General features: G+C 41.1%; 1 protein-coding gene across 1 annotated transcript; it reads left to right on the top strand.

Moving 5' to 3' along the window:
• The first annotated feature begins 221 nt into the window (after positions 1-221).
• Positions 222-11911, top strand: LOC148595159 (uncharacterized). Its single transcript, XM_088522155.1, has 7 exons — positions 222-1217; positions 2222-2352; positions 2466-3376; positions 4016-4116; positions 4195-4882; positions 5655-6451; positions 11738-11911. Exons 1-7 carry the CDS (start codon positions 222-224, stop codon positions 11909-11911), a joined length of 3798 nt encoding a protein of 1265 aa, XP_088378281.1.
• The last annotated feature ends 52359 nt before the right edge of the window (positions 11912-64270 follow it).

Consider the following 64270-nt stretch of genomic DNA (forward strand, 5'->3'; position numbering starts at 1 on the left):
AGGGGGAGGAGAGTGGCTCAGGAGACTCCGAGTGGACTGAAATTATTGAACCGAATCCATACGAGGAAATGGACAATAAGGAAAAAGGGATTTCATCTCGACAGGCGTGTCCAGTAACTCTAGCTGAACGTGAAGTATGGGGGGGAGTGGATGAGTATCTTCCACCGTGGGAGGGGGAGGAACGACCACCCCCGGAACGACCACTCCCCACAGCGCCCGAAATGGACGTGGATCCGATTAAAGTACCGATCCCGAATGGGTCGGATGACGATGACAGTACCATCCAAGGAATGCGACGAGAACTTCGGGAGCAAACAGAGAGAATGACGGAGTTATTGGAACAGATGCGGCGCTTAGATTGTGGGTCCAGGGCAAGGGATGTGAAGGCAGCATATAAGGCTGCCCATAAGGCTATCGTAGAGGGGTTGGAGAATGTGGATAAACAACTGGGGCAATGGGAGGCGCGAAAAGGTACTTCTAGCTCTAAGGTGAATGAAGAGGTTATGAAACGACAAAAGGAGTGGGTACTGCAGAAGGTTAAAGAAGGGAGTATGACAATTGACGAAGCAAAAAATTATCTACAGGCAAAATTTGGTATGGAGGGTTACATTTTGGGTGGAGAGATTGAGGAGTTATGGAAGGCTCAAAAGAAAGGGGAAGCAGCTGGAGGGAGCGATCCAGATGAAGAAGGGTTGTTGTCGTGGTTCCGAGCCACTGTATGTGGAAGTGATAGTGCGGGAAAAAGTAAGGATGTGGCGCCACCTATTGATCCAACTTTTAACGCGGGAGCGCGGTATAAGGGGTTGATAGAGAATGCTCGGTTACAGGGGGACTTTATATTAACTCCAATAGCAGCCCCCGTAGTAATGGGAGCCCAGGGCCCCAAGTGGGAGCCTTTAGATTGGAAATTGGTGCGAGATTTACAAAAAACAGTGATGCAATATGGACATGATAATAAGCTTGTTCGAAACCAAGTCTCTGCTTTGTTTAAATATTCGAGTATGGTTCCTGCAGACAGCAGGGCTATAATGGAACTTCTGCTTTCCTCTACTACCTATATGCTCTGGCTAGCAAAGTGGCAAGAAAGGTTAGAAGAAAAGCAATTGGAAAATCTAAATCGTAGTATGGATGATCCGTTAAGGGTCGCCACTCTCGACCAACTGATGGGAAATGGGCGTTATCGGGCAGTTGAGGCCCAAGCAGCGCTTCACCCTAGAGTATTACAACAATCAAAAAATGCAGCTTTAGCAACCTTTCTTGCCCTGCCACAGATTGGAACACCTCAATTGCCATATACTAAAATAATGCAAAAGCCAGACGAGCCTTTTTTCGGTTTTGTCGACCGGCTGAAGGATGCCCTGGATATGGCACCTAATGTGCCTCCAGAGATGAAAGCAATATTGGCTAAGGAATTGGCAATACAAAACGCAAATCGATCCTGTAAACAACTGTTGGCTACTCTGCCACCAGGGGCCTCGATTATTCAAATGATAGAAGTATGTTCCCGAGCACCACTGGTCGAAGAAGAGCAGAAGGCTAAAATACATGCCGTGGCTTTGGCTACAGCACTCAAGGAGGGGAGAATATCTGGAAAGGGGGATAAAGGATTTCATGGAGTGTGTTTTCAATGTGGCCTACCAGGACATGTGAAAAGAAGGTGTCCTAACAAATTTAGAGTTGAAGGTGTGGGCCCGAAAGGATTTAATGGGAACTGTGCTAAATGTCAAAAGTTTGGGCATAAGGCAGCAGAATGTCGGTCACGATGTTATAAGAACGGTACACAGTTGCAGGGAAACGGGAGCTGCCGCGTTGTGAGGGACGCGGCGAACAAATATCCCCGAACGATGGCTGCCTCTGCGAGCTCTCCTCCGCAACTTGCGGAAGTGCAGGAGTCGATTTGGCCGTGGCAAAATCCACAGTAATTAGAGATTCTGATGTGCACATATTGGAATCTACGTGCACTGGTCCCCTGGGGAAGGGCCTATCCGCTTTGGTGATTGGCCGTTCCTCAGCTTCAAAAATGGGTATTTTTGTTCTACCAGGGTGTATTGATGCTGATTACTCTGGAAATATTGGCATAATGGTTAAAATTTTCAATCCTCCTGTTACTATTCCAGCACTGAGCAGGATAGCCCAATTGATACCTTTTCGAGCTCTAGTTCCTAATCCTGGACAGGCCCAGCGTGGAAACAAAGGCTTTGGATCTTCTGGACCCCCCCAGGTTGCCTTTTGTGAAAAAATAACTACTCAGCGTCCGACAAGACTCGTGAGTATGGTGGGACCGGATGGTGTTCGTCTTACTGATGTTGCCATGATGATTGATACAGGTTCAGATATCACTATCGTTCCCAAGTTTGCATGGCCACCTCAGTGGGATCTGCAAGAAATTGATGCTCCTGTGACAGGTATCGGAGGGCAATCTCCTACGCAGGTTAGTCGATGCTTTGTAACCATCATGGATAAAGAGGGAAACAGAGCCATGATAAAACCTTATGTGATGTGTACATCATTGTGGCTGTTGGGAAGGGATGTTCTGGCCCAGTGGGGAGTCATCTTGCAGACACCTTTTCCCTAGCGGCCATTGGGGGCAGCTTCCGCCCCACCTTAAAGTTAACATGGACCACGAAGGACCCTGTGTGGGTGGACCAGTGGCCGCTGCCAGAGGAGAAGCTGCATTACCTAAAGGAACTAGTTAAAGAACAATTAGACCAAGGTCATATTAAGCCGTCAACAAGTCCTTGGAACACCCCTATTTTCACCATTAAGAAAAAATCAGGAAAGTGGAGATTGTTACATGATCTCCGAGCTGTTAACGCATGCATGGCAAACATGGGAGCATTACAGCCAGGGTTGCCTTCACCTGTTATGCTCCCACAAGCATGGCATTTGTTAGTAATTGATCTGAAAGATTGTTTCTTTACAATACCCCTCGACCCGGAAGACAGTGACAAATTTGCCTTTACGGTTCCTACGATTAATAGGGAAGGCCCATCGGAACGATATCAGTGGGTAGTTCTTCCACAGGGAATGAAAAATTCGCCAACCATCTGTCAATGGTTTGTGAATTTGGCCCTGAAACCGTGGAGGAAAAATCACCCAGATTTAATTACGTATCATTATATGGATGACATCCTAGTAGCAAGCCCTGAAGTTTTACCAGCTACGCACGAAGAGGAATTAATTACTTGTTTAAAGGAATTTGGTTTGGTCGTTGCCCCTGAGAAAGTGCAAAGGCAAGCTCCTTGGAATTATTTGGGTATGGTTATCACAGAGGCTAGAATTAGACCCCAAAAGTTTAAATTGCAGACAAAAATTGACACTGTTAACTGTGTGCAAAAATTAGTGGGAGACATTCAGTGGATCAGAAATTTTTGTGGTATTACCAATGAGGAAATGGAGCCGTTGTTTCAACTGCTCAGAGGAGCTAAAGAGCCTGCGGAAAAGCGGAGCTTAACTCCACAGGCTGCCACAGCCTTAGAACGAATTGAGGGGAAGATAGCCGGAACAGCTGCCTATAGATTACAGGAAGGGTTACCAATATCTTTGGTGGTTTATAATCGGAAAAGGGAGGTAGCAGTAATCATTGCCCAGATAAATGAGAAGGGGATCTTGTTTATACTCGAATGGGTTTTTCTTCCAAGTCACCTACGACGCACCTTAACTCAGAGGCATGAGGCAATTGGAATGGGAGTTTTGAAAGCCCGGCAGCGTTTACGAACAATTGCCGGTAGGGAGCCTGACAGTATTATTCTGCCTCTAAAGGCTCTGGAGATAGTCGAAGAATGGTGCTTGAACAGCGTAGAATTTGCCTTAGCCATTCAGGGAATTAAAGTGGACAATCACTATCCTAAGCATCCTCTCTTCCACACCTCTTTGGAGCTGGAAGAGCGAGAAATCCGGAGCTCAAGACCATTGTCAAACGCGATTACTGTATTCACGGATGCTAGTAGCAAAACTGGAAAGTATGGGTATGCTTTCCGGGAGTCAAATCTCTGGAAAACACACATTCGGAAAGAGACTGCATCCGTGCAGGTCCTAGAACTAAAAGCTGTAGTTTGGGCATTTTTAACCTTTCACGATCGGCCCATGAATATAGTCATCGATTCCTTGTATGTGGTAGGCATTGTTCAACGAATTCATAGGGCAATTATAGGGCACGTAAACAACCATAGTCTTCAAGCCTTGTTTGTTCAGCTTTGGAACATCATACAACAGAGGAGGTATGCTTTTTGGGTATCACATATCCGTAGCCACACTGCACTCCCTGGTCCTTTAACAGAAGGCAATGCGGTCATAGATAGTGCTGTGTCAGCAGCAGGTATTCCTTGCTCGGTGGAACAGCAGGCATCATCTTCTCATTCATTTTTTCATCAGTCTGCTCGAGCGTTACAACGCGAATTTAAAATTTCCCGAGCAACAGCTCGTGCTATTATTGCTGCTTGTCCTGATTGTGCACGCTTGACCCCTTTACAGGAAATGGGTACTAACCCGAGGGGATTACAACCAAGACAGATATGGCAGTCAGATGTAACGGAGTTTGCACCTTTTGGGCACCTCAAGTATTTACATGTTACTGTGGATACCTGTTCAAAGGCTTTATGGGCCACCCCAGCCACTTCTGCAAATGCCAAGTCAGCCTGTAAACATTGGGCTCAGGCAATTGCTGTTTTAGGAAAGCCTGACATTATAAAGACGGATAATGCACCTGCGTATAAGAGTAACACCTGTGCAACCTTTTTCCAGCAATGGGGAATAATCCATCAGACGGGTATCCCTTATAATTCTGGTGGTCAGGCCATTATCGAGCGTCACCATAAAAATTTAAAACAATTATTGTTTGCTTTGAAAAAAGAGGGGGAGAAGAGTCCCTACGAGTTAATCAGTAAAGCATGTTATGTTTTAAATTGGCTTAACCCTCGAAATGATGATAGTATACCTATTTTCACCCATTTTTCTAAAAACCCAGCTGATCTTTCAGGAAAGAAGGTGCAGGTAGAAGTTTTCTGGCCGCAGAAACAGATCTGGGAAGGTCCAGTCGAGTTAATTACGTGGGGACGGGGTTATGCTTGTGTACTTGCAGGAGATGGAGCGACCTGGGTACCAGCCAAGTGGGTACGACCGTGGTTGCGGAACAGACAGGAACAATCAATGGACCAGGATGTCAGAATGGACCAGGTTCAGCTGTTTGGTAATCATCTTGATAACAGTGACAGGAATAGTGCAGGGGAAATGGCAGACAGAAATTCAGCAGAGGGAGAACATTTGGGTCACCATAGCTAATCAGACAGGCCAAAGTGCCTTCTGTCTTAGCTTGGAACGTCCAGGAGACCCTTTTCGTACTTGTTTGATAGGTGTCCCTGTTTGGCAACCTCAAGAATTCAATGGGTACGTAGCTAATTTTGCTGTGCTTAATGATACTCTATTAAATACTACTATGTGCTCTTACCGATCAAAGCGAACGGCAGAACAGTTAGACGGGTGCTGGCAATGTGAAATCATTAAAAGTCTGAATGGCACTCTGACTTCCCCGCCGGAGGAATTAGACTTGTTGGGAAGTCTGAATGCCACAAATACCACCCGAAACGGTGGATGGGTTAGTTTTGAACTGCATAGCAAAGGTGCACTTGAAGAAAGTACATCGCAATGGACAACAGTTAACTCGGGGCTGAAAATTAATGATGTTTATCTTCACACATATACCCAATGTAAATTAACGAGCTTCTCTGCAAAACGGCTACCACCAGGAGTGTTTTTAATATGCGGAGACCGGGCATGGAACGGAGTACCGTCCAGTCCACAAGGAGGTCCATGTTATCTGGGGAGACTGAGTTTGTTTCACCCTAATATATCTCAAGTGATGACCTTTGTATCCAAAAGGAAGAAACGATCGATACATGAGTTAGATTGTACAAAAGTTGGGGATCCAAGATTTTGGTCAAGGGTCAAAACTATCTTCGTGTCCCTGCTTATCCCAGGGAGCACTGCCGCACGAGCAATGACTTCCTTGAAACAGCTAGCATGCTGGACAAGGAATGAATTAAATTTAACATCAGACATTTTAGATCAGCTATCGCAAGATGTAGCTAGTGTAAATCATGTAGTATTGCAGAATAGAGCCGCAGTAGATTTTCTGCTTTTAGCACATGGGCATGGGTGTGAGGATTTTGAAGGTATGTGTTGTTTAAACTTATCCGATCATTCAGAGTCTATCCATAAAAAGATTGCACTCTTGAAAGAAGGGCTGCACAAGTTGAAGGAAGAAAGTTGGGGATTAGAAGATTGGCTCAGATCGTTAGGCTTAGGACCATGGGTTACAGAAATGTTGTACCACTTGTGCGTGATCGGGATGGTTATACTCGTGCTTGTGATTATGTTACCTTGCTTTTGCCAATGCTTGCAACGCTTGATGCATAATACCGCTAATTCTGTTTTTGAAAAAAGAGGGGGAAATGTTGGGGCCTTAGCACTTTTACAGGAATACGAGGAGCTGAAGTGATGAGAACTGAGGAGCTGAAGTGATGAGAACCGAGGAGCTGAGGCGGTGAGAACCGGGAACTGAAGCGATGGGAACCAAGGCCACCCGGAGAAGATAACGCTCGTTAGCAACTTTTTAATGAACTAGGCCGGCCATAACCAGATAAGCATCCGGGAGGACCAGCAATAGAGCATCGGAAAGGAATGTCAGCCAGCTGCAAGCTAGTTATGCATGGACACTATAGTTTAACCAATGAGAATGCTGTTGCTTAGCGCGTGTGTACGCTTACAGGTGATAGAATTGTATAAAGCTACACCGTAGAGAATAGTAAACGAATTGAACCTGCTTCACATTGAAGTGTCGTTCATTCCGTCTCGCGGGGTGGGCCTCGGCACTAAAGAGTTAAGCAAATGCAAAAAGAAACAGTTAAACATGAAATATTCAAAAACTGGTTTGCTACAGTTTTCCCCAAAAGAGTGAACTGTAGATTGATCCCTAACACACTTAAAATCAGCAAAATGGAGTTTTGAACAGAGTCCAAACTACTAAAGCAACAGGTCAAAGGGTACTGAGACAGGTTAAACATATTAAAGTCATCAGTGAAATTAATTTGTCAGACAAATTTTTCTGGCAGAGTTCACCGCTTGTGGATTGCTGAGGCAATTGCTGAATCTTTGCCAGTTATCTTTAAAAAATCATGGAGGACAGACAAGGACTGGAGAAAAGCAAACATTCTATTTTTCTTTAAAAAGAGAAAGAAAGGAAAAAAAAAGAGGATGTGGGGAATAATGGCCCAGTCATCCTTATTTCAAATCCCAAAGGACCTAGAACAAATGATTAAGCAATAAATTTGTAAACCTCTGAGAAGATAGAGACAGTACAGATTTGTCAAGAACAGTTTGTGTCAAAACAAGTTAATCCTCTTTTGGACAATATAATTGGCCTAATGAATAAGAAGAAATCCACTACTGTTAAATATTTTATCTTTAGAAAGCTTTTTGGCAGTCTCTATTGCAAAGGATATTATAGCCCAGTTTATGTTATCATAGGATGGGTACACCCAGTAACGAGAGCTCAGCATCAAACCTGAAATATTTTCAAGTACGATTTTTCCCATAGTATTAATCATTTTTGTTAATGGTCTAAGGAGTTCTTTCTTTTAACTCCTTAGGAACTCCTCAGTACCGGCCAGTGTCTCTTTCAGTAACAGAATTTTAATTCCTAGTTCTTTTAATGAGAAAAAATGGTCTGAAAACAACAACACAAAATTACATTAAAAAACATTCGGGGAAGTATATGGACAAATAGGAAATAAACAAAAAAAAACATACAAGAATTGGGAAGGTGGCGAGACAGCAGGACTGAAGAGAAGGACTGGAGAAGCACAAAAGATCTAAATTAATGGAGTAGTAGACATGACAGTTTTACAAAGTGCTCTCCTAGGATGCCATACACAAGGTCGGGCAGCTGATCAGTCTTTTTCTTGTTAGAGAAAATAAAATACGTCAAGAACAGCAGTAATTTTCATACAACTATGAGGCATGTAATAAGGAGATATGGTCTTCCCGCAAAAAAGCCCCACTTAGTGCAGGTCTTGTGGCTGAGCTAAACTGGTGCCATGTATCTCATATAGCACAAGCCGCAGTGCTATATGTTGCTATATGCATTCAGGGCTTAAGCCTTCATAAGCGGATAACTGTACTAAGCAGTACTGGTAATCTGTCACCCAAAGTCTGTTAAGGCAATACGAAGAGTGAGGGGGTGGAATCCACCCAATCAGGCTTAGGTATCTGCATGTGCAGAGTCATATGAGACTGCTTTTATACGGCAGGGAGAGAAGCGGGCTCTGTTAGAATGGGATATCCCATACCCAGGCAGATGACTAAAACAGGCCAGAGAAGCTGACCTGAAAGGCTATTTCTCTCCTTACATTGTAAATGGAACATAAGGTATCTGGCTGAAGACCTAGGTTTGTTAAGATAAACCTTGCTGACCTGATTTCAGCAGGCTCTGGCATGGTTGGAAGCAAAAGCTGCATGACACATTTTTAGTCACTACTGCCTTCTGTTAGGCCTAGTGTGAATAAGCCATTATTTAGTACTTACTCATTATTATTAAAGCACAATCAATCCTTTGGGGAGGCTGCATCTGTAAACAAATGACTAACAGCCTGTATTTTTTACCTTCAGTTCATTCCTGTTTTCCTACATGCCTGAGGCTGTAATCAATTTCTGTAATAGTGTTTTGCTTTTTTATTCTCTTTTTTTTTCTTTTTTTTTTTTTTAATGTAAAGGCACTTGTTCAGTCAACATGGCTTTTCCAGTTCCTGCTTCACTGGAACTCAAAGGACTACTGACACTTCATAGAAGACTATGGGCAATGGTTAGCCTAGAAACACTCCCATCTCCCTTCCTTCTTCCCTTCTGCTTTTCTGCAGTCTTTTCATGCAGTCAGGTGTAGGCTTCTGCCCATTCCTCTCTTTTTAAATGTGGGGATAGATTTATCTCTGAAAGCAGACATGCCTTTGACAGCAATAGAGAGGAAAACTCATCAGCTCTTCACAAACGGTGTCAGCAAAGCAGGGGCTGCAAGTAGACTCACCTCTTTGCCCATGTTGTCCACAAAACTGGTGTAGTGAAGAAGCCTAGGTTAATAAAACCCCAACTTAGCCTATATTTCCCTGTGCTGGGGCTTGGGATGTCAGGTAAACCAGCACTGTGCTGCTCGGAAGGTTTTGCTAACTTCATCGCTCCACTGGTCAATCCTCTCTATTCTGTGTTCAGCTCTGCTCTGGGTTCTCACGGCCCTGTGTGCCCGGGGACTTGCTGGTTTCTGTCTTTCCCAGGTTGGGTATCTCTGCACTGCCTTGCATTTCAAAGGGTAAACAAAAACCCTTATGTTTAACTGGGGAGAGCCACCAACCTGTTTCCAGGGAGTCAAATCCACTTGGGTAGGAAATGTATTTTGCATCTGAAGTTGAATTTACAATTTGTGTTGCCAGATTTCAAATACTGAATCTACAAACAGAACAAGCTACTGAAGATATCATAAAAAGTATTTAGCTGGTTTTGGTAAGGAATTCCGTGCTGGTACAAAGTAGCTGCTATTTTCAGTTCCTCTAGCAGCAGTGAAGGCACCAGCAGTGACCAACAGTTTAGGAAAAGAGGAAAATAGAAATTTTTCTTTGGTCATTTGTCATTTCATAGCAATTAGCGTATATTATCATTATTTTTGTAATGCAAGTGTTGGCATGTTGCCACTATTCACATATGGTTGCTAACAATTCAATATGTGGCAGAGTCCAGATTACTTTGCCAAATAGCCTTTACTAACATATAGGGTGAATCTGGTCATTCTGAGAACTGGGTATTAACAAAGCACAGATGAGATAGATAGATACATCTTTTTAATGGGAAGGAATCAAGAAGATTTAAGCAAAAGAAGCCTATCCCTGCGTTAAATGCAAGTATGGCCTAAAATGGCCTCCTCCTTGAATGTATTGCTGTATTTCAGGGAGACTGAGCGCATCCTGCAATGTCTCTGGGCCCAAGCACCTAACATCCTTCTAAGGAAAAGGCAGTTCACATTTTCTTTTTCTTTTTCAGAAGAGTAAGGATATAAGCATGTAACAGCTTAGTGAGTAAAACTAGAACAGGAGCGATTTCTATTTTTTAACACCTGTTCTTAGAAAAACTCATTTTATAGTGAATAAACTTTTCACTGCAGGGGGAAAGAAGTAAAAATAAATAAAAATCACATTAGCTTGGATCTAGACTCCTGACTCAAATGAGCACTTTTATTTTATTTTATTTTATTTTATTTTATTTTATTTTATTTTATTTTATTTTATTTTATTTTATATTGTTTTATTTCATTTGTATTGAACAGTCTTTTCAATTCTCCCATCAGGATTTAAGAGATTTTAGGCACTGTTTTTTTTCCCAGATCCTATCTCACATTTACTTGCAAGTACCTGACATTATTGAACTAAGGGAATCATCTTATTTTGTGTTCACACGTTGAAAAGAAATTAACATCAGTTATAATTTGCTCTGCAACTTCTTATATGGGAAAGAAACTTCTTATACGGGTTATTTCAGAAATAATCAATTTAAAACAGGACAAACTGTTTTTGAGCGCAGCAGAAAGTCTGCAATAACTAACTGATGTGAGGGCCTTTCTGTCTTGCCACACCAATGAACAAGCAGCAGAGCCAACATCTCTGGTCACCCACTGTAGGGACCCTTGATTCACCGCAGGTATTCCGGTATTCTTATCTACCTGTTGGGAGAAGAACCATATCCAGCAACAACCACCGTTTTCCCTTCTGAACCTTTGCAGTATTTCAAATCTGCTTTCTCGTGTGAGGCTGATCTCTTTCTTCATTAAAATGAACTCCTCCTCCTGGAAGAAAGAGCGCTGCATCTGAGAGACAGCTCTTTGGACTAGTTCCAGATTTTCTTCCCTGTGATACATGATGATGCAAAACCATTCACAGGGGAGATCCCCCTGTTGAATGCCCTTTATCTTGTTATCAACTATTCTGAGCTACTGAGAACTCATTGCATTAGATTTTTGAGACCTAATTTCATTTTTTTTTCAGTCCAGTGGAATAGGTTGCCTCACTGTTACAAATTACTTGGCACTCTACTCCAACATTTTCATGAAATTTGCATCCCTCCAAGCAGTTTTCCGTTGATAGTCTCTTGTCTGCTTTCTCCAGACTGATTATTCCAGTAGAGATCCATTTCACCCCTGGATAGTTTGCACAAATGATTGCACTGGTCCAATTCCTCTACATGGTTCTCTGCAAGTACATAGACAAATACAGCACATGTAGTCACAACAAGTTTATCGTGAAATTTTCCCCATTTTCCCTTCTACACAAGGGCTGAAATTTATTCTTTCTATGGGAATAAAGCTTAAAAAATCAGACCCATCCTTAGCTATGCATACAAGCTCTATCATCTGGCTACTATAGCAGAAATGCACAGAGCTTCCTCTGTCTGTCCCTGGATGGGTGATTTATTTTGCACCTTCTAAGATATGACTGGAGAATTTTAACTGCACTTTCTTTGCAGAATTTGTGAGTCCTTGTAAGCCTTGCACATGACTTTTCATCCATCTACATATTTATTTGACAGAATATTTGGGAGAAGAAGAGAAAAAGAACCAAGATAACTTTGACTTACTTACTGTAAAATTTCTGAGGCATTTAATCGAGGAAAGATAGCGAGCTTCTTTGTACCCGTGTTTTTGCAGGTATGGACCTGCTATCAGCAGATGAATGGTGTTTTCATTGTTCAAGCTGAACCATTCAAAAGGAGCTTTACAGAAGAAATTGGTCCACACTTAAAAGCAGAGCAGAAAAAAAAGGATGGAAAAGGGCAACAAAGTAAAGAACTGTCAGTGGCAGCAGTGGGACATACAGAGTAGAAATGATGATTTAATTAAATATCTGGTTACAGCCCAGCCAACCTTGACCTGTGCATGACTGTGGTGTAGGCATAAGAGGTTAAATAAAATACTGGCACTCCCAAGACAGGGCTAGTGTTTTAGTAGCACGTTGGGTACTCGAGGAATCATTGTAACCTCTGTCCTATGCTTGAATCTCATCCTCTAAATCCTATGCGTTTATTTAGTTAAGCGGGAAGTGACCTCTGGAGATCTTGTAGACCACAAAGCAAGGCCAGTTCAGGCAAATTCCAGAGGACATGTCATGTTTTGGGTATCTTCAAGGACAGAAACTGTAGGAGCTTCTGTTTCAATGTTGACCATCCTCATGGTGATTTTTTTTCTTTTATTTAGCTGGAATTTCCCATGTATCAACTTACATCAGTTGCTTCTCATGTTAATGCAGTGCATCTCTTAAAAGCATTCGGATAGGTAGTCACTCAACTCCTGTTAGGTACTTGAAGATGGCAGCATTCCCTCCCACCTGCCCCCTCAATTTCCACTTTTAAGGATAAGCAAACCCAGCTCCCTTAGCCATTTTTAATACCATGTGCTCCTGTTCCCTAACCAAACCGTTTGCCTCAGGTGAACTCACTCCAGCACGCCAATGTCTTTTAAGGAGACAAAAGCTGGGTGCAGTGCTCCAAATCTAGTCTCACAGTTACTGTCCCGCCTCAGAACAGTGCACCTACAAACAAGGATCCTATTGAGAACCAGCACTCTAGCTTACAAAATTGATGAGAGGGAAACCACAGCAGGGGCTTGTAAAGCTGACCTTGCTCCTTGCAGATTCATGAGATTTGGTTTGCAGTCCCCACATGCTCCTCCTTGGCATTGCAAAGCAAGTCCCACAGCCCAGGGGAGCAACCCCCTCCGTCTGTGAGGGGATCCTGGCAGAGCGGCTCCTGCTGGCTCTGCGGTGGCTTTCACACCTGGACCATGGCCTGATGGCTCTTGTGCAGCAGTCCTGGGAGCCGCCGGGTGCTCTGTTCCCACTGGGGGTCACTCCGTTCCTGTGCCCTTACAGGGACCATGGACCTTCAACCACAAAACCTGGCACTATTGTACGTCCTCGTCATGCTCTAGAGGACGTGCTCATCAAAATAATCCCCTGAATTCTGAGAACTTTGCTCCTTGGAGAAAAATCCTTACCAAGTTCTCCTATGGAAATGAAATATATATATATATATATATATATATATATATATATATATATATTTTACTATAGCTCCAAAATAAAATTTCATAACACATAGGAAATTATTTAAACAAGCAAGCAAACCTTTACTTCTACAAACCTTTTCAATGGAGTTACAGTACAAGGAAAATGCTGAAATCTAATAATGTATTTTTCATGCTATTACCTTTCCCACTGTTAAGAATCTTACCTGTTAGGAAAGAAAATGATGTTGAAACAAGTATTTCATCACATTGGTAGAATTTTTTATTGAAAATTTTTCAAACATCTTTTCCCTAGAATATACAAGATTTAAATATTTTTCCTTCTCTAAGTCCCAGAGCTCTTTTCAGACAGATTTTCCCAAAGATCCTTGTATCTAGATCTTCTTTTGGACCTGCCTTCCCTACAAAAAGCTGAAAAAAAATCTTTGGATAGAGAATATAATTGACATTCTGGAAAAAGTGTGAAAAAAGTGTGTACAGAGAGCCCAACAGCCTGGGGAACTCAACGGCAGCAGGAGAAAATAGCTGTAGCCTATGGCGGGGGTCAGTGCAGCAGTTACAGGTGTTGCCGACACAGGAAAAACCACATCTAATAAATTCAGCGTGACGTTACAAGAGGGACACATCCCATGGGACAGATCCTGGGGCCGTGTCTCTTCTCATCGCTAGTTCCTTGGGAGTTCGGGTTCTCAGACCTGGAGCGGGTGACAGCCAGAATGGGGACAAGGCAGGGAGTTAAAGTCCACTTTTTTTCTTCCAGCTGTCAGGTGGTCCAATGGCTAGAACTAAAGACTAAAACGTCTTTGCATTTCAAGACTAAAATGTTTTCGCACATCCCTTTTAGAGCATTCATAGGCTAAAGCAAGTATTTTATCTGAGGCCAGACTAACAGAGACCACTATAAATTTGCTGTATTTCTCTACTGCTGGCAAAGAGATTATTGTAACAGTACTTTTTATAGGTCTCTGATTGTGAAATCTTGTCGCTAAAATCTACTATTTGAGTGTAATAAATCTTCTTATAAATCTTATTTTTTCAAATAAGAACAATAAACAATAAAAAAACTTAGCTGTGACTGTGTTAATCTTTTTTGCTATTAGCTTCACCCTGTTGAAACACCTGTTATGGCCTTTGGAATACCTGAGATTTTCCATTTCTAAAACTTTCATGAGAACAGTCAGAAACGTGGACTGTCAGAGCAGATCTCTTCGTACTGCCTTCATGGATGTTCCTGGAGATGAGCTGCATTTGTGTCCCTCAGCTTGGATTAGACAAAATGGGGTGCTATAGAATCTGTCCTCTGTATCCCACAAGCTGTCATTGTGATAGGGGAAAAGGACAAGTGAGAAAGAGCCATAGCTGGGTACTGTGAACTAACAAACACATGCAAGAAGGAAGGGGTCAGATGTGTTCCTACATCTCCTACATACTCTTCAATTGACGCTGTAGGTTTGGAAGAACTGAGCCTGTAGCTCTCTACGCGTCTTCCACTGGAGTCCCAAGATGTCAAAACTCACTGGTTTCTGTGAGGTGGCACAAGCTGGTGTGCAGTTCAGAGCCAGCACACCCAACACGGAGTATTATATTCTTCCTTCAGTGACTGGTCTGTTTTTGCTGTGCGTCTTCTCCAATTTGTTGTTTCCTCCTTCTTCTACCTGCTTGTTCTCAGCAGTTCTTGCATTCAGCTGCCCCTGCAGAAGATATCAGGAGCCACTCAAGCAACAGAAACATAGAGATTGTAGTAATCTCTTACTGTCATGCCCAATATACACATATTACATCATGATAAAGAATTAATTATATCTTATTAAATTGATTTGCTGTATAAGCTTGAAGTTGTGGTTGTAGTTTAATGCAAATTAAACCAGTTAAAGTATTAATTTTCCCATATTTCAAAGGCCCTTTTGAGACAAACAAATTCAGACACACTGAAGGGTGGGATTAATCTAACTTTAATTTATCTGTAGCGCAGACACCTACACTCAAACTAGACACCTTGGGTCTCCTTCAGAATAAAAGTTAGGTAACATGTTTAAATCCAGATTCATCTTTACTATTTTAGAGGTTTATTTTCTGAGAAAATGATACCTATTTCTTTTCACTGACTGTAGAGGGATCACAAGGTTATTGACTCAAATATAAACATGACAGTATCACGTGATTTTCAGCTGAGAAATTGTCAAGCCAACTGTAGACACCACTGACAAAAAAAGGATGGACAAAACCTGGTCTGGCAGTTTTTTCCTCTTGCCTAGCACATTTTTTCTATTACTAGATATTGCTTTTGTTTAAGGCTTTTCAGGCCCAGACTAAGATTTTGAAGCTGTTTCCATTTTCCTGTCAGATGACTCCTACCATCTCTGCCTGTGGAGCTGAACTGCTGCTGATGGATTATCCCACATGCAGATGCATAGTAAAAGAGCACAAAAATAACTTTCTGCTGATACATACGAATGCCTGATCCACAGCCCAGCGAGATCTGAATGGAAATACTCCCAACAGCTTCACTGGGAACTAAATCAGGGCCATTGTCTTGATGAGCTACAGAAGACCAAGGATGATGACTGATTAAAATACACTGTCTTAAGTCCTGCTGAGTTTATGCACGAATGTATACACCAAATGCATCTATCATTACAGAAGAGGCAGTATGGATGCCTTACTGGCTGGAGAGGGTCTCCAAGGACACTTGCCACTGATTCTGGACTGTGCCAGAGCACTTACTGATTGAAATCCCATTGCATGCCATTGAATTTTCTCTAATTCCAATGATAATATGAAAATAGAAGCCTTCTAAACTAAATGTGAAGTAGAAACAGAACGAGATGAGTCACAAAACCCAAGAACCTATGATGCAATTGTAGCACAAAAACATTAAGAGTCACTGAGCTCTTCAGTGTGAAATTATTCTGAGTTTACCTTCTTCCATTGCTTATTTATGTTCTGCCTTTTTACTCATCCCACAGAAGAAGTGAATGCAACCCTAAGGATGTATGAATCTCACTAACCTGCTCTGCATACAGAGAGACCACAGTTTGCTTTTGCATGGTACCAAAAGACAGCAAGTTATGGAAAAACCTGGAGCCAAAGGACCGTTTCTCAATGTAAAGAATGGAAGTTTTGTTAACAGGCTTTTTGGCTTTGCCAAACTTGAGAGGTGAACGTGGCTGTGAGATCCCTCCCAAAGAAACCTGTAAAAAACCCACCTCACAGCCAGCCTGGAAAGCGCTGAATGTCAACTTAAAGCCTGCAGTGAAGATGATGCGATTGTAAACTTAGGTTAATGTCTTCATTAGCTACTTTTTCATTACAGTTACTGAGGACACTGTGAGCACTGTGAGAAAGCAGTAACAATGGGTAAGCAAATAAATTTCATTTTAATTGCATTTTCTGTAAACAGATACTTACATTTACCTCACATTGCTAAAAATGTGCAAGTTCTGGCATGTGAGGATGAAGGACCCAATTTCGTTTTCATCTCTAAATTCTCTCCTGTATAGGAATCCACATTTTTTTTATATATATTTCTGTAGGTTTATTTTAAAATACACCTTGCCAACTCGTTGTACTTTTTAAAAAAATGCAACTTACAAAACCATTCACTGTGTTACCTACTTGTCACAGCTTCAGTATGGAGGTATCTCATTAACACACATCCAGTTAAATAGCAAGCTTCACAAAGAAAGCCTTATGAGGGCATGTTTCCAAAATAGTCGTTTGGCCAAGCACCAGAACACAACAAACAAGTCAGGTAATCGCTCTAGAACACACTGGTCCCCAAGCGGGCTCTGTTTGCAGGGAGCTGTATCTTCCATAGGTGATTTGGTGTGTTTCTACTGTGTGTTCAATAGAAAATAAAATGTAGCTGCTAATTTATTGTCCTCAAAAACTATGCTTCAAATGCTGGCAAGGGCTTCAAATGCCATCTGCTTAGGATGTCCACCGTGTATAGTGATAATATGGGAAACTTCCTCTTGTATGAGGCTCTGAATATTAATCTCAACTCCACGGAACTGCCTGTGCAGAACTGTTTAACCCCTGCCCCCCAAAGCACTATTGTGTAAAATCGTTTCCTATATAAATAATACTGGAAAGGACATAGAATTAACAACAACAAAAAACAAACCTGTCACACTCCACAGGTAGCAGGAAGCTAGGAATTCAGTTCACTAACCAGCTCATCACAGTGTTTTGCAAGCACGTAAGTTATTGTTTCCAACTATTTTCTTTTTCAAGAAATCTCGTTTGTGCTCATACCTGCTCACAAGATCCATAACTTTATATATGCTGTGCACCTGCAAGCCAGCAGCACTTCTACACTCATTTCTCCTTATACATAAGGTTGGGCTTGTAGCTTGGTGTAAAGGGTGATGGGCTGATGTTTGTATCTGCAGCCTTGTTAAGTACTGCTGGCTCTCCCTCCTCTCACAGAACTGCCTAATTGTTAAATCTGAAAAAAAAAAAAATCTTTCAGTCATTTTCTCCCTCCAGGCACTGCAGAACCTTCAAGCTTTCAGCTCTCCCTTCTGTGCTGATTTTCTCGCTCTTTGTGGTGATTTTGAAAAGTGAACACACTTTCCATTTTGTGGTCGTTTCACATGTTTATGGCATTTTTGTTCTACTGCTATGTACAATTTGCAACATGATAAAAAATGTTGTTATAAAACAGCAGGTGTGAGTTCAGGTAGCTTTTACCCTGCAGGGTTTACCCCTACAGGTTTCATATGCCCAGTATGAACATGCCCATTTCTTCCCATGCTTATTTCTTACTAACATTAGGTCATGCGATAACCCTAAGAATTTCCATGCACACTTGGGTACTGCCTTCCTAGATGATGGTCCTCCTCTAGATCTAACCATCTAAATAGAGAATCTAAAGGGTGGAAGAAATGGAAGTGGTCTGGAGAGATGAAGAGGCAGGTCACACAGCTGAGTGGGAAGCATTTGGCAGAGATTGTGGTTCCTGCTTCACTCCTGGTGAGAGGAGGCTCCTCCCGCCTCAAAATCCTGAATATCACACACATTCATCCGTCATCTCCACTTGTGTCACTTTCATAAATAGAAAATGAGACACAGATGCAGGGGAGGATGTTCACTTGAGACTCAGCGAAACCCAATATTGTGGTTTCAAATAATACAGTTCAACTTTTTTTACTGAAAATGGATCCCTTTTTACAAAGATTTGTACATTCGAAGCCAGTCTGCATTTTAAAAGTAATTCCCCCCAAAAAAGAGATTTCACTTGTGATGTGATTACTCCTACAAAACAGACAGATTTAAGAGAAGTTGACTGGTTGTTTTCAATGATGGTAGGATATGAAGGAATTTGGTGCCTATTGCTCAAAATGCCATATGTATAATAAGGAAACATCATCAATAACATACATTTGACCTGTGGCTTTAGCAGGTTTTCAAAAACATGGTTAGTCTCAGAGTACCCAGAGCAAGCTTTAATTATGTCCATTTTACAAAATACAGTGAACAACACAGTGACTTTAAATCACAAAGACACAGGTCAAATGCTGTGAATTTTAATGTTGGTGTGAAGTGGGAGCAACTCTGATGAGGTAAGAAAAAAAATGGTAAACCAAAGGCTTTTTTTTTTTTTTTTGGCTCATGACTTAGTCAAGTGAAATGGGAAGGCATCTGGAAACCAGGCAAATGGGAAACGCTTTTCTTTTTCAGGAAAGCTTTAGGTTCAAATACATAGAGAGTAAAACCCTGATGTTAGTTTTCTTTCAGGTATTTTAGTTTTTGATTTAGGAGTGGTAATATGTTGTGACAACACTGTTTCCAATTTGGAAGACATTTTCATCCAAGATAAGTTTTATTGAAAAATTTTCATCAGCTTTATAGCATTTAGCATGTTCCTTAATCATTCATCACTTATGCTCAAAACTTTGTGGTAAGCTGTGAAAAGTTTTCTGCAGATATTCATGTGAAAACAAAATGAGAAAATCCAGTTTGAGGTCTTTTTTTGTGAACGGGTCCTATTTTTTGCAGATGTAGAGGTGTGTTAGTGAGAAGTGAGTTATGACTTGGCATGTTCAAAATGTAAGTATTTATGCTTACTGGGGAATTGCAAGAATCCTTTCAGCCAGCAAACATACACCTAGCTGATCACAAAGTAGAACAACTGAGATTTGGAGTGATTCTGAGCACAATCTTGGCAATCATCTTATGCATTCTAGGGATGCTAACAAAAGCCAAGGGGAGAAACGAGAGTGGCACCGTCCACTGGTGTCTTGCTAAAGGAGCAAAGCACAAACTCAGAACTTCTAATCTCTGTGAAGCCTGAGCAACATTTCTAAGAAAGAACTCAGTTCAAGGTATAGGAGAGTATTATTAAGATACTCATTGTATACGAGGATAAAATCAGGACAGTCCTCTCTACATTTAGCCTGAAAATTCTGTTTTCAGTAAATAAACATACAGAAGAGCATAAAACAAAAGCAGTAAGGTGCTCTAGGGAAGGCTTTATGGGTCCATTATGATACATTCTTTGAGGCCTCAGAAGAAAAAAGGCCCTTCTGTCATACACACAACAGCTACAGAAAATACAGTCACTTTTGCCATATTGTTTAATTAAACGCTATGGAAACTGCTGATGGACCACAACGGCACACAAATGAATACATATATATATATATATTGTTTTGTAAGAAACCATGGGTTCAAACCAGCTGCCTCCTCCTGATGATTAACCCATGTTTTCACCAGCTCAGATGACTCTAAATGACATACATTGAAGAAATTTTCAATCCTTGAGGTCTAAATGAGACCAAAAGACTTTATTTGCTATAGCTGACTGCAGGTTACAGCACAGCCCCTACCACCACCACACTCCCCTGAGCCCTGCCGGAGCGGGGCCTTTTATGCACTCCCTTAATTATTCAAGAAGCTCCTTAACCAATCAGAGCTCGCAATCCTCTCAGCCTTTCCTTTTATGGAACGCCCGCCAGCCCAGGCCCTTTTAAACTGGCTGGAACCGGTTCTCACCAGTCCGGCAGCTCCTCTGTGAGGAAAAGTGATGGAACAGTCCAGAAATGTCTGCGAGGGGCTGCCTCGAGGGGCTGCGAGGGGCGATTGCCTTATGATGCCCTCAACAGTAAATAAACCTTAAAATAAATTCTGTATATGGGCATGAACTGCCGCACGTGCGAACGCGAGAAAGAGCAGGTTGCCAAAAGCAGTGCAATTAGTGTGCTGCTGTTGCTGTTCTTAAAGCATCTGTATCTGTAGAGAGTGCTGCTTGGGAAAAAATGTGTTGGCAGCCTCAGGTGGTATTTTGCACTTGATGGTGCTTTTCTGTTGAGGTTCTACAAGTAGTAATAACGGTCAATGGCATTTCTGTATTGAAGTCTGTAAGGAGTATCAACTATTTGTGTATCACCGTAATGTGTAAGCATTAATGCTAATTTAGGATTTGGAAGAGTGAATTAAGAACCACAGATTAACCGTTCCAAGATAGTCTGAGGCAGAACTGATCTACCAAAGGAATAAAATGGCAAAATATTATATGTTGCTATATAAATCCATGACTCTCTCGTGCACAGAAACTGAAATGGGTGGTAGAAGAAATGAAGAATCATTAATTTCCCAAATTTCATTATTAAAATCCACAAGATCTTGATTTATTTTGATGACGTTAAATTCACATGCACACATTTTGAGTTCTTTTAAGCAAGTGATCAAGAAATAAAAATTTTATCAAACAAGAATATTCGTTCAGCAGAATGAAACTTCAGCGCACACTACCTGAAAACAAGACATCGAGTTGTTTTTTGTTGCATGTTCTTTCCATCTCCCTTGTCTATGGAAGAAAGGCTGTGGGCAAAGAGTAGAAGTGGGGCTAAAAACAGAGCTCACATTTACAACTGTCAAACTGGAGCCCATTCGGGTCACATGAGATGAGCAGAGCCACCTCTGCTCTAAGTCAGACGCCTGGCTCCAAGGTGCACATGAAATATTCCTAAAACCAAAACCTGAGGTTGTCTGCCTTGGGGAAAGTCAGCAGGCCGGGCTCTCAAACTGAATTTAGGTTTTTCTATCCTTCCCTTAGTCATCATTTGACATGTGAAAGATACGGAGATGGGGAAGAGCGAATAAATAGTTAGGGTCGTTTGCAGTCAGATAGCTGCCCGAGGGTACAGCCAACTGTGAGCGTAAAAAAAAATTCTAGTATCTTCATGCCCTCCACTGGTTACAGTCAGAATTGACCATTCATGGACTGTGATCCTGATAGCCTAGCGTTTCAGCATTCTCTTTTTTTTTTTCCCTTTGATTTTGTCATAAAATAACTTAATTTTAATGTAGTTTTCTTTTAAAAATACAAATAAAATATTAACTTTGAGATTGCTTAACCAAAATGTATCCTTATTGTCACTCCATATAGCAAAAAAAATCAACGATTCAGAAGCATTCACTTTTGAATCATTTCTGAACAGTGAAGTAAATTTGTCTGTATTACATTTCCTTTTGAGGATCCTATTGCCAGGACTCTGCTTTGTTTCCATTGGGTTTGGGCCTCTGGAGACTCCTAGTTTGCACATTGATTTTTGCCTGACTAGCTATATGATTTTTATCAAGGCACTGGGGATGTTTTGAGCATGGCCTGGGGAATATGGTTGTGGGAAGGAATGAAGCCAAGAGAGCAGCTTTTACAGGGCATAATTTGAAACAGAAATGTAGTTAAAATTGAAAAGGCCTCAAACAAAATGTTCCATGTGCTTTCTATAAAACAAAGCAGAATGTGTCAATATGGTGAACTTCAAAATGTGTGAACTTCAACTTGATGATGCATGTCAAAATAAAAAGCCAACATTTTCAAATTCACTTTTAATTCTGTCATAGTATAAAAAGCAAAAAACAAAAAGCACAGAGAAATTAGCTTTGTCATCCAAGTGTGGAAATAACAGATGCTCCCTAAAGTGTTCGGAGGTTTTTTTTGTTTGTTTTAATCATAGCTGTAACAGAAGCTGCCAGGACACGTTGCAGGCAGTTGGTACTTGTCTTTCAGCCCAAGAAACACAGGAATCTACGTGCTGGACTCAAAAAGACTTTTAAATAGCTGTGGCCATCTATCAATGCTATCACAGACGTTCTTTCACCTGAGGCTTTTTTTTTTTTATTAATCTCATACTGTTCTGATGAGAAAGAACAAATTTATGCCTCTCTTGTATTTCAAAATGTCTATGATATATGATATAACAAAATAATCTGTCTTAATGACACATTCTGTAAGCCTCAATGTTCTTACAAACACTACTTTGAATTTTATGAAGAAAGTCAAATTGCTGATAGATTTAAAATGTTAAGAGTTAGTTCATTGGGTTGTGCTTTATTTTATATCACTGCTTCTTTTTTGGTGACCAAATATCCCCTTCCTCGTACTTCCCTTTGATTTAGTACTTATTTTTCTTTTTTTCCCAGAACTTCCAGTCCACTAGCTTACATTTTAAAATGAACTGCCTTGAAATCCAGTGTAATTTGGATCATGGCCTTTCTTGAGGAGACTGAGGGAAAGGAGATTTTGATTACATTTTGATTAAATAATTTATTCACTTTCCTTAGGTGTCTGTACCACATGACATAAACCATAAAGATGGTGACTACTTCTTTACAGGGATTGTATGACTATGCTGTGCTTATCCATAAAGGGAGTAAAATTTACTATTCTCTGATCAACAAGGAATCAGAGAAGCCCTATGGTAGGTAGAAGCAATTGCCCTTGTAAATCTGTTTAATTTTAAAACTGCTGACATTTTTGCTCATTCTCCTGTATTTTTATCATAAAATCTTGAGTCAATTGTTTGATCCCAAAGGCAATATATATGTGAAAGCCTAATTTCTGGGAAAGATTAAAATGAAAAGGGAAAATAGCATTTATGTATTATAATTCTAAACGCTACCTTTTTTTTTTTTTTTTTTTTAAAATCTGTGACTGGGGAGAAAGGGGTTGATTTGTGATGCTCAGAGCAGTTGGACTTGGCAGTGTGATCGGTTTGGTGTGCCAGATGCGCAAAGACATAAGAACAAATGGGAAAGAGCAATTTAGTGGTGTTCCTTTGCAATAGGTCACATCCCCTAGGACAGACTACAGCGGTGCTCAGCAGCCAGAAGGTTTCGTGATTCAGTATCTCATTCAAGCACAAAGAAGATGAGCAGAGCTGACACCTGCAGAGTAGGGATTTTTCCGCATGTGTATCATGAGGAAAATGAGTTGGTCCGGGTGCTTACTGGAAAGATTTTCAAGGATGCGAGTGGTTCAAAGGTAGCAACATCCTGCATAGGAAAGGGGAGGCAGAGGAGGGAGCATCTGGAATGGGATTTGATCTATGACTGGGTCCAGCAAAGAAAGCAAAAGCTTGAGAGGAGACATGTGGCAGACCCGGCTCTCAGCAGGATGACTAAGATGGCCTTTTGCAACATGCATGAAAGCTTTGAGGCCCCTGGAGGGTAAAATGGTGCCCTCATTAAGTTAGCAATAACAGTGCCCAATAGTTCTTGATTAAGGACTCGTGCTGTGGGTGACCTACCGGCAGAAGTGTGTGGCCTGTTCCTGACGGGTGAACTTACAGTAAATCTCCTGGTAGAATTTTAAGTATCGCTGACTTTCCTGGAAGGGAATAATAGGAATATTTCATGCCCTGAGTATTAAAAGCGTCACTTGGAAAAAGTAAAATAATTCCAGTTGGGGGCTGCCTCTGTGTAGTATTCCATGGCGCCACATCTTGTGAGGGGGTTGCTGTTGATTGATGTAGCAAGAGTTTGATAGTGAAACTGCCATGGGGAGGGAGGCGGTTTCAGTGTTTGGGAAAGCAGCATTAATTCTCACCACTGTGTTCTTGACAGAAGTTTCCTGTCTCTTCAGTCCTGTGACTTTTGCCTCCTCATGTGCCAGGTGTGGTGGGATATTTCAGTGTTTGGGGTAGGATGCCAATTTGGTTGTTCTTATACTCTCATTTTAGTTAGCATTTTAGTGAAAGTAACACAAACTTCCCACAAGCTTTGAGTTTGCTATGGTGTCTTTGTGCTGTCATTTCTATACGGTGACATATGTAGCCAGTGTTTTCAAGCGTAGTGAAAATCCTGTATCCAGCCAGATACTCCTCATTGTTTCTGCCCTGATGAAGAAAAAGACAATTTTCTTCTTTAGCCTGTATCATGAAGAACTGTTTTGCCTTTTCGCTGTAATTTATTTGCTTTTCATAGGGCTTGCAGTAGAGGAAGACAGAGGGGTTGAATTTTTATCATTATTAAACATGTCTTCCTTTGGGCTGGAAGCCTCTGGAAGGAGGTGCAGTCTTTCTTTTCTGTGCTTTTACACAATATAACTCGGTGTGGAAAACATGCCCTGGTCAATGAAACCCCAGTCTCTGATCAGGCTTTTTGTTATTGTGTTAGAGCTGTTAACCCTGTAAATGTCACAGCCCCGCTGACTGCTCCTGCAGGCACACTGATCCAGGACTATATTTTCTGTAATGGAAGCATAATGCTTCTTTTTAATGAGCTTAGTGTTTTATAACTTCTTCATAAAAAATGATAACAAATGGGCAAAAATAATTTCACAGTGGGTGTTATTTTAAAATCACATCCATCCAGTTTGTCTCAATACAAAGTACAACATTTAGTCATTTCATATGGAACAACTCAGCATGCTTCTATCACTGTATTCTAGCAGAAAAAAACAAATGTTGTCTAAGAATAAATTGTAGCTGCAGCTTAAATACATAATACTTGTGACATGGAAAAGATACCTTGCTGTGTTATATAGCCAAATTTTATAAGTTTTTAATTAGGAGATAACTTGGTCAGTTCAATAACATGCTGTTCCCCCTGTCATGCAGCAAAATAATGTTTGGTAATAAATCACTTGAATGATGTACTAAATTCAATTCCTGCATTGGCATTTATATTAAGTAAGTATAAAACATTGCTATTTTATGTTCTGCACAGTTCATGTATATATGAATGTTAGTAGTTACGGTTTTGTGGTCTGCACCAGTTTGCTAGGGATTTTTTTCTGATGTCTTAAAATAAACCCGAGTCGTCCTAACATTAAAGGCATGCGTGGGCAAAGGGGCAAAGCCCAGATTCAGAGGTCCTAAATTCTACCTCTGTAGGATCTAAATTACTGCCCATCTGCATATGTATGAGGAGACCAAAGATACAGATTTCTTCTGAAAAACAGTTTCAGATTTATGGAAGAGATGTTGATAGGTTGTGATAAAAGCTTTTTTAAACTAAATGCTGCTGAAATGCTTGGAAGGCCCTGAGAGGGCCAGGTCAAAGGTGCATCCTCTCTAAAACTGCACCCTTGAATGATTTAAAAAATAATGGGATAGTATCATATCGAATGTGCGAAGTGAGGTGGACAAGAACAGTCCACCACAGGACAGTCTTTTAGTGTGTCTGCTGCACACTAAACGACTTAACAGCAAAGCAAATCTGCTTCATTCTTAGCATGAAGAGTAGTTTTATGGAATCCCTTTGGTGCATCCGTCTGGTACAAAAGAAAAAAAGTAGTGTTTTAGTGGTTTTGGCACTGACTGCAACCAAAATGTGAGTCTTTTGGGTAACTCTCAGTATAGATGTCATGCTTTGCAGCCATCCACTGGTGGTCACTGCGATTATATGTCACAGTCGTGGCAATATCACTGCAGTCTGGCTACACTGCTGAATGTCAGTGGCAGGAGTATTTGGCACCTCCACAGAATGGCTCAAGGTGTATAGAAAAGAAGACAGGGTCACACTATTTTATATAGTGGCTCTTTTGTATCTCTTTGGATGAGCAAAGGTATGTGGATAATTCAGATAAGATGCCCTAGTTCCAGCCTTCTGAGGTTGAAGTTAGAAGAAATTAATTTCCCCACAGGTATTTGTGAAATTTGGCCAGAAATGCAAATATGATACTGGAGTACGTTATCCCGAAAGCTACAGAATTCTAATCTGAATAAATAACTGCTAATATGGGTATTTACTTGCTACTCTGTGAGCAGAGTATAGATCATCAAATGCTCAGTTTTTCTGACCTAATCCATGGAGAAAGCCTTCAGTGATAGGCTGTAATAGACATATTAAGTCTCTTGTCAGGATGCTCTATGTCATGATTTTAAAACCATTAATTTAGCTGTCATATCTTTTGAAAGCATAATATAAATCTAGGTAGGAAAAACAGTTGAGATTAACTGGTAGAAACAAGCTGATAAAATAAACAAGGACCTGTTAAGACAGTAGGAGGCCTTTCCATTGTCCTGCAAGGGGAAGGAGAAGATGGTGCTGGTGTGAAGCTTTTAAGAAGAAACATTAAGGGAAAAAATCAGTCCCAAGCGAAAAGGTCCTGTGAGGTATATGCAAAATACCTCTCAGAGAGTCTGAATTTGACTGCAGAGTTCACACACACACAATCACATGGAGTGGTTGAAGTTGGAAGGGACCTGTAGAGATCATCTTGTCCAACCCCCCTGCTCCAGCAGGGACACCCAGAGCACGGGGCACAGGGCATCATCCAGGCGGGTTTGGAAGATCTCCACAGAAGGAGACTCCACAACCTCTCTGGGCAGCCTGTTCCAGGGCTCTGTCACCCTCACAGGAAAGTAGTTCTTCCTCATGTGGAGATGGAACTTCCTGGGAATCAACTTATACCCGTTACCCCTCGTCCTGCCAGTGGCCACCACCGAGAAGAGTTTGGCCCCATCCTCCCTGCATTCTCTCCTCAGGTACTAGATCAGGTATTGATCAGATCCCCTCTCAATCTTCTCAAGGCTAAACAGGCCCAGCTCGCTTAGTCTTTCCTCATACAATAGATGCTCCAGTCGCTTAATGATCTTTGTGGCCCTACGCTGAACCCTCTCTAGAAGCTCCATGTGCCTCTTGTACTGGGAAGCCCAGAACTGCACCCAATACTCTAGATGCGGCCCCACCAGAGTTGAGTAGAGGGGCAGGATCCCCTCCCTTGACCTGCTGGCAACGCTCCTCCTGATGCAGCCAGGATCCCATTGGCCTTCTTGGCCATGAGGGCACGTTGCTGCCTCATGGTTAACCTGTTGTCAACCAGGACTCCCACTTCCCTCTCCACGAAGCTGCTTTCCAGCAGCTCAACCCCTAGTCTTTACTGGTGCCTGATAACCAGATGAACCATCATGGTATCATGATGCTACCAGAGCAGTGCTCACCCACAGCTGCAAGGCTGTAAAAAATGGGGCTTTATTAAGGAAACCCTTACAAGCCTTTCCCCTGCCGAAAAACTGATGCTCTCAGGCCCAGGTGCAGCTCAGATACCCCATTTGTCTCTCATCTTGCAGCTTTTCGGAGACGCTGGATGCAGCCGTTGGTGCTTGGCCACGGAACAGCAACTCCTTGCTGAGATGGAGCCCCCGCGCCGTAGAGTCGGGGGGGTGGGTCGGGGGCTGCCTCGTGGGGGGTGACGCGGCCATGGGGAGTCCTGCTGCGCCCCGGCTGCCCCCTCGTAGGCAGAGGGGCCCATGCAGAGACTCTCCTGCCTGCCCTTTTCCATCCTTGCCCCTTCGCAGGATGGCAGCAGCTTGCAGAGGCTGGGGGAAGGTGGTGAAGCCTCCTCGCAGCCTCCTGCTTGAGCTGCCTCTTCAGGCACACTCTCCTGTGTGTCGGTTTGTGCCCATCACCTCTTGACTGCTCAGAGGGCACCACAAGAAGGATCTGGCCTCATCTTCTTTACACTCTCCCATAAGATACTTCTCAACACTGAGGGAATCCCCCCTGAGCTGGAGCCTTCCCTTCTCAAGGCTAAACTGCCCCACGTCTCGCAGCCACTGCAGGGGACACGGTCTCCACTTGCTACATTGCCACCAATTGGTCCATGGTCTCATTGATGCAGAGACCAGCTGCTGAGCTCCTGGGCCATCTCAGGAATCTAGAATCTGCATGGCCTGGCCACAGCTCCAGGGCACTTTTGGCCAAAGCTGACTTTGATCCTTAGCTCATACTTGTAACTTCAGTAATGCCACAGCTCATGCCACAGGAGTACAAGGCAGTTCTCTTTATTGATATTCAGGCTCAGGGTGGATCCCTGTGTCAGGAAAGCAGCATTTCGCTCTCCTGTGCATGTGGAGCATGGACACAGGCCGGGCACACGCAGCAGGGCTCATGGGGCTCCCTTTGGTGGGGCCATGGGGATGGGTGACCTGCCTTGGGGCAGACACAAGGCCTATCGCACAGAGCTGCGTGGAAGGGGCCATAGGCCTGGGGCAGACTGGCTCTTCGGGACCATCTGTATGGATGTTTCGAGCGTCGTGTTAACCGCGACCGGCCAGCCCTGCAATCTGGTCCCTTGTGGCCACTGCGTGTGCTGCTCGCAGGCGCCTGGGAGCTGGGGTGGATGCTTCTTCCAGCTGCTGCTGGAGCCATCCGTGCCTGCTTGTGCGTGGGGGCTGCAGGAGAGGCAGGTCAGCAGCGCTGCACACAGGAGGCCAGAGCGCTGCCCCCTCACTGCGGAGCGGCACTGCCCACTGCAGCCCCAGCAGCCATGGGGAGCCTTGTCTGGCCCCCGGCTGCAGCCTGGGGGTACCCGCGTGGACCCAGGGTCTCCCTCCTCCTGCCGGTGCCCGGGCTGCACAGTTGAGCAGCAGAGCTTCCCGAGCAGGCGACACCTGAGTGCCAGAAGGCCTTGCAGCCAGCACCCTGGCGCAGGGGAAGGGCTGGGAACAGCCCCGGCCAGCCCTGCTCAGCTTGCTGCACTGCTTGGCCTTGCTGGCAGGGCCATGCCTCCTGCCCCGCAGCTCAGCATCCCCCTGGAAAAGGGCTCTTCCTTTCCCAGTCCTTCCTCCATGGAGGGCGCCTGTCTGCCTTCCAAGACCTTCCGAGGTGGCTCCAGGGTGGCATGAAGGCACCTGTCGCCACATGGACAGAGGGGAATTATCAGCAGGGCTGACTTACCCCTCTTCTGCTTCCTCTTGGCCATGCACAGAGAGGCACCAAACGGCATCACAGCGACGATGCCTCTCGTACAGCTCAGCAAAGGCACCTCAGAACCCATGGGGGCTGCCTGCCAGGTCAAAGCCAAGCAAGGGTATGAACCTCCCCTGCCCTTTTGGCTCGTGCCCTTCTTCTGCCTCAGGGGCACAGGGCAAGGGGAGCAGAGAACCAGCTTGAGGGGCACACAGATACCCAGGGAAGACATTTCCCATAGGAAAGTGTCACTGTCCTTGCATTTCAGGCACTGGAAACAGCAGAAACCTGTTCCAAGAGCCTGTTGCTGCAAGAGAGGCACAAGCAGCGTGAGGAGGTCACTGCCCACTGCCGGGCACGTGCCATGCCCAAGGGCCGCAGGAAGTGCCTGTTCCCCGGACACAGCCTCGGAGGGACCACGCGTCTGGAAGGCAGGGCACACCAGGGGGTGGGGGAGAGCTTTTCCTGGCTCCAGACTGTGAGGCAGGAGGTCTCCCCATCCTGCTGCACCCGCACTTTTGCTCTGGGGAGTGCTCCCAGCAGAAGGACGTGGGTGCAACACAGAAGGCGGGGGAAGGTCAGGATGTGTGGAGAGTTGCCCGGCCTTCCTCAATGAGGCTGCTCCAAAGGCTGCAGAGTTGCCTGCTCCCCGGGCAATGTGCTCTGCAGACACAGCAGAGCTGCAAAGAGCACAGCACCCCCACACCAGAGACACGCTGGGGGTACCTCCAGGCCTGCCCCACTCCTTTGCCAAGACTGCAGCCATGGGAGCACGTCCTGCAGAGCCATCACATGCACTGAGATCCTGGCACTTCTGCTGGAGCCTCCTGGGACTGACAGAAAACCCCGGGATGTCCTTCCCATGGCTCAGGCTGAACTCACAAAACTCCACAGGTTGCTGTAGGTCTTCACCTTTCAGGTTGCCTGCTTCACTGATACCCATCGGATGGCATTCGTTGGGTCCCGTGTCGCTCACAGGGTCTCACAGGAGCCCGCTGGCAAGATACTGAAAAGCAGAAAGGTCCCCGAGCCTGCTGGGCCATGGAGGCACTGCCGGCCCATGGTGCTGAGACCCTGGCGAGAAGTCTGGGCAGCTCTACAAGCTGCCAGGGCAGAAGTGCCTGAAGCAGGCAGCCGAAACATGTGGTTTCCCATAGATCTCATCCCGAGTCCTGGAATAAACAGAGAACAAAATAATTTGTCTGTATTCAAAATACGATTTGTATTTTGATCATTGTCCTGCTCCAGCTATCAACTGTGTTAGAACATGAGGATTTGTTCCCTGAAAAGTGGCTAGTTTTATAGTTGTAATTGGGAAACTTGCACTGGAACAGATAAATGTGTATAGTAAGGAGAAATAACTGGAGTAGAAAAATACACTGCTGCTGTATTGCTGTCAGACATAACTATAGCAATTTCTGAGGTAGTTACTATTACATTTTACATTCTGTTGGAATGAAATATTTTTGACGTGCTAGCGGTGCTTTTATCACAGACTCACAGAATCACAGAATATTCGGGTTGGAAGGGAGCACTGGAGATCATTGGGACCAATGTCTTGTCTCCAGTAATGGCAGTTGGAGATGTTGCTTAGCGGGCACATGCTGCTTGTTACACTCAAATTCTTGTTTATGGGCAAAGAGGAAACATACTTTATATATACAGGAAATAATTTATTACTAGTATAGTTGAAAACTTTACAGTATAATCCAAGAATCAGAAATAAACTATATCTAATTACTACAGAGAGAAAGAAAACTTCAATGCCTACCAAGATTCAATAAAAATAATAACACTGTAGTAGTAATACAGTTATGCAGACCAAGATGGTGAAGGAGGAAGAGTGGGACGAGAGGCTTGCAGGCAGATGGTGTGGAGATGGAGAGGGACGAAGTTAGACTAGATCAGGAGACCAGAACTACCTGGACAAAAGATGTTTTGCAGTCCTTGGTCTCATCCACTACATAACTTTCCAGCCTAACTGTACGACATGGATCATTTCCACCCCCAGAGCACAGCTCTCTGATACCCTTGATTTTAGACTTATCAGAAGACATGCAAGATCTCATTTTGCACGGGCAACCTGATTTTTAAACTTTCTTAATTGTTGATCATTTGATTTTGAAATTGAATCATGGGTCTTTGATTAAAGCTTTGTGTGCTTTGGATGTAGCGCACATAGAACATCAGGTATCACTTTGATAAAATTTTGATTGATTTTTTAACCCTTCACTTTCTTTCATTGTGGAATCTTACTATTCAGTTTAAGCAGGCACTACAGGAACTAATTGATGCAAGTAAAAAACTTAAGTTTAGCAATGACAGCCTTTCTTATTGCTAATGATATAATAGTTACTGTGTTCTAATTAACTACTACATTTGCATCCTGTTTGAAATAGCTTTCAGAATGTGTTTCATTTTGTAATGTAGGGCAACAAGTTTGTATTTTAAATTTATTATGGGAATGCGATTAAAGAGGGCAGATAAAATCACCCAGACTGATACACAGTAACAGTCATTTTTTGGTACGCAGGTTATAAATGAAACAAAAGAATAATCGTCATTTCATCTACAATGGAGAAAAATACAGTGCCTGACTGTGCTCCTGCACTAGCTTGATACTCTAAGTGGTCCCAGGGCAATTTTAAGGACTGAATGCAATTTTCTGACAGAAACATTTTCTGGAAACCTAGTTCTCCTGGCCAGCAATGTCTTTCTTGAAGATGCAACATGCAGTAAGCTGAAATATCAGGACACCACAGCCAAAATATAAAGCTCAGCTTGTTTTCTGAGTTCCTCCTTCCCGCGTCCCACAGCATCATCTCACAGTTAACACTGAGCACAGGGCTACGTCAGATCCTTCTTGGGCCTTTCCCTACAGATCACATAGAAATACGGTCGCTTTGTGAGAAATAGGACTAACTGTTTCACTTGTTCAACTTGTTGATGGGCGCGTGAGCTTGGGCGTGTGCTTTTGGAAAATTTCACCCTGAGTGAATCTGAATGTCTTTATTAAAATAAGGCACAGGGTATATATGTCCTTAATAAACAATTCTCTATTCAAGCCTGGGGAAAAAAGTAAATAAAAGACCAGTTTTTGATTACAGTATAGGCAGTAGGGAACGTGACTTTACTGAATGGCAATTTTAATTACTGCTGACAGGGAAGGCAGCTTAAGGTGCAGAAGTTGGATGTGTTCTTGATAGAGTCTATGCTGAGTGCTAGAAAAACATGAAGACAGACGTTTCATCTGAGAAAACTGAATCGATGAGCCAGTGTTGAATATTCCTTTGTCCCTCCATTAATAATTTTTGAACCAATTCATTAATTTTACTGAAAAGTAATAGATGGGCAGAAGAAGATGACTTATATCAATGCACCACAGACAGAAAGGCAGGCAGAACTCAGATGTTACATGGTTCATCAGGCAATGACCAGCCCTGCAGAACAGTCAACATAAACATAACTCCAGGCTAGCTACTTATAGGAAGATTATACAGAACATAGTTTTAATGGGATGAAGATTGAGTTTAAGGGATATAGTAAAACCAATTCATGGGATTTGTTACTTCTGGGGATCTGAGAAGAATAACCTCATTCCTGAATTAGTAGCGTAGAGTAATTCCAAAGTATATGCCAAATCCATTCATCAAGCAGGATAAAATCTAATGGTAATCTGGAGGAACTGACCATTACTTCCATTGAGCTTCCCCAAGGTTGCACTTAACAGCATCAGGGGGAGGTGGAACTCTTGGAACGTCATTGTAGCAGGGTCTTCATATGCACAAGGACTGCATGATTTTTGATACGTGCTATGTATTGAGAACTTGCATGTGCTTGTGTGTTATCTATAAACATGTTTGGGTTTTGATAACAAAGCCATGCTACCTGCATGTCCAAATGCCTTCAAGTTGAGGTAATGACTCACAGTGCTAACAGGTGGAGAGGACTAGGTCATTTCAGGGGTCCATCTCTGTGCAATCAGCTAATTAATTGCAGCAGGGAACCACAGTGTTCCTAGCAGAAATCCTCAGGGGGTGTGATGCACTTTGAGTAATTGGGAACTTTGCCTTTTCATTTCAGTTCGCATGCTTAATTCTCAATGCTGGCTTGACCACATTAGCAGTGAACATGGCATTTGCAAGCATATGCTGTAGAGTTGGCTGCATGAAAGAAATGCTACATCCAGTGGAATTCCCAGTATCTGGCTAATTGTAGCAAAATTTGGTTATGGTGTTCAGTGAAACATGACTGTGTATTTGGGCCACACTTCAGTTTAACCAAGCTGTCTCTTAAGGAAAGACATAAGTAATAGCCATGGTATTAAAGTGTGTAAGAGCACGACCCAATTCCAGGGCTTTGGAGTATATTTATGTAATCAGAATCTAGCTCCTGATAATATCCGAGTGCTCTCTGCTCATTAAGGCCAGCTGGTTAGGGAATTTTTGCAACTTATGTCCTGACTCATTTCCTCAAAATCAGTGGGAAAACTCGTGTTTGATCTTGGTAGGCTTTTAAATATGTGCTAGCTACTGCCTACTCTCAGAGAAATTCTCCCTTGATCTCAAATGATACAGGGCTTTAGAAAGACATATTTTCTTTTGTCTGAAAATTCATCCTCACAGGCCTATTATATTTTAAAATTTTTGTAGCTGGAAAAACAGCTCAATTTCATGCCTTTTATTTGAAATGGAGCTGTTTGTTTAGGACCACTTACTCTAGATTTGTGTCTGTATAATTAACAAATAAACAGAACTTTATTTCTCTGAATCAATGAAAACAAATAGAATAGTGTTGCTTGGCAGGCTAGTACCTTGATTTTTGTTTGGTATAGTTTTGTATGTGAGGACTGATAGATCTCCCTTAATCATAAACTCTATTCTCAAATCTTTGCAAAGAATGTAGTGGGGATGTTGCTGATGGACATGGCTTTAAGTGCAATATTAGGGTTTGTTGATAAGCCATTCTCCCCTGACTTTATCTTGCCTGTAGCTAGTGTCTGTCTTTGCTTGAATCAGAAGCTCTTCGATATGCAGATTTCCCTCAAAGCACTTTGAGAGGAAGAAACACTCTGCTAAGAACCAGCAGTCTGTAAGTGCTGTTATTTTATTTTTTATCTAGGCTAACAACTGTCTTGATTATTGATCAAAATGTACCACCCACTACTTCAGATTGTTGTTTGTCAAAACCAAGAAATTCCAAGGCAACCGAAAGGTCGTGATCTTGATACGAAAGGCTCAAGTCTCAGATACAGTACAGTAAAAGACGTGCATAGTTTTGATATTATCCCCCAAATGCTACAGATAATATTGATCCTTCAAACATACTATAGAAAATAAGATGGAATCAAGGTTTTTCTTTTTTTTTTTTCTCTGCCAGATTTTTGTGAGTAAAGAAAATATAATTATGTATATGAATAAATATTGTTCTCATTATATTTAAATAATAGTTGCAAGTCAGTTGTTGAAATAATGCACTGGTGCAATGGAACTGCATTTTGGGGATACTTGAACTTTCTTAGAAAGTTTATTTCAATTTTGTTCAAATCGTATTATCTCCCTTAAATACAGGCTTTCTTTTGTGATTACATCTACAGCTCTATGGCCCCAGAAAAGCATTCTGAAGCTTACTTAAGCTCTAATGATAGTAAATTTCCCTAAATATGCTTTGCAGAGTAACAACCTGAACAAGTAAGAAAAAAGAAGTTTAGAGGTAACAATTTGAATTTTTTGTTGGTGTTTAAAATCTATCATCTCAGTGAAATTTGCCCACCCAGTTGAGTAGTTCATCAGAATCCGTTCAACTGAAAACAGATGCTGAGATGCATCGTGATATTACTTTTTGAAGGTGGGAGGTTCACTAGTTGTACATAAAGAGGCAAGCTTAAAAAATGCTGTAGCTCTCACTATCTAATTTGTACTGAACACTTGTCTTTTTGGCAGTAGATTCTGTGCAGCTCAGTGACACTAACTTAAGACAGGACTCTCAGAGGATGCATGTTTATAACTAGCCAAATCACAAGGTGCTTCAGAGAATGCTTTTTCAAGCAGGTTTATAAAATGTTGTCTTCAGACAACTTAGACCTGAATCAGAAGAAAAAATAGAAAAAGAATAAATTAATACATAAATAAAAGTAAAAACTGCCAAATTTAATGGGACTCTCTAACCTTGCTAGGTTAAGAAATAAGTCTTCGTAATTACATAATTACCATATGGAAAAGTTGAGTCAGAGAAAGAGACAATTTCCATGCTCAGATGCATCCTTTGAAGGCCCTCCATCTCTCCATTGACTACTTAACCAGAAAAGCCTTCTTCACAGATTTAAAACAAAATTAAAATAGCCATCTGAAAGAATGTAAAGATTTTCAGTGCTTCATAAGAGAAAATGACCTGAAAGTAGATAAAAGTACATTTGTACACAGTCAGTCCCATACATGGTCCTGGAAAAAAAAAACTGCAGCATTTTATAGGACTTAGGTTATTTTATCAGGCAGGACTGAAAACATTCTCTTCCATTACTTTTCTCTAGTTTCAGATTGGCAAATGGCATAGCTTCTCTGGGAGATTGTTATATTAATGCAAAAGATCATATATATATATATGTGTGTATATAAAAGCAAGTCTGAATAACAGAAAATGCATATACAGGTCAGAAAATCAAAACTATTAGTTGACAAAAATTTTGTCAATGTCTGGAATTGTTTCACTGAACTTTAAATACTGACCTCACTTCTGCTATTCTCTTATGCATGACTCTTTGGATGCAGGGCTGTGTTCTCCTTGTAATCATAAGAGAAATAGGCAAAGGCATTGCTGTTTTAATTGCTACATAAAGTTTCAGTGATAGCACTGCCAAGAGAATCTGGAAGTAGAGTTGTGGCTCACTTAAGCAGCCTCCATTTCCTGTGATGCATCCAACAGTTTTGCCAAGAGGAAAAATACAGAATATTCAGGGATTTGCACTGCCAACAATAAACGTAAAGAGAGAAACCTAATGAGAATGTGAAGGACCATGGCAGGGTTTCAGAAATCCAGTATCTTTTTTTTGAGAGCAGCGCTGGAACAGTTATTCTCAAAGAACAGCAGAGCAAGGTACTTGACCTAACCTGTGTTCCTCCCTTTTCTACTGTGCATTTTGGAATTGTTTCACCTGTGGTCTCTTCCCCACCACACTGTTTCATGGGTTTGTCCTTTCTGTAGTGAATGCCCATTTCTGCACAAGCTGTTGTTGGGTCTGTTGAAGAAGATGTTGGACAGCCTGAGGCTGCATTGCTCCCATCCTCCCCAAGCACGACCAATTAATTCTCATTTCCACAGCTTGGTTGAGCTCTTTTGAAATTAATTGCTTGGCTGGAAAAAGAAATGATAGTTCAGTAGTTAAGGAAAAGTGTGTAATGATTTAATGCTCGGTCAAGTATTTATTTCAAAGCAGTGCCACTCTCCTGGTCAGAGGAGAGAAGGCACAGGCGATTGCACCTCATTGCTTCAGTACAGACACAGAACACACAACTGATTTGTGAGCCTATCGCCTCGATTATGCTTTGCCTCAGTTTCTTTTTTAGAGGATTGGAGACGGCCTCTTCCCTCTTTTGACAAGTACTGTATTTGTCATCTGCAGATGCTAAAAAGCACCACTTTTTATTTGTTAAATTTAGTTATTAAGTAATTTCTGTGCAGCCCAGCTGTACAGCCAAGCAAGGCCACATGTTGACTTGGTCTTTAACATTTCTTTCCTGCAAATCTCTTTGTACTGCTAATATATCCATTTCAATAATTGATGTTAGTACTAATGAGCTCAAAGCTTGTTAAGGACTTAGACTGATAAGCCTCATCTAGTTAACTGAGTGAGTAAAATATGTTTGAGTTGCTAAGTAAGCCACAGGGAGGTTAAGGTATTTCATTAATTAATATCAACACACAGCTGAACTAGCAATAAAACCCAGAAATCTCTATTTTCCTCATCATAACTGCAAGTAATGCTCACTTTCAATGACTAAAACATCCACAATATTCCACTGTAATGATCCCACCCTTTACCTGACAGCTTCCAGTAATTTTACCAGATGCCCTTATTTTGATACTGTCACACACTGTCATTTATGGTTGCTGGCTAAAAGGGAATACAAGGGAAATAAGGTGCTATTCCTCTTTCTGATCCATGTTGTTGTGGCCCACTAATGCCGGCCGCTGTAGCATTGCTGAATTGATTGAGGAGAGACCATGTTTGGGAGAGCCTTGGACAATCCATCGGCAAAGTAACACACGACCAGCCACGCAGTCTAAAAGCAGTATGTCTGCAAGTTGTAGGGAGTTAATGGTCTGAGACTTGTTGGCAAGAAAAAGCATGAAATCAGGGCTGGGTGCCAAATACGAAGGAGTGTTGGAAGCTGGACAATTTACCACGAAACTGCAACAGGAGTTGATGTGCTCCAGCTCTGCTTCAGGGCACTCAACAAGGAAAAGCCTGGAGAGTCACATAAACAAATGGCAGCCAAATATACTCACCACCCAGATGGTGAGACAGACAAATCTTCTGGTGTTCACTCTGCTGTCTTTGTGGGACTGTGGGGTTTTTGCCTTTTTTTTTTTTTCCCCCAAGAGCCAGATAAATGAAGAAAGAGCAGAAATAGATAGGATACGGAAGGCAACTTGGGAACTGACAACCCTGGGGGTAGGAAGCACACATAGTTTCAACGCAAGGTACAATTTTCTAGTCTTTTGCTGTAACTGGTTATTGTGCAAAGTGTGAGTGCAGTCCCATTGATTCCAAATGGGGTGAATTGGGGTTATTCTTACATAAATTAGAGGGGAGAGTGTCACTGAAGAGGTGTCTATGTACCTGTACGTTTGGTATGCTTGGATAAAGGGGAGAAGAACAATATGAGGTGATGAAGTGGGGAGGAAGGCAGCCTTCCGTGAGACTGTGTTTGGGTTAGCTTAGGGATTTTGGTAATTTAGGTATCGAATTTAGGTATCGAATGAGTGCTTGCACTGTGGGAGGCAGGGCACAGTTTTACTATTTGCTTTGAAGACACATCATGGTCAAGATGTTACTTGCACCTATGGAAGAAGCTGAGCAAAATAAGAGAAAACTGCAGAAAGTGACATTTTTGTTTTGATGAATCTAAAGTACCTGCCTCCTGAGTTAAAAGTCCTAAGGAAAAAGAATAATAAAATAATACTGAATATCATTTCTGGTGGCAGAGTTTGTCTGGTGGCTCTCAGAATTGAATCAGGTCTAGAGACCACATGAGTTGGCACCTAAGTGCATAGACCTTCCTTAATAATCTGTTACAAGAAGTACTTTGAATCACTATAGAAATCATTATATGGCCTTTTTTTCTTCTTTTGATATCTGGGAGCTACTGAGTGCTTTTTTGGGAGAAGAAAATCAAAGGAGAAAATCTCTAGTTTTGTGTGAGTGCACTGAGATTATCTTACTTAACAGAACGTTAACAGAACCTTTTTTTTTTCCCCATGATAATCTTTAATATGTAAATCCTGAAGATTAAGAGGCAGAAGGCTCCTAGAAGAATCAAGCAGAATGTCTTTATCTTTTAAATCTCATGACTTTTAAGACTGTATTTGGAGGAGTCACAGACAATTCATGATGTTCCCTGCTAGTAGTTGAAACCTAGACTAGAAACAATGAGCTAGATTCGGAAGTGACCCTGGGAAACTGAATGTGTCAGCGCGTATCATTAGAAAGGAACTTTGACAATCAGGTCAAAGTACACTGTGTATGCCTTAAAATGCTTTCTCATGCTCTGCCTGAGCAGCTAAGCTACCCCTATCCATCCATTTCTCATATATTCAAGTTTTTATTGATTTACAGTCATTGTTGCCTCAGCATGATACACTCTCTCCTTTTGTGGGTATCTGTTGGAAGACTTTCATGAGAGTAACTTGTTTAGCTTGTGAATACTTACTGTACAAAGCTAAGTTAACAAAGCATGCTGAGTATAGACAGCATGAGTTACACTCTCATCCTCTAACACAGGAGAAGAGATACTCTGCCACAGGAGCTGCTCTCTGCACAAGCCCTCATTCCTCTGAGCTGGAAGACTGATGGCTGGGATTCATGTCCTAAGCTGGTTCCCATCACTTACTCATTCTTGTCTTCCTAAACAAGATTAGCTGTTTCTCTGGATACTTACAATGATAAAATGTGGGCTTGACAGACAAGTCGTATATTTTTTAACAAAAAGTGGGTAGTCAGAACTTAACCAGGCTGTGGTCTGAATTGGCCATTTAAGCAAAGCTCAAGGTCAATGAAGCCATATTAGCTGAAACCGAAAGGAATAGAAATCATCAACCTCTCTGATGTGAGGCTGATAAATTTTAATGACCTTTCAGTGAGTTCAAGAATGTTTTATAGGTGACTTAACATCTGAAAATAAATTCATCCTTATGACATGGAAATTATAGTGGCTGCTTTGTAGAAGAGTGATGAAAACTATTTTTTATTTCTTGCTGTGGAAAAGAACAACCCTTTCCAAAGCTCATTCTATCAGTGATGGTAAGACAGCACAAACTAACATCCTATTTCAATGCATGTTTTTTCATTATATTTAAGTTTTTCATTAAGTTTAATTTTTTCATTATGGAGTACTTTTCCGTTTTGGAGCAAAAGGGTTGATTTTGAGGGTAAGAGCTTTTAAGTCTTATTATTCAAAAAATCACAAAAATGACAGTACCAAAGAGCATGTTTAAAAACTTTTCTGTGTAGCAACTTACTTGCTAAAGCAACTGGATTAGAACAAAAGAAAGGATGCATGTGTGCACCTCTCCTGGGAAGGCAGATTTTAGGCAGCAGTTCTGAATATGCTACAGTAATGTGTTGGATGAACTAGGTAAGCAAGTGATTTATACAGCATGCGGTTGTTTAGTAAATGATGCATCTTCATATGCTCTCCCTTTTGGAGATCTCAGAACGATGGGAGTCCTTCCCCACATTCGGCCTCATCAGTAAATACATCTTGCAGAAGGAGCAGCTTAGGTGGAGTCCAAACCCCCTTGCATTTCCTCAGCTGGGTGAAGGATCCAGTGGGCTCGCCCTGCCGTGATTACATGTATGCTGCCGTTCATAAGCTGAACAGGTCTCATTCATTTTTGAATCCCATTTGGCAGAAGGACTCAGTTGCAGCCTGCCCCACTTACCCCATCCCTCCGGTCCTGCGAGTGGAGAGTGCTTTGGCTGAGAAGTGGTTCATGACTCATTCCGTAGGTGGTAAATGTGCACAGCAAAGAACTGGTTGTTTAATAGGAAGACTGGGGTCAGTCCTCAGGGAGCTTCTGCCTACAGAAATGACTTGTTAATTTTGCAGATCTTAATTTCTGACTTCTGTACTCTTGACAGGTGTCAGCACATGGACATGGCAAAATCTTTTGTAGTTCAACCATCCAGTGCTTTATTTCTTCATTCTATTTTCCTGTCCTATGAAATCTTTCTCTTAGTCCTTCTATTTGCTTTTTTGTGGCATCAGTCCTCAACGTACTTGTGCTACTGCTTTTTGAGTGACATTAAGCACTTACAGGCTTGAAGTCTGAGATTATGTGTCTTGGTATCCTGTTAACCCTCCCTTTTATGAACCACATGGCATTCACAGGCACATAGACCCATAGTGCTGAATAGTCTCCAAACACAAAACAAACAAGCTGTGGTTCCCGATACTGAATTATGCACATGCTACGGAAGATGATTGCTGAATATGGAGTTTGGGGCTCTCCAGTGCAAAAGAGAGATCAACAAAGCAAAGAAAGCGCAGTGGAGAGCCACTGAGATAGCAATGGGACTGATGTGTACTATTTACAAGGAGCAGCTATGAGAACTGGATGTGGATGGCCGGGGAAAGGGAAGTCTAAAGGATGTTTTAATTGCAGTTGTCAATTTTCTCAAGGAGAGTTGTGAAGAGGATGGAATTGAGTACATAATGTAAGGACAAGAAAGCAAGGTTACAAGGTGCAACAACTTCTCTAAAAGGAAAAGCATTGCTTACTCCAAGGGCTTTGCAGAACTTGCATGGGTAACCAGAGAGCCTGAGGAACATCAATCCTTGGGCATATTTATAGAGCAACAAAGTTGATTAAGGCACTGGAGCATCTATGAGGAAAGACAAAGTGAGCTGGGCCTGTTTAGCCTGGAGAAGAGAAGATTGAGAGGGGATCTGATTAATACGTACACGTACCTGAAGGGAGAATGTAGGGAGGATGGGGCCAAACTCTACTCGGTGCTGACCAGTGACAGGACAAGGGGTAATGGACACAAGTTGAAACACAGGAAGTTCCACCTCCATGTGAGGAAGAACTTCTTTCCTGTGAGGGTGACAGAGCCCTGGAACAGGCTGCCCAGAGAGGTTGTGGAGTCTCCTTCTCTGGAGATCTTCAAAAGCCACCTGGATGCCACCCTGTGCCCCGTGCTCTGGGTGTCCCTGCTGGAGCAGGGGGGTTGGACTAGATGATCTCTAGAGGTCCCTTCCAACCTCAGCCATTTTGTGATTCTTTGAAGAGGTGAGACTAGACAACAAATAATGATCCCTTGTGCCTTTAAAACTGTGTGCTCTAGTAATGCTCACATTTGATGATTTTGGACTCCTGTAGCTCGTGTTGAGAGCCTACTGCTTCCTCAACTCCTCATGTTAAGTTTTGTTTGGGAATGTTGTAAACCCGCAGAGGTAACTGGAAGACAGTGGCAGTGTCCACAGGTTAGTGATGGTCTTTCTCATGAATATGAGGGAAAATTAGGAACGATCTGTTAGATTAGAACAGCTGGTTCAGTGTGTGGCTAAGGAACTCAAGAGTCTATGATGATCTGTGATCCTGAGCTGTGAAAAGAGGCTCAGGATAGTTTGGGTCCTGCTAACCGTATAGCCACACTAGCATCTGCTGTGCGAAAATATAGAAATATTTATTTAGACTAACAGAAATGCATACACAGAAAAAGGAGACCTTAAAAAACCTCTTATCTACTTGATATCATTGAATTCTGGGCACAATCCCCAGAAGTTGGCACCGTATATAAAATTATGGCAGTTTCATGCAGCACAGCTTATTAGCTGCAGAAGAAAAGTCAACTGGAATTGATAGATGAAGTTATCTTTCACTAACAACAGAGTAGAGGGCAAAGCTGTAAAAGCAGTAAAGTCTTAGCAGTAGGTATTGATAAACTGCTGACTGATGAAGCATAAATAAATCATTTGGGAGTTCTATTAGGATTCAGTGCCCCAGTATCTTTAAATATTATGTTGAGCAAATACATGTTAGTAAAATTTTGGTAACCTAGTATACAGAGTGTATAAAAGAAGGTCTAAAAGGCATTTCAGAAGGAATTTCCTTTGGAAGTTTCTCTAGTGTGAAGCACACCAGGATCACTACATCAGCATCCTTGCTTCAAAAAGCATGCTGAAGATGCACCTTGTTTTGTTGTTCTTTGGTATTGGGTTGTAGAGGAATATTTGGTATTAGAGGAAATGTCAGCAAAGTAACATTCTTTAGAAACACTTCTTAGTCTCCTAAAACCACACACAGGAAACACTAGAAATGGAAAATGCCTGGGGAAAAAAAAAAAAAAAAAAGGCAACATTGCCTCTACTGGGGGCTCCCTGGAGATGGTCAGTGCTGGGCTCACCGGCAGAGATGCTGGGTTATCTGGCAGTTGTTCAGTCTCATTAAGAAAGAAGAGAGAGTCATAAAATAAAGGTATAACAAGAGGACTGCGTACAATTTATCAGGCAGGCTTTACAATCTAGGGGCTGTGTGATTTTCAGCTTTGGCCTGATTACTGTAAGACAGCAGTGAGCCAGTGCCCAGATGTACCCCTGCAGCCCCAGAGCTATCAGCAGTGCCTGGTTCCTGCATCTGAGATGTCCTTGAATACTGTGTCTAAAAAGGTGGTAGGAGATTTCTGTTAAAACATGGAAGGACTGTGGGATTAATAGAATGATATTAGAATTGTATCAAAAACAGGAAGCCAAGTCTAGTATTAGCATGGGGAGATTAATTGAGAATTTCTGTGGGTCACTTAGGCAAATTATTTTTTAGTGTGTTTAACCTCTGTGGAAATACAAACTGGGACTGAAGAAGTTGCTATGGGGCAGTTGCCTTGTAGATATCCTGACATAGAGTAGCTATCCTACTGTTCGGGAAGTTTATAAGGACATTATTCCTTCATTGGATTATGAACAGAGTTATTTTTGTTAGACTTATTTTTGGTTAGTAATGAAATGCAAACATAAGGTGTACTAATGATAGAACATGATCTACTAAGGAAAGATAGAACATAATCTTTACTAAGGGAAGTTTTCTCAATTCATTTTCCAAGTTTGAAAAGTTTTGGATATCATAAATTCTACCAGATTTCTCTCTCTTGATCACTGCTTATCCACAATCCTGTCTACTTGTCTACAATCCTTTCTATAATAATTTTGTTGTAATGGTGAGACAGAAAATTAGCAAAAGGTCACTGGTGTTCTCTAATTCAATTGCTGCTTCCAGACTTGCTCCAATAACAAGACCACTAAACCCCAGCTGGTGTGTGAAGCCTGAGGAAAGAACAAGATAGGACACAGCTGGGTTTAGGAAAATACTGTATTTGTTATAAGTACACTAAAATAATGTTTTGTGATTTTTTTACTTGTAGATGTTTATTTCCAATCCTTGTAAAAGTGACTTTAGAAACTGCATAACTTGACAATGAAGCTTTTCTTCATTTTCCTGCCTGATCAAGGTGAAGGGGAGTGAAAGGGGACCTGAGAACATGCCACTTCCATGGCGCCAGTCAGTCAGGAAAACGGGCAGATGTGCCCAGAGCTCGTGTGTGAGCAAGGCTACGTGGGGCTTGTGCTGCCAGATGCCTGCTTTGGGGCAGATGCTCCCTCTGGCAAGCAATAAAAAGTATCGTTCCTGCAGAGAGCAGACGGCAGAAAGTCATCTGGCTGCGATAAGCGCCCCAGAGCTCACACTGAGGCATGGAGCTTTCTCATTTCCATCTGGCCAGGGAGGTATCTGACTAGAGCTGCTGTGATCCATGCTGTTCCTGTCTTGATTCCTGTCTTCCTAGTCACTCTGATGTGTTTTACATGGAGCTATGTCTCAGATCTCCTGCAGAGCGATGCAGGTGCATTGTGCAAGTGCCACCTTCTTTCAGGGAATTTTAGAGCTGCACAGCATCACTGCCCTGAGCCACAGTGGTTGCTGTTGCCTACTCAATGAGGTTTTGGTATTGAAAAGCATAAAGTCATTTTATTTATTTATTTTTTTATTTTAAATATCCACTCTGTGCATGCAGAAGTGCGATGGTGTTCTGGCTTTACTGTTTTCTTAAAATGTAGGCTGTTCATTTGAATGGCCAATTTTGTAAAAGCAAAACAACAGCAGAAAGTAAAGTGTGAGAGAACAGATGTTAGATGGGAGAAAAATCACATACATCAAGTTTTATTTACTTCTCACTTTTTCTTCAGCTCCACTTTCTACTTTCAAAGTTCTTCTCACTTTGGAAAATGAGCCAAATTTATACTTTATTTTTTATTTATTTTTTGTCCAGGATGTTACTCTTCTCTGAGTTGAGGAAATATAATATTGCAGGGCACTTAATTCTAGACTTGATTTAGTGGAAAGGCGACGGGCACCTCTTACTGAAGTCAGATATGGGACTGAATACATAAGCTGGATGTGCTCTACCAGAAGCAAATGAGAGCGTGCAGATCTTTAGGAGGAGGTGAACACAAAGGATTACGAGATATTAATTGGCATGATCTATAGTGAGCTCTCCAAGGACAAAGCTGCTAGCAGCTGGAGCAAGACTAGCACTAAAGGAAGACTTAACCACTATATAGAAAAGGAGCTTGCTGCAGATACCCACTGAGAGTGTATCCAAGTATGGGTAGGATGTGAGCACCTGTACCCACTAGTGAGGGAGCAGAGACCATCCCCTACAAAGGAAGCTTCACAATTTATAGACAAGAGCAAAAAGCAGGGGCAACTGCTAAAACTCAGATGCAGATGTGGGACATGCTCTGCCAAGAGGCCCTGGCACTGCTGGAGGTGGACCAGAGCAGCCTAGCACCTCGGAGGTGAAATGTTATTGAAGTCACAACCAGACTTCTGGCCCAGACATTCCTCTGCTCATTTGTGTCAGCACTGCTAATGACTACACAGATCCAAAGGGACTGTGACAAACTGGAAGGAAAAGGGAATGGCTGGGGACTTCCATCTGTCCTTCCATTGAGGGGACAAAGCACATCCACATAAAGGTGCATCCTGTAGGTAAACGCAGGGCTGAGCAAATGGTGCTGTCAGGCAGCCTTTCACCACTTCACCTAAAATTATTTCATTGAGTCATTCACTCATAAGAGTCTAAAATACATAAAAGGGGAAGACAAATTTTGCACATGAAAAATCTTCTGAGAAGAGCTTAAATCTAGGACCAAGAGTTGTACTGGGCTCTGTATGCAATGTAGTACAGATGAGTATAAATGTTACTGACTTGGACAAAGGGCTGAAACTGGATGTGACATCTACCTATTATAGAGATGTAGGAGCAATAGAAAGAGATAATAGGGTAGTGTCTTCAACATTTTACATTATCTGTATATTATAATACAGATTACATCTGAGAACCTGAAATGCTTCACACAGACAATTTAAATATCCTTTGATTTATATGCTAGAATTGGAGAGAAAACGCAAAATTGGGCCATTAATATAAAAAGGCATAGTCTGTTCATGGAGAAGAGGAATACTTACTAAGAGGGAAAACAGACACCCTAGGGGTGGGCCACCACAGCAGGCACCATAAGAAGACTATGGATGAGACTTTGTGAGAAACAAGCAGATTCAGCCAAACCACAAATCTTCACTGCTCTTTGGGACTGAGGCTTGGCAAGGAGGCTTGGGACAAGCAGCTAACACTGTGGGGTTTTGTTTGTTTGTTTGATTGTTTTCCTCTGGCGTTTTGCACATATAAGATCATACATTGACTAGAGAATTAAAAAAATCTTGAATATCAAAATCAAAACCTTTCCCCTCTGGCAGTGATTAAAAGATTACCTCAGAAAATGATTTTTTTTTTTAATATTTAGATAAGTAGCCAAGATAGTCCTAAATCCCTCTTTGTGTCTTTCAGGTTGTACTGGATTTGTGTCCCTTCGTGAATCAGTACGTGGAGAATGTTTTTCATACCCTGATTCGTTGCTTCCATTCACACCTTTTATACATGTTAGTGGCTTATAGGTCCCAGTTGATGATCCCAAGGAGTTATGCTGAATGATGTCAACAGTTCCTTTCAATGTGGAAAGAAAAAGGATGCCATAATTTGAGATTTGGCCCAATTCTATAGTTCTCAGAAGCTGATATTAAAATATAATGAACTAAAAAAATAACATGCAGGGAGGAAAACAAAGTCAATTATTCACCGAGCTCTCAATCATCTCTGAAGTATAAAAGTACCCCAGAGGAATTACTTTTTATCACATTCTTTGTTAAATGAAGCCCATGTTCCATTTACTTTATTAAGGAAATTTATACTGATGAAAGGTCAAAGCAATCAAGTGCTATCTTTATGCACAGTATGCATTAACCACCCTTATAAAAAGGGCTACTTTTGCCAGCCCTCCCACCTTTCCCTCACTGTCACTGATAAGGAAATAAAGCAGATGTTTTGTACAAAAGTAAGTGACCTATTACAGCTGATTAGGATATTGAATTAACACTCTTGACCTGAGGGAATTGAGCAAAATGCAAAGCTTGTTGTTTTTTACTTTCCTCATATAATTTTAGGGTCTTGTCCAGATTGGCTTGTGGATCCCAGCATTGTGGGGCCACCCGAGTGAGGCCTTGTAGCCTGCCTAGTTGGTGGCAAGTCCAGAACATCACTGTAGTCCAGATTTCCCCAAATTGTTCTAAGAGCTCAGCAGCATATTTACTGAGTCCTTTCTGTATTTCACTTGATTACAGCTTCACCATAATCACAGTAATGAACCCTGCCTACTGTTGTTTACTTGGGCACACAGATCTGATATGAAGGCGCTTCCTGCTACCTTAGGTGTTACACAGTGTGGTGGGGGAGGACCACACCAACGCAGAGGATGAACACTATTAAGAGGATAATTATTAAACACTATTAAGAGGTAATATGATTATGGAATGTTGTGAACAATTTTCACGGCAAATGGAACTTAGTAAAAAGCATATGAAAAAGATCTCTTGGATATGAATATGCATGTAAGCATGCTTATTTTTTTAAGCCTCTTATTTTGTTACTTCAAGGCTAGGTAAGTGTCTTGTGAGCTTGATGCATGTCTGTAAGAAGAAATCATAGAATCATTATAGTTGGAAAAGGCCTTGAATATCATCAAGAATTATGTTATCTCTGAGTTTTATCTATGTTTTAACTTGGGCTTGAATATATATTCTACTCACCTGTGTTGCTTTTGCATCCATGAATGAAGAGAATCTCTCTTTCCCTTGCAAGTAAGGTAAAGGGTGGTGTTTCTGCAGCAGCTGCACACCCAGACTGAGGATGTGACTAGAGTTTCTTTCATCTGTACCTCGGAGGAGCACGGGGAAGGTGTCCTGTGCCTTGCAACAGTGACAGCAACCTGCGGGCAGGAGAGGGAGAAAACACTGTCAAGACAACCCTCTCTAAAAATTAGCGCTGTGGTTTGGTGGTCTCACTGCACTCCTGGTTCTTTTGAAAAATGAAAAATTACATTATTCATTTTGTGAGATGGTTCATTTCCTCATCTAAGTGCTGAGAAGCATTGGGAAGTGGAGAATACAACATTCCTTTATCTGGAAAAAAAGGAAATTGTTCCAACTAAAGAAAAGTATAAGTATTTATGCATTTCTTAAGTGACCACACCAGCCCCACTGTTCAGTGCATTGAAACACAGATCCCAAAGTGTAACTCCTGATCATCGCAGTGCGTTATTTGAAGGGGACTAGAAACAGCCCCTTAGACCAGTTATAGCTGGTGCAGAAACATCTGGGAATGCAGATAGTAGCAGATTCCATCTAAAATAAGCCTGCTGAATGGGAGATGCGAAACATGCAAAAGTGGAATTCTATGTCAATTTTTTTCAAAACCTGTTGAAAACTCAAGACAGGACTTGGGGACATTTGGGGACTGCTCAGTGTGCCTAGCTAAGGGAGAAGGCAGGGAGAGCAGACAGGCTGGACTAGATGGTATCCAGAGGCTCCTTCCTTCAATCATTCTGTGATTCTGGGAAAGCAGAAGAAAGGATGAATATAGAGAAGGGGGAAAAATTCCTAACATTTCTCCCATAAAAAATAGAAAAAATAAAATAGATTTCACAATATCAAAAGAGGTGCTATAGAAGATGTATTCAATTAAGAAGGTTGACCTGGTCTGCTTTCCCTTCCTTCACACCGAATCAGAATAAAAGTGGTCCCAGCTAAGAAAGCTGCAGCAATGTATTTTAAAAGGGAAAAAAGTGTTCAAGCATATTGTTCTATTTTCAGAATTGGTATAACCAACATGTTGATATGCACAATATTCAGAGCTGTCTTCTTTGACCTTGGAGAGGGCCCAGTGACAAATTTGCTTTAGAGGGGAAGGTGGGGAGCAAAAAAACCTCACCTTAATTAAATTATGTGTACTCAGTACATGTATATTTACTTAATATATGTACTTTTATTGTGCATATGTATATGTACTTTTTGTTGCAGTATGGTGATCACACAAAATCATTGTGCAGCTGTGGTTTTAAACTGCCCGTCTGTTTAGGTTGTTCTTTTTGGAAGTCTGTGGTTTAGATGCTGTCTGTTAAAACAGAATGTGTGTTGTTGACCTCTCCTGAAAGTAAGTGATGAAACTGGACCTACCTACCCTGACAATCCACTCTGAGATCAATTCCATTCCTCAGACAACTCTATTTCTCTTAGCAATACCTATTTCTAGCCACAGGAAAATATAATAGCTCACCAAAGTGACAGATTGAACCTCTCTTTATGAAGATGTGCTTTTATTTTCATTTTGCTTTAAGTCCAGTAATAAAAAAGTAGAGGGGAGATAAAACGAATGTGCCTAAGGGGCTGAGCACTGCCACTCTCCAGCACTGTGAAGGCTCGTTAGGACTGACTGCCAAAAGATACTCATGAGAGTATCTTCGTTTTGTGCCCTTGAGAGAAAGGACAGTGGTGCTCCTGCTCTCAAGTGGCTGACATTATATTCAAGATTCCCTCTTAACTATTTATTTGGCAATTATAAAAGCACTGTCTGCATGAAGGTCTCCAAGATTTGGAAATATATGCAGTAATTTCAAAGCTGTGATGTTATTCTCTGAAGAATGAGCCTTGTCCTCTCATATAGGGCAGAAGAGCTAATAGTCAGTAAGCCTCTGGCTGTGCTGGTAAGAATTGGCTGATCTGAGTCTTTCTGGTCCGATGAAAGAAATTTACTTCAGATACCTGAAGTGTAGCACTTAAAACGTTGAGAGATCCAGCTTTGCTTTGTTGAATGTGGGCCACCTGGTGCTCACAACAGACAAAGCCAGTTCTTGATTAGACTTCTCAGAAGTAAAGAACTCGGGTCTGAGCACAGGCTTTCCCCCTGCCTCCAGATTTTCTAAATACAAAGGAGAGAAATTCCTGAGAAGAAGGCAGCTCTAGACTGCCCAAAGAGCTGAATTTTCCTAAACATGCATTAACTGTGCTTTTTCCTTTCCTTTAAACTTCTAAAATTAAATGAAAATTGAACTCATACTTAGACCCAAGGCTGCGTCTGAGCAAGTCTATGTGACAAGTGGGAAGAGATTTCAACAGCACTTAATGATTTTTTATTCACCTGCTTCTTCACTTCCTACCCTCAGACAGCATTGCCTGATTGGAAGACAGGTTGCCCAAAAGCCCAAGCTCTTTAGCCTGCCTGGAAGGGATATGAAAGAATGTCCTTCTTTTTCCCGCTGTGCTTTGAAACTCTTTTTCTATTTCCTTCTTGTTGAAGAGGATACTGAAAGAAAATTGTTCTGTGTGACTTCATATGACACTAGTTATTGAAATACAGAGATTTTTCAGAGTTGTCTGCCATCCTGGGTTCAAGTACCAGACAAGCTCCCAGTGACCCTGCTTGAGCAGAGGTTGGACGAGGTGATCTCTAAAGGTCACTTAAAGCATCAACCATTCTGTGATCTGAGTTCAGATGCTTTCAAAACTCAAAAGAGTTGCACTTGTTGCTTCAGTGAGCTACTAACACCAGCTCTGAACCTCACCATATCATCCTTAATGTTCTACTGTCTACATTGGGGCAAGAAATTCCGTATATATGTTGAAAGCAAAATTTAGTTCATAATTCTTGCTCTATATAATTTTATATGCTCTGTACACTTTCATCAGAATCAAATTCTGTCTCCCTCACTGACTGCAGTTCAGACTCACCAATCCACTTGTGGCTGCTGCTGAGATCCCACAGATCTTATCACCCTCTAACCTGGACTCATCTGCTCTTCACTCTTCCCTGTCTATAATGATCACGTCTCAGATCAGCTAGATAAGCACTCATGGAGTTTCTCTCCTATTGAATTAATTAGACACGATTTATCTTCTTTTAAACAGTTTAAACTATATCTTTAAACTGTATTAGGACTAATTCAATTAGTCCTAAATGAATCGACTGAATTCTGTAAGGAAGCAATTACTCAGTTATGTCAATGCACGTGAAGAGCAGAGACTAGCAAATGGACATAGGCTAAAGATGGAAACATCTTCATAAGGGTTAGCCACAACCTGGACAGGATGTGTAACCTCAGTCTTAAGGGTATTTTATGGATATTTTATGGATATTAAAGTAATATGTATGGGCCATTCAGAAAAAGGTCCTACTACTGCAAGGTTTCTACTACTTTTTAAGGATAGTGACTGCTGCTAGGTGTTCATACTAAAACTATTTGCCTGAAATGAAGCTCATGAGCTGCTATCTGAACTGATTTCTCCAGGGAAAGGGGTAATTTATTGAAAACATTGCTGCATTATTAGTGGAATCAGGCTGACCTGATTTTGAAAGACATGGAAACCAGGCTCAGAACTAACTGATCCATGGCCCAGGGAGTTACCTGGCACTTTCAGCTTCTCTGCAGCCCACTACAAGATAGCAATGTAAATTCAAAGTGCTCCTCAGGCTCAGTCTTAAACATTTACCTTGCTTCTTTTTGTTGTTGTTGTATTTATTTCAACTGCCTGCCTGATGTGCTTGGCCTCTTTCCTGATAGATTCCCTGCAGAAAATCCTCCTCACTCTGGGGGTGAAAAGCCCCACTGAGTCAGTCAAGGAGAGGCCCACGTCTCTGTATGCAGTGTGATTCAGATCTGTGTGGGGCTGTCCCTAAACGCTGGGTACAAGGCTCTTTCTTACCTCCATCCTGACGACATAATACCAGGTTTAATTTTGCTGCAGTGAATGTACTATATTTGTTTCCAAATGGATAGTGAAAAGACTACAGTCACTTTAAATACTAAGCACAGTTAATAAACTTAATGACTGCAAATAAAAAGGACATTTCTGAATTAGTGAGCAAATAATAATCTCTCAACCCCAAACCATTTTTGTGCTCTCTGCTTACTGTTTTCTAGAGAAGACTGGAAGAAATGCAATGTGTGTTTGAGTTTTAACTTTCACAAAATCCCTGGTGAAATCCTGCCATAAAAACTAAGGGTCTTAATCTAGGTTTCCTTGCAAACCGAACTGCACTTTGCCTCCAAACAAAGAAGAAAAAGAAAGAACTAGCATGCTGGATTGGAGGTATACATGGATTTATAAAATGTAAGTGCTGGACTAAACACCTCTATTAAAATGTGATTTCGCATCACCAGAGACTTCTCAGTACCTCAGGCTGTGTATTTGAACTTATGGACAAAACTGAATTCTACACTCAGGCAAAACTGAATTGTGAGAGGCATTTGTCATGGGAAGGAGAAAAGTAAAAGGAAGGGATACAGTGAAAACAAAAGCTAAGGGTGCAGTCTTGGTAAATTGGGTCTGCTGCTTATCTTACTAGCAGAGACTCACCCCTCTGTACCATGACACCATGTTCAGGCTGAATTCCCAGGCGTCTGGGAATTGTCTGGCATTGACAAACTGGTCTGTCCTGAACCATTTTGCTACTGCTGGTGCTTTGCTGCCCATGGCAATTGCCTACTTTGTTTGTGTCCAGAGTCTGGATTGTTGATCATAGCAGAAAAGGGAGTCGAGAAGAGAATGGAGAATACAGAGTCTATACCTACAATACAGTTGTGGCAAAATAAAGAGACCACTGAAAACCATACTACTATTATTTAACATATCTAGATTGACTTTAACAGTCCCAGTTTGGAAAAGTGTCACTATCTCCCTCCAGGTTTGGCCATCTTTGGAAAATCCTGGTTGAAGGAGGACATTAGGCTGTATCCTGGAGATTAATTTTTTTTTTGAGCACAAGTGGGCCGAGTGTGACAGAGTGTGAAAGAGTCTGCTGTTCTCTGCTGCTCTACATGAAACATGAATCATTATAGTCTTGATTTCAGCGTGTTCATTCCCTTGGTTCAAATCATAGCAATTATCAGACACACAAGACAGACATTTCTCCACCCCTTCCCTCTGTTTATGCTTTGATGAGATTCTTACATTTAGAGCCACAAATAAAGCAAAATGGTAATGGATAGTCTACAGCCATAATTAAAGTCACTCGCCAATCCTTTGGAAAGCAACTAGCCAAACAAATACGAGCTTTACATTTTTAATGTTATAATGAATATTTTTACTTTGCCACATCCGTCAGTAAACAGGACTGGTCATGAAGGACATTATAATCAGTCTGCTTTATGTGAACACAGCTTAAAAAGCAGCTGTGCTTTTATTTGCAAAACAGTGCAAGGAACATCATCTATTACTACAGCTCATTCTTAAAACATAATCTAAAAGGTCCCTAGACACCCTGGACACCAGGATCAATAAGATCAGGACAAAAAGAAGACATGTTCTTGAAACAAGAGGGATGTGGATGGCTCTCATTTCTACGTAAGTTATGGAAGTAAATGACTCTCATTTCTTCTCAATGGTCCGCAATTATTAGACAAAGTCCAAGAAAGAAATTTTCCCTTGTGTGACCAGTGGAGAAAGACCAAGCAGAATTGCTTCCATCCTGTTCACAGGGGTGAGTCTTCTGTCTTTAAGATGGCAAAGAGAGGGCTGGGATTCCTATACATGACTCTACAGTTACCTACCGTCTAAACTGGGCATCTGTGAAGCAAAAAGAAAGGTTGCCATTTGCTATAGTAGTGTGCTTTTTGCCCTCCTTCTCTCGTAAGCCTCCTCTCATAAGCTTTTTGCCCTCCTCCTCTCATAAGCCACTGGAGTCATTTTTATTCAGATAATAAATGCCTTTCCGTGCCTCTCAGATAGTATGAGTGCAATCTTCTCAAAGATAGATTCTTCTGGTACTAACTGCAAAGGGCAGGAGATAGCCTATAGCAAACTGCACTGATGTGTGACTGAAATGAAGAAACCTCTGAGTGACGTAGTAGGCTTTTGGCCTATGGATTCAGCTCTATCTTTCTTGATCACAGTGAACAGTACTTAAATCTCAAAGAAAACCTTTGAAACTGTTATCTGGGAAAAGTATTATTTAGCTTGTGTAATACTTTCAGTCAAAGATTGATGGATGAATATGAATTTTTGTGTCCAGGCATTCAAAAATTAAAAACTAAGATTCAAGAAAAGAATAAATAGATATTATTTACTGTGAGGGTGGCAGAGCACTGGAAGAGGCTGCCCAGAGAGACTGTGGAGTCTCCTTCTCTGGAGATCTTCCAAACCCGCTTGGATGCCACCCTATGTCCCACGCTCTAGGTGTCCCTGCTTGAGCAGGGAGGTTGGACTAGGTGATCTCTAGAGGTCCCTTCCAACCCTAACCATTCTGTGATTCTGGCACTTTATTTTGGACTTGTATCAACATGATTCTAGAAAATTATTTCCTTGGGAGTATTTTGCTCATTTGTGGAAGAATGTTGGACTTGATATTTCATGTGTAGCCTCTTAAGAGCATATTAACATGAAGAAGACTTGGCAAACCATACATAACCAAGCTACAATCAGTGGACCTAGATACTGAACACTAAGGACTGCCTAGAAACTCATCATGCAACAAATGTTTCCCTACTACAACCAGAGGAGCCATCAAGAAATTTGTAGGCCCTCTCATACCCAAGTGTGTTTGCAGGCTTAATATACCTGCTAAGTGACTTAATCCACTAGCAAAAACCCACAGCAAGCAATCTGTTAGATGCTCACATGATAGTTTCGTGTACAGGAGTCAGGAAAATCTAGTAACATGCTGAGTTCCCCACATTTACCCAGCTAGTCATCCCATCATAGAAGACTATCAGATTGGTTAAGAAAGTTGTCATTGATGTTCTCCTGGATTGGTTTGCTGTGTTGTTCCTCTAGCAGAAATCTAAAGTTTCCCATAAGAACTAGGGCCTCACGGCTACCTCCAGCTGTCTGCAGAAGGCCTCATCTACTTCCTCTTCCTGATCAGGTGGCCAATATCAAACACCCACAACAATGTCACCCTGGTCTGCCCCTTAATCCATACCCATAAACTTTCAGCCAGGCCACTCTACCTCAGCAGAGTTCCATGTATTCCACATAAACGGTGACAGCCCGTCATCAGCTTCCTGGCCTGTCCTCCTAAAGACTATGCAGCCATTCAGGGCAACATGGCGGTCACATGGGACATCCCACCATGCCTCCATAATCGCAATGAGAACACAGATCTGTGACTGCACTCAGTTCTCTATTTCCTCCTGTTTGTTCCCTGTGTTGCGTATAATCATTCTGCGCTCATAATGTATCCCTGAATGATGCAAAGAATGCAGATTATAGGTAGATTTACACATGTCCCAACATTTCTTTCTTAGAAAAAGGGGGTTACAATTTTATAGGTACACTGACTGAAGGAGGTAATAGTTTGCTGACAGAATTGACAGGCAGTATTTTTTATATTGTCTTCCAGATTCTGAAGACTTATATCTGGTCAAGAGAATTCTGTCTCGATTTCTGGGGCAGGAAGAGATCCCAGGATGGATTTATTTGCCTTTTTTTTACTGAGCACATATACCTGTGGCAGAACAGATGCCATACAGTAGCCATGGAAGATCATTGCTATCCTGCCACAGAATGAGTTCTCTAATTAGCAACTCCTTCCTACACCAAAAGCCATCATCAGTATTATCAGTAGCATTGACAGCCCAGACCATTTATGTCTGGAAGCTGTACATATGTCTCTCGTATAAACATGGTAATTGTGCCAATAATTACTATTACTTAGACAGCAAGGAGTAAAAGTTCTAGCCTGTTTTGTGGGTAGAGAGGAGATTTAAATGATCTTCTTTTCAGTGTTTTTTCATAAAAAATAAACGCAACTGGAGAATGACAGGTCTTCACGTCAGTGTAGTTAATCAGCTACACTGAATCAGCTGTGACTATCGTTTTATTTTCTGCTGCTGAAACCTTTGTCTTCCTTTTCTCCTCCATGTACCTGCAGAGACTTCATTTTGAATAACCTATAGGAAGTGTCTTTTCCATATAAAATCTTTCATCTCAAGGTTTAGAAATCTTGCAGCAGTCTAGAAGTCTAAAGATTGGAAAATAACACATTAACATTTAAATGAAGTGTAAAAATACTATACTGCTGCTGAACTTCAAAGTTGAGCATGTGAATTTTTTACAAAGGGCATTTGCATCTTCAAAGAGAGAGAATCACTGACTTTTGAAACTCCTAAGATAAATCTTGCAATCTATGACAATCTGGTAAACATAAGTGAAAAAGGCCATGAGGAAGGACTCCATAAAAAGCTACACTATAGTTACTTAGAATGCAGGCATTTGAAAGAGATCTCTTAGGTTTTCTGTTCATTCATTCCAAATAAGCTAATTTAACAATTGAATGATCTGAACATCCTCAGTCAAACATGCAGCATTGGTCTCTGCACTAACAGCTAGCAATATCCTTCCAACAGCTAACACCTTTCGAGAACCATAAGAAATAATTCAGCCCTTATTATTGTCAGATCCCATACATTACAGAAGGGGTATGATGAAGGCTACAAACAGAATATTTGATCCTGCTTTCCTAACGATTACTTGGGTGCCTGCTCCATCTTTTCCAGGTGTTTCATACTGCAGATGAAGCGGTCTATCTAGTGCAGACAAAAGGAGCTGCACATTAAGTGTGAAGGTAATAAAGAGCCTAGTCAGCAAGTGTTTTCTTCGAAAAGTATTTCAAAGCCGATTTTCCCTCATTTTTAAATTGTTTGAGTTACAATTTACCCAATTAACTTTATGAAGTAACTGCCTGAATGCAACAGCCAAGTGAACTTGGAAAGGAAGAATGTTAGAGAGAGTTAGTTATTTATGAGCTAATGAGAGGTTATCCTTATCCTCCAATGAGTGTACTCCTGATAATACAGCACTCCTAAAGAAATAACTAATTTCTTCATACAGAAAGCCTTATAAAACTCAATGCACTTGGGGTTAAAATCTATTTGGTTTTAAAAAGTATAAATAGGCGGATATGTATGGGGGCACAATGGAAGAAATATTTTCTTCTTTTTACTGTCACGACTACAAATGTTCTCTGTGCCTTTGTGTTTGTAGCAGGAAAAAAATCATGTTTCCATGCTTTTGAAAAAAATATAGGGTGAAATATCATTTGTGCTATAGAAATTTTTACTCCTTTATCCTTTTCCTGCAAATGACTTAAACTGAGAGAATGGGATTACAGTACTGAGTATGAAATTGCAGATGAAATTTCCACAGGCTGTAGGCCAAGTGCAAGCTCTAAGATCAGACCTTGTAGCACAAATAGTATGTCTTGACTTCCTAATTGCTTTTCTCCTAAAGATTCAAGGTGGTTTAGCCAGTCAAGGTAGATATATATCAAATTAATCCCATCCTGCTTCTGTAAAGCATAGCAGCTCTAGGGAATGCATGTCCACACATACATGTGCAAGTATTTCTTATCTATCCTTATGTATATGCTGCCATCATACAGAACTCTCTCGGCAGCTCTTCAAATGGCATCTTCCTTCACTCAGATGCTCGAGCAGCAAGGGGCCAATGACACAGGCCCCAAAGGGTTCAAGTTCCTTTCAGAGTCACAAGGAACAAAGAATCACATGTCATGGAGCCCGCTGTCCCCTGTTCAGGTGCCTCAGTGTGGTCTCTAAGTGCTAGAGGCTATGGAGTGTCTATACTTTGAATTTCATGTAGCCAGAAAAATAATGCCTGTTAACTTTGTGTCATTCATCCCATTGACAGCGCTATCTGAAGCACATATCATCTGAAGGAAAAGAGTCTAATCTTGTTCTGACTGTTTCTAACACTTTTGATTTTATCATGACTCTTATAATACTTAATTTTTACCTTTAACGTCCAGTTTCATAGTACAAAGGTTAATGGCAGCAATAGAACTGAAGATCATTATACAATTCTTCTGTAGTCATCATGTTCTCCTGGGCCTGCTTTACCATAGATTTTCTGAATAAGCCAGTATAGCTGTAAAATGAGGTTTACAGACATTTGCCCATCTCTAGGAGAGTGTGTGAGAAGTCGCTAGAGACTGTGAGTTGTCTGCTTTGTAAACCCAATGGGAAGAGAGGCCATTTTCAAGACTAGATTATTATTCAAGACTAGACTTATTATTCTGAGGAGCAGAAACATATTGTTCATTTGATCTTGCATCTTGTAGTAGTTCACAATAAATTGGTCCGTGTAGCCAGTATGATCTGACCTCTTACTTGGCTCTCTGCTCTGCAAGACAATATGTTTTGAAGTGTTAGCAAATATGAAGACAGTGGAAAACAAAATCATAAACAAAAACAAAATCCAAAGCAGAAAATCTACTTACCTAGGTTTCTTCTGCAGCCAACTCTGCAGGGCTAGTTAGTGTAACAGAGATTATCACTACTGTGCAGAGATCTCTGATGTCTTTTAATTGTATTTAACTGAGACACGCATATTCAAGTCTACTTTAAAGTCCTTTACCTTGTTTGCGAAATGAAAGCCTTGTTCTAACAAAGCCCTAGTTCTTCTGGAGTTGTAAAGGTAAGAGGGCACTGAACTAAATGTGCCAGAAGCTCAGGAAATTCTTACAAATAACCATTCTAGATCCACAGGTTTCAGTTCAATCCAAGCAACTTTATTTGCCTGGGAAAAAATGAGCTGATTGATAGAATTAGCTATTCAAAAAGTAAAAGTATCCTTTGAAAAATAACTGGAGAATGAGCTGCAGCATCGTAGTCCAGGTTCTGCATACTTTTTCCCCAATTATATGGCATTTGAGGCAGTGTGATTTGTTGCATGTATTGCATTTGAAAGGTACTCTTTAAATATGGAAGACTGTTGTGTTTTTTTGAAAAAAAATGCTCCACACAAACAAATGTGGTGGGAACAGCTATGGAGAGTGGAGATCCATTTCTTAGTGGGGCAGGGATGCCTCTCATGGCACGTGGGGAGCAGGTTTGTGTCTCTGTGAGGCCACTGTCTACTTTTTGAAAGGTCATGGCATTCATGGGAGATTCTGATGGCTGGAAAAGGTCAAATGTCACACCCATCTTCAAAAAAGGGAGATCCAGGAGACTAATGGCTGGACAGCATGACCTCAGTCCCTAGGAAGAAGATGGAGCAAATTCCCTAGAAGCTGCTTCTAAACACAGGAAAGACAAGAAGGTGATGAGCAGAGCATGTGTTTACTGTAAGCAAATAGAATGACCAACCATATTTATTTCAGTGATGAGGTGAGTGGCACTGTGGACAAGAATTGAACGGGGGGATGTTGTATGCTTTGCTTTTAGCAAAGATTTTGACAGCAAAGACTCCTACAATCTCCTTCTTACCAAATTTGGTCTAGATGGTCTAGATAAGTGGACAATAATATGGGTAGAAAATTGGCCAGACTGCTGGGCTTAAGTATTTTGATCAATAATGGGGTTCTGGTCCAGTTAGGAGTTGGAACCAAAGGCACAAGAGTGCCCAGATTGCTAGCTGCAGTATCTTTTCAGTGGTTAATATCTGCTAATTACACAAAATATTGCAAAGAATTAGCTTGTGGTCAGTAATTAGTGGGGTTCCTCAGAGATCGGTACTGGGAGCAATACTGTTTCATGGCCACATCAATGACCTGGATGATGAGTAGTGCACTCTAAGCAACTTTACAGATGACACCAAATCCAAGAGAAGAGTCAATATAATGGAGGGCAGGGCTGCTCTTCAGAGGGATCTGAATAGGTGGGATAAATGAATTGACAGAAGCCTCATGAAGTTAAGTAAGAGCAAATGTGAAGTTTTACATCTGGAATGCAATAACCCCATACGAATTACAGGCTGGGGTGCAGCTATCTAGGAAGCAGCTTTACCAGAAGGGACCTGGGGGTACTCAGGAAATTTGATCTAATTCATTGGATGTGATCTGCTTGGATGTGCTTTGGGCAGGGTACTGGTCTAGATGATCTCTGGAGGTCCCTTCCAATACAAACTCTTTCTATGTTTCTAAGAATTTTGTATAGATTAAGAGGGAAATCTTACAGCTACTTATGTATTGATTGCCACACATATGTATATTGGAAGCTAGAAGTAGACTTTGTTTTAGAATCTCTCTCTCTTTTTTTTTTTTCTTTTGATAATAATTATCCAAACACATAGAAAAATGATGTTTACACTGAAAGCAAGAGGCCTTGAGGCAGCTTGTCCTTCCTGGTGAGTTGTTTTGGTCAGGTGTTGAGAAGTTTAGGGCTCCTTGGCCATGTAAGCAGTTCATCCTCCTCAAGACTGGGGAAATAATGAAGCTGGGTCAAACTGATCCTGATACAGGAAGAGGAGCAGCATGAAACACAGCTACAGAGGCAATGAAGGGCTACAAATAGATGGCTGCTCTGGAAGATGGGAGGGAGTGGGACAGTGACAATGTCTGCTGAAGGAACTGCAGTCCTGTTAGCACTAACTCTGATCTTAGCTTCCCATAAAACATCCTGAACAGCAACAGCTGCAGCAATGACTTGGTTTGCCAAAGTGCTTCCTGGGCCTGTCTACTTGTGCATTTATTTTGTGTTTACAGCAATCAGACAAGCTCTGTGTTGTGGAGAAATAAAAGTTAATCAAGATCTCATGACCACCAGAAATCATTATGCATCCATGGGCAATATTCCACAATTTATTCTTGCATTATTCTACGAGTGTGTTCAGTTTCTTTTGGGGAGTTCTGGAACTGTATCCTGCATCTGGGCAAGCTTAGGAACTACAGAGTACAGATCCTTCACAAGGGTGTCTTTTGCTTTCCATCAGGATTATATTACCTTTTCCTGTGGAATTTTGCAAAGTATTTTGTATTTTTTTTCCAGGATGAAATGGCCACATTTACACTAAACACATGCAGACACATGAGTTGCCAAAGAGATTTAGTGTGAAACAATGCAAAACAATGGTCAATGGGCTTGTTTTCATAGGCTTTTTTTTTCTTTTCATTTCATTTGTAATTAAAAAATACAGCTGGCATTAGTGGATATCCCTTGTTACCATCTGTATCTGTATCACAGCAGTGAGACAAGTGAAATTAGTTGGCATGGATTTCAGATATAAAACATTGATTTAAAAATGTCATTATTATGTCTAGATCTTCTTGCTTCTCCCTAGGAATGATTCTTTATGCAACAACCTCAAGACTTCATTCTGCAGCCATCAAGCCATTTTACCTGCACAAGAACATGTGAACACAAAACTATTCCATAGGACCATCCCAGCTGTCACCAAGCACTGAAACTCTTACAACTAAACACAATAGTCTGTGCAGTTAATACCTGTCAAAGTCTCACCTCTCTGACTGTATCCGGAGGGAGTTATACCGATCACCTTCTTTGTGGCTTCAACTGCCAAATCCAGCTGTTACTTCCAAAGTATCTGTTTTTTTACAATAAATTCAACATTATTCTTACCCCAGAGGTTACACTAAGTAAATTTCTGCCACAAAATATTTACAAAAAGGCTTTAAAAAGTTCTTTGGTTACTTTTTCTTACTGTAGGTGGAGACATTATTAATAAGAGGAAAAACATGAATCCGTTACGCATTTTAGAACTCACATCCGCAGCAGTCTCTATGAATGCTCATTATGACTGTAGGCAAAATATTGATTTATTATTATAGACCAGATGTGTAAGATCCAGCAATAGATGACTGAAAATAATTTTTGTCTTCCATATTTTCCATTGAATTTGTAATAGAACTCAAATGCCAGAAAATATTCAGCTGAACAAAATTATGTTATGTACAAGATTAAGAAGTATGTACAATCTTCCATAGATACTTATTCGTTGTAAAATTCCAAATATCATGCAGTTCATTAAAAATACAATTGAGAAGTAAAAGTAATCAATTTTAATCTAAAAGTTTGCTGAAAGGAGGAAGTTGAGATACTGAAGTATATTTCTGCCCCTGAGAATGGGCAACTCTAATCACTGTGTTAAGTTAGTACTTTTGGTGTGAAATCCTGAACTCACTGAGGTCTACAGTAATGGTATTTAATTCTTTATATTAATTTTAATTATTCATTGAGAGTGGAATTTCACTTGCACAGAAGGAAACTGACTTTGCCCCTGAAGTGCTAGTTTTGTTTTTACTAGTTACCTGTGCAGAACACAAGATCTTCCTGACTTTCTTCCTCCCTGTTCTTAAGATGACAATATCTGATATGTTGGTATATATACATTGGCGTCTTTTCAAATAAAATATTAATTTCCTTAAAGATACATAAACCTATACAGAGCTGCTATGTTCTTCCTGAGTATACTTTCAGATCGTGATATAAACATATTACTTATGGTCAGTTAAATTGTTGGTTAGTTAACCTATGGTCAGTTAAATTGTAGTTAATTAGTAGAATTAGTTAAATGCTAAGTTATTAATTAAATTGTACTTAAAAATGACTAGTTAAATTGTAGTTAACTAACCTATGCTTAATTAAATTATAAATTGCAGTTACATTTTCTTTGTCAAATTTAGATTGAGGGGGAAAAGGTTTGAATTTAATAAATTGAGGGATAAGTTTAAGTCTTTTACTTAGGCAGATGGGTGCATTATTACATGGAAAAAATATGGTATTGCTCCATGAAGAAGTTTTAGTATATTGTCTAAATTATATTAAATTAAATTTAGTTAAATGTGCAGTTAGTTTATCTACTGTTTAAATCAAAATATAATGCTGTTCAGTAACACATGGTACGAATACTTTACCAAGCACAAGTTTGGACCCAGTAAGAAGCAGTATGTGGCACACCGAATAGCTCCGTTGTTTTTGCACAGACTCCATGCAGAGCGAAACCCGAATTTGGGGCAGTAGTGGTGGTGGTGGTAGAGTCCATGCCTAAGGATTCAGCGCTGCTTCCCTGCCTTTTAAACATCCGTGGTGAAGGATCAAATTCTGGAACACTTCCTTCTCCAAGCAGTGAATTACTCACATGAGCTTCATTCAGGATTGTGCAGTTGAGGAAATACCAGCAAAAGGATTCTTAAAAGTGAGTTTTCTTTTTTAATGTGCAGTGATAATTTGTAAAATGACTTTATAAAAATATCAAAACTGCTTCCCATGAATACACAGAGCAATAGCTGTTCAGTTTTATGGCTAATGAAGTGCTTACAATCTTTTGATTTTTCTTGTAGAGTTAAACAATGATGGGAATGTAATCTAAATTCTGGTCTCTGTTTTGACTCTGGTTACCAAGTGATAAAGTTCAAACAATTTACTTCTAATGCTGGTTTATCTATAAGTTGAAAAAGAAATTCTGACTTTCAATTCACAGTTTTGAGTAGTCAGGGACAGAAGTTATTAAATACAACATTGTCAAACTTGAAGTCCTCCCCTGCATTTTGTTCTCAAAATTCCTTATTTACAGTTCCCTTGTACAACAATTTCCCTTGTAGACATGCCAATACATTAATTCAGTACCTTGGTATGGGCGTCATAAGGAAATAAAATACAAAACACGAAGTGCCAGATATATAGAATTATCTACTACCAGACCAGTTTGTCCTATTGAAGTTTATCAAGTTGCGTGAGCAATATTTATAGGTAGTGGTTCCTTAGCTTTCTCTTTTCGTAGATAAGCATATCCCTAAGTCTATCATCTAGAGAAAATGTTTACATCTCTTCTAGATCCCTGTTTACAGAGTTTGAAGCTTTTGTCAGGCTACTAGTGTACAAAGCTTAGGGTATTGTACCTCAGAGCTTATTATAAATTGCCTGAACAACGCCGAAGTAGCTATTTGGCTTTACTTCTTTTGTTTTCAATAGATATTTTGGAAAGATAAAAAAAATACTGTGATTCTTTGATATTTGTCTGTAAGTATAGCAAAATAGGGACCAAATACCTAAATGGCTCCAAGAGCAGTGTGTTTGATGCACAAATTAACATTATTGTACATAGATGTTTTTCAGAACACCCAATCTGGAATGTAAATAGCAACCTTACTGGCAATTCATCTTCTTTCATATTTCAGTGCCAAAAGTAGATTTACCAAACTCTCCTTGATCAGAACTACTAAGAGATGGGCATTTACAAACTAACAAGGAAATAATTGTATTCACCCTGTGATTCCATCTGCTCCTGATCCATAATCTGGTATAAAATCAATGCAAACCACACTGTGCAAAATGATGGTGCAAATTCTTCTAGGTTTCAGTGACTGCACTGACTAGATCTCACAAATAAACACTTACACATAGACAGCTAAATGTCTCTTCACTGTAAACTAAATTCACCCCTGGATGGCAGAACTAGATGGCATGAATCTCACCCTAAAAGCCATAGACACAGAAGTTCACAGTGTTACTAGAACTGCACTGCAGGCCCAGATATGTTTTTCCATGTTCAGGAAATACTTGTCTCATGTTAAGCCTCATGTTAAGAGGGCTTCTGCTGAAGCCAGAGTCACCTCAGCTTCCAAGGGTACTGGGACAGATCTCTGAGAGTACTATTGAAAAGTATCATTTTTATTCTGCTGCTTCATTTGTATTAATTCTATTTGGCACTTGCTCCTTCATCAAAATTCTGAAGTCTACAACTTAAAAGAACTTCTTCAAAAAAAAAAAAAAAAAAAGAAAAAAAAAGGAAAAAAGGGATCTGTAACATTACATTACTTCAGAAGTTTGGTATAGTTATGGGCTTTCCGCATTTTACTGCATGGGTAACTCAGCC

Source organism: Tinamus guttatus, unplaced genomic scaffold (genome assembly GCF_059628265.1).
Source record: "Tinamus guttatus ecotype Peru unplaced genomic scaffold, ASM5962826v1 Tinamus_guttatus_pri_ptg000150l, whole genome shotgun sequence".
NCBI lineage: Eukaryota > Metazoa > Chordata > Aves > Tinamiformes > Tinamidae > Tinamus > Tinamus guttatus.

Excerpts from the sequence above, each read along its gene's own strand:
- LOC148595159 (XM_088522155.1), top strand. The coding sequence starts at position 222 with ATGGACGTGGATCCGATTAAAGTACCGATCCCGAATGGGTCGGATGAC. Across the intron at positions 4,883-5,654 it reads GAGTCCCTACGAGTTAATCA|TTAACTCGGGGCTGAAAATT; the intron begins GTAAAGCATGTT and ends AATGGACAACAG. Across the intron at positions 6,452-11,737 it reads TTGAAAAAAGAGGGGGAAAT|GTATGGACCTGCTATCAGCA; the intron begins GTTGGGGCCTTA and ends GTGTTTTTGCAG.